Source organism: Leiobunum rupestre, chromosome 6, assembly GCF_980474605.1.
Source record: "Leiobunum rupestre chromosome 6, qqLeiRupe1.1.hap1, whole genome shotgun sequence".
NCBI classification, from domain to species: Eukaryota; Metazoa; Arthropoda; class Arachnida; order Opiliones; family Sclerosomatidae; genus Leiobunum; species Leiobunum rupestre.
This window is the reverse complement of record NC_143389.1, coordinates 25,400,717-25,472,805: the sequence shown is the minus strand read 5'-3', so window position 1 is coordinate 25,472,805 and position 72,089 is coordinate 25,400,717. Positions and strand designations below refer to the sequence as shown.

The 72,089-nt window shown below is 36.7% G+C and overlaps 1 protein-coding gene and 2 long non-coding RNA genes across 7 annotated transcripts; 1 reads left to right on the top strand and 2 right to left on the bottom strand.

Annotated features, from left to right (window-relative positions):
• Positions 1-7,676: 7,676 nt before the first annotated feature.
• On the bottom strand, positions 7,677-9,149 carry LOC149940494 (uncharacterized). 4 transcript variants are annotated; one of them, XR_016481174.1, is made up of 5 exons: positions 9,059-9,149; positions 8,935-8,978; positions 8,640-8,870; positions 8,360-8,557; positions 7,677-8,266 (listed from the first exon to the last, which is right to left on the bottom strand). It is a non-coding gene; the product is annotated as an uncharacterized LOC149940494 (long non-coding RNA). The 4 variants fall into 4 exon arrangements; XR_016481175.1 differs by having other exon boundaries at positions 8,360-8,394; positions 8,754-8,870; XR_016481176.1 differs by lacking the exon at positions 8,360-8,557 and having other exon boundaries at positions 7,677-8,359; positions 8,754-8,870.
• Positions 9,150-16,949: 7,800 nt separating this feature from the next.
• LOC149940493 (cytochrome P450 3A9-like) lies at positions 16,950-44,104 on the bottom strand. Of its 2 annotated transcripts, XM_090178853.1 has the most exons (15): positions 44,020-44,104; positions 43,124-43,301; positions 42,190-42,289; positions 41,031-41,083; positions 40,407-40,503; positions 39,611-39,730; positions 38,226-38,314; positions 37,283-37,428; positions 34,977-35,092; positions 33,748-33,892; positions 33,518-33,678; positions 32,528-32,616; positions 21,718-21,861; positions 20,698-20,860; positions 16,950-17,733 (listed from the first exon to the last, which is right to left on the bottom strand). In XM_090178853.1, exons 2-15 carry the CDS (start codon positions 43,201-43,203, stop codon positions 17,656-17,658), a joined length of 1,581 nt encoding a protein of 526 aa, XP_090034979.1. In that variant the 5' UTR covers positions 43,204-43,301; positions 44,020-44,104; the 3' UTR covers positions 16,950-17,655. The 2 variants fall into 2 exon arrangements, with proteins under 2 accessions (XP_090034979.1, XP_090034978.1); XM_090178852.1 differs by lacking the exon at positions 44,020-44,104 and having other exon boundaries at positions 43,124-43,445.
• A 14,579-nt stretch (positions 44,105-58,683) lies between these two features.
• Positions 58,684-59,154, top strand: LOC149940492 (uncharacterized). The gene is made up of 3 exons (XR_016481207.1): positions 58,684-58,770; positions 58,840-58,925; positions 59,008-59,154. It is a non-coding gene; the product is annotated as an uncharacterized LOC149940492 (long non-coding RNA).
• Positions 59,155-72,089: the final 12,935 nt, after the last annotated feature.

Genomic DNA, 72,089 nt, shown 5'->3' with positions numbered 1-72,089 from the left:
CGCGTACGAGTTCCAGAGTCGAACGCGTACGAGTTCCAGAGTCGAACGCGTACGAGTTCCAGAGTCGAACGCGTACGAGTTCCAGAGTCGAACGCGTACGAGTTCCAGAGTCGAACGCGTACGAGTTCCAGAGTCGAACGCGTACGAGTTCCAGAGTCGAACGCGTACGAGTTCCAGAGTCGAACGCGTACGAGTTCCAGAGTCGAACGCGTACGAGTTCCAGAGTCGAACGCGTACGAGTTCCAGAGTCGAACGCGTACGAGTTCCAGAGTCGAACGCGTACGAGTTCCAGAGTCGAACGCGTACGAGTTCCAGAGTCGAACGCGTACGAGTTCCAGAGTCGAACGCGTACGAGTTCCAGAGTCGAACGCGTACGAGTTCCAGAGTCGAACGCGTACGAGTTCCAGAGTCGAACGCGTACGAGTTCCAGAGTCGAACGCGTACGAGTTCCAGAGTCGAACGCGTACGAGTTCCAGAGTCGAACGCGTACGAGTTCCAGAGTCGAACGCGTACGAGTTCCAGAGTCGAACGCGTACGAGTTCCAGAGTCGAACGCGTACGAGTTCCAGAGTCGAACGCGTACGAGTTCCAGAGTCGAACGCGTACGAGTTCCAGAGTCGAACGCGTACGAGTTCCAGAGTCGAACGCGTACGAGTTCCAGAGTCGAACGCGTACGAGTTCCAGAGTCGAACGCGTACGAGTTCCAGAGTCGAACGCGTACGAGTTCCAGAGTCGAACGCGTACGAGTTCCAGAGTCGAACGCGTACGAGTTCCAGAGTCGAACGCGTACGAGTTCCAGAGTCGAACGCGTACGAGTTCCAGAGTCGAACGCGTACGAGTTCCAGAGTCGAACGCGTACGAGTTCCAGAGTCGAACGCGTACGAGTTCCAGAGTCGAACGCGTACGAGTTCCAGAGTCGAACGCGTACGAGTTCCAGAGTCGAACGCGTACGAGTTCCAGAGTCGAACGCGTACGAGTTCCAGAGTCGAACGCGTACGAGTTCCAGAGTCGAACGCGTACGAGTTCCAGAGTCGAACGCGTACGAGTTCCAGAGTCGAACGCGTACGAGTTCCAGAGTCGAACGCGTACGAGTTCCAGAGTCGAACGCGTACGAGTTCCAGAGTCGAACGCGTACGAGTTCCAGAGTCGAACGCGTACGGGTTCCAGAGTCGAACGCGTACGAGTTCCAGAGTCGAACGCGTACGAGTTCCAGAGTCGAACGCGTACGAGTTCCAGAGTCGAACGCGTACGAGTTCCAGAGTCGAACGCGTACGAGTTCCAGAGTCGAACGCGTACGAGTTCCAGAGTCGAACGCGTACGAGTTCCAGAGTCGAACGCGTACGAGTTCCAGAGTCGAACGCGTACGAGTTCCAGAGTCGAACGCGTACGAGTTCCAGAGTCGAACGCGTACGAGTTCCAGAGTCGAACGCGTACGAGTTCCAGAGTCGAACGCGTACGAGTTCCAGAGTCGAACGCGTACGAGTTCCAGAGTCGAACGCGTACGAGTTCCAGAGTCGAACGCGTACGAGTTCCAGAGTCGAACGCGTACGAGTTCCAGAGTCGAACGCGTACGAGTTCCAGAGTCGAACGCGTACGAGTTCCAGAGTCGAACGCGTACGAGTTCCAGAGTCGAACGCGTACGAGTTCCAGAGTCGAACGCGTACGAGTTCCAGAGTCGAACGCGTACGAGTTCCAGAGTCGAACGCGTACGAGTTCCAGAGTCGAACGCGTACGAGTTCCAGAGTCGAACGCGTACGAGTTCCAGAGTCGAACGCGTACGAGTTCCAGAGTCGAACGCGTACGAGTTCCAGAGTCGAACGCGTACGAGTTCCAGAGTCGAACGCGTACGAGTTCCAGAGTCGAACGCGTACGAGTTCCAGAGTCGAACGCGTACGAGTTCCAGAGTCGAACGCGTACGAGTTCCAGAGTCGAACGCGTACGAGTTCCAGAGTCGAACGCGTACGAGTTCCAGAGTCGAACGCGTACGAGTTCCAGAGTCGAACGCGTACGAGTTCCAGAGTCGAACGCGTACGAGTTCCAGAGTCGAACGCGTACGAGTTCCAGAGTCGAACGCGTACGAGTTCCAGAGTCGAACGCGTACGAGTTCCAGAGTCGAACGCGTACGAGTTCCAGAGTCGAACGCGTACGAGTTCCAGAGTCGAACGCGTACGAGTTCCAGAGTCGAACGCGTACGAGTTCCAGAGTCGAACGCGTACGAGTTCCAGAGTCGAACGCGTACGAGTTCCAGAGTCGAACGCGTACGAGTTCCAGAGTCGAACGCGTACGAGTTCCAGAGTCGAACGCGTACGAGTTCCAGAGTCGAACGCGTACGAGTTCCAGAGTCGAACGCGTACGAGTTCCAGAGTCGATCTGTTGAAGTTTTATAGCAGCAGCGCTTCGCAGTGATGAACAAAAACTCTAGTAAACGATAAACTGGTTTAATTTGTTTAAATAATAAGAGCAAGTTACATGATTGAAAGCTGGTAAATTAGTGACACACTGATACGCAGTGTAAAGGGTTTTTATATTAAAACCCGAGCGGAATAAATTTAAAAAACAAATAGAAAAATAAAGCAGAGAGATAAAATAAAAAACACCTCTCCGTGGTTTTGTTTTCTTTCCCGTTGTGTTGTTGAACAATCTTCGTCGGTTATCTCCAATACTCTCCCTCGACGAAGATATGGTTAAATGCGTGGAGATTCAGGCTTTGGTGAAGGCGCGTGAATATCTTGGCACATAATGGCTTCGTGAAAATATCTGCCAACTGCTATTCACTTGGTACGTACATGTAAGTGACATCAATCTGACCGTTGAGGAAAAGTTATCTCACGGACGTTGATGTGCTTTGTACGACGATGAAATTCTGGATTCCGAATCAATTTGATAGCTCCAGCGTTGTCAATGCGCATAACTGGAATCTCAGTTTCTCTTTCAATGCCCAAGGACCTTTAGATGGCTTTGATCCAGACAATATCTTTGGCTGCTTCTGTAGCGGCAATCAATTCAGCCTCGGTAGTAGATAATGCAACGGACTGTTGCTTACGACTTGCCCACGTAATTGGCGTTGATCCCATCAGGCAGACAATTCCCGAGGTTGAGCGTCTGGTCTTTTCTCATCCGGCATAATGGGCATCGCAGTAGGGGACAAGTTCTAATGTGTCATCCGATTTGAACAAGAGACCCAGGGTGGTCGTTCCTCGTAGATATCGAAAAATACGTTTTACGGCGTTCCAGTCTGCAACTGTTGGGTTTGCCATAGCTTGTGATGTACGATTTACGGCGAACTCGATGTCAGGCCGTGTACCCATTGCATTATATCGAAGGCTTCCAATGGCTGAGGCGAACATCGTTTGAGCATAGCAACGGAAAGCCGAAAAGGGGCGAGTGTGGTGGAGAATAGTATATACGATAAGTTAAGTTAGAAGATACCACCTAGGGACTGTGAGAAGGATGATAAAATACGCGAAAAAGTAGATTAGTCCATTATTAAAAGGGATAATATATCTAAATCCTAAACAAATTTGAAGAAATTAAAAAACTTACTAATAACTCGTACCGATAGGTCTTCGAGCGAATCTCGGATCAAATAGATCTTGGAGTAATAAACTACATAAAAACTAAATAAAATAGCCAGAAATTCCAACGGTTGACCGGTTTCGTTCTATTTGGAACTCATCAGTACCGTGCGGGAAATCTGGCTGGCGACTGTTATATCGAAAAGAGAAACTAAGCCTAAACATTAAAAATTTCAAAACGCGTTACATAGCAACGGAAAGCCGAAAAGGGGGGAGTGTGGTGGAGAATAGTATATACGATAAGTTAAGTTAGAAGAGACCACCTAGGGACTGTGAGAAGGATGATAAAATACGCGAAAAAGTAGATTAGTCCATAATTAAAACTGATAATATATCTAAATCCTAAACAAATTTGAAGAAATTAAAAAACTTACTAATAACTCGTACCGATAGGTCTTCGAGCGAATCTCGGATCAAATAGATCTTCGAGTAATAAACTACATAAAAACTAAATAAAATAGCCAGAAATTCCAACGGTAGAGAAGAATCAAATTCTCCAGTCTTGGAGATACCTTAACTTTTGGGGCCTTTGGTTTTCCAGATACCGAAGGCTTCCTGCACTTAGATTTCAAACGGGGGTGCCCAACTTGTCCCATAGATTATGCCGGAGTAGGATCGACTGCTCAAACCATCTCCGCGAAAGATCGAGTACGATGGTCACCTTTTTGTGTTGCGAGGATCTCTATAGAGCGATCTATAGTAAAGGTATCCATAGAAAACGAATTAATATTTGTCCACCTCCTCGGCACCATGAACCCATCATGGACACCGATTGGCCTACTCTACAACAACTGAGTTGCTGGAAGAGAGCCGGCCAACTCGCACCATCTCTTGCCACAGGTCGAAACCAAAAGAACGTGTTGCAGAGAGATATCCCGCAGAACATCCTCCTCTCAACTCCCAGGGACTTCATTCCATGTCTTAAGGAATACCTTTCACGGCGAACTAAAGGGCACTGCAGCATGTCCAATCTAGAAATACCTGAAGAACAAGACGATCAAAAAACCAAACCAAATTGTGTTCCACTGGATGGAAAACACTGTCACGCCTCGAAAGGCAGAAGATTTAAAGTGTTCATAATTTATTTAATTACCCATGAAATAATCAAGGAAGGGAGCTGCCGACAATAGTACTTCATGAAAACCCCTGTGCGGACTGAAGGGGAATAACTAAACCTAGCTCCAAAAACAGGCAAGCAGCGAAGGAACCTTTTATGCTCCTGGTTGGATATTCTGAAACTAGCTTCAGGGTCATTCCATGTCAATTCGAATATCGGAAAATTTGCCTAATTTATAATTTTAATTATATTTTTTTTACGAGTATAGTATAGATAAATTTGTATCTAATAGACATATATCAAAGATAATATGCAAATTAAGTATCAATTTAGTGTTGAATCCGAATATGGGAGTCAAATTTCGCTAAAAAATTACGAAACGAAATAATTGACTACTTGAGGTGGGTCCAATAGACTCCCAGATTTCGACTTGTACTCCACCTTAAATATTTTTGAAAATTTTATATTTTTGGCCCAGCAGGCTTCAAATTATAAATGGCATCACCGAGGAATTATTTTAAAGCAAAAATAATTTAATTTTGGTTTATTTTTATAACTTGTCACATTATGGATATTTCAGCTAGGTGGCGCTAAATATTGGATTATCTAGCAGACGACACTTGTTCAAGAGCCATTTTTGGATCTTATTTAGCGACGCGTTTAGAAAGCGTGCAATTTTTTGTCCTAGTATATTAAAAACCTAGTTTTGCAAATATTTATAGTTATATCATATACCAGGAGGCTCTATTGATATTAGCATAAGCCTATCAACCCTAACTTTGAATCGAAAGGCAGTGTTGGTTCAAGCAAACGACTGGCGAAAGTACAGCGCTAAATCCACCCGGTGGCGGAAAAAATAAACGTAACACGTCCCGCAATGCATGATGCAAGCTGCTTTGGTAAGAGAGAGGTGCGTAGAAAGAGAAAGGGGGAAGGAAGAAGCTTCAATTTATCTCTACCTGATTTCTTCTTTTTCGCCCGACCAGTGGTGGTACAAAGGGCGCTATGCGCGTTTCAAACTTAGAGGTGATAGGCTTATGATATTAGTATATGTCGGAAGATCCACTTGAGATGGCTTCAACGTTTCAATTCTTGATACTTGTACTATTGGTTGTCTAACAAGGACTGAAAACGATTGTCATAAAACCGCGTACACACACTGGATTAATCCCAGTATCCACTCTTTCATCCGAATATAAAGAATTATTAAGAATGATAACTAAACTTTTGTTAGATGATGTTAACATGAACGTTTGTTTACACCATAAAAGTGTTTTTCTGTCAAAATTTTCACTTTTTCATCAAACGTGTTGTGACCCTTATAATTTTCATAAACAGCCGACCAAAAATGGTTTAAGAAATCTATCAATTGAAAAAGCTAAAACATTGTCAGAAAAATCGAGAAAACGCGTCTTACCAGGTTGGAAGATATGCCATACTTGCATGAAATATGAACCTTCTCCAGAAAGCCCAACATTGACCAATTTCTCGGGAGAATGTTTCTCGTCAGCGTCTACCTCTCAACAAAGCTCTCAAAAGTCAATTGCGTCTCCGTCCATTCAGCAATACGTCAACGAAGACCAATTAAATGCAAGTGAAAATTTATTGGGATTTTCTCCAGTCAAAGCCACAAAACTACCACCACGTCAAAGACTTGCGTATGGCAAACGTAAATTTGAAACATTGCAGAGTGTAGTAGCAAACAAGTTGGCTGTTGCAATTGGCCCTCAACCGGAAGAACTCCAAGAAGAAAGGTTTCAAAAATGCTCCGATTTAGATGTATTGGTACATAATTTAAAAGAAAAACTAAAAATATTCACACGAAGAGAGAAACTTCAAATATTAACATTAGCTCCAGAAAGTTGGTCTTTTGTTATAACAGTTTGGTGTCATTCAGTATATGGTTCAAAAAGCTAGACAACTTAAAACGTCCATGGGAATTTTAGCTTTACCACAATTGAAGAAGTGAAAATCGTTGTCCTTTGATGTTTCAAAGGCAATAATTGAATTTTATCAAAGCGATGATGTTAGTCGAATGTGTCATGGGAAAAAAACTACGTTTCTCTGTTGACAGAAGGCGTCAAAGTTCACGAACAGAAGCGTTTATTGTTGGCTAACATCAATGAACTTCATAACATATTCAAAACTGAAACAGGAATTAAAGTTGGCATTTCGAAATTTACTGAACTTCAACCTAAGAACTGCGTAACATTTCTAGCAAAGGTTCTCACTCAGTTTGTGTCTGTACTATTCATCAAAATGTCAAATTGATGTTATCCGCTATCGGTATACCTAACTATATGGAAACGCTGGCATGGTTTGTTTGTTGAACTGATTCAAAAGACTGCATGCTTCACAGCTGTATTGACTGCCCTGGCCGGTCAAACTTCATAAATAGTATTTTAAATAAAGTATCGGAAGATCTAGAGGTCACCGATACTATTTCTTATAAACAGTGGGTATCAACAGATAAAACTACTTTAACCACTCACCGAACGACGTATCACGAATTCTTAGAAGACTTGGCTGATAAAACTGAGATTGTTATTACTCATCATAACATTGCTAAACATCAATTACGGTATTTAAAAGAACTCAAAGATACCCTAACCAGAGAGTGTAAAGTCGCTTCGCTACAGAGAGGCGCCTCTCTTTAAAAAATCCGTGGTACGATTTTATTCGCCGAGAATGTCCACAATTCCCGGGCGTTTGATGGCGCTAGTAGTATCTCCGGCGCGCGCTAGATTAGAGTTTGAGAAGACGCAAAAAAGGAAGAGTGTTTTAGGTATTTTTGCGAGTTTAATTTATTTTGAAATGTCTTGTTCGGCTTAAAATTGTAAATCGAATAAAAAGGTAACCACGCGTCTGTCTTTTTTTTTTCAAGGGATAAAGACCGGTGAATACGCGTTTTAATTTAATAAGCCTATTCTAATACATTAACATTTCTTAAAAAAGTTAAAACTTAATAGTTCTGCAGTGGCTGCAAAATGTAAACAGTGAACAGCTCCAAAATAAAACTACAGATTACTTACACTTTAACCTCGTATTTTGCGGTCTTCATTTCACCGACGATTGTTTTATGAATATCAAAACCAAAAACAGGCTTACACCATTAGCTACACCTACTATTTTTTTTGGAAAATTGCAATGAAACCACGGTTTTCCCTAGGTAAATTGAAGGCAAAAACATATCCCGCCATGGTCTCTTACTGCCTTATGTTAATTTATAATTAATTCAAATAGTAGCAAATGAAAATGCACCTGAAGATCATGTTACAACTACAATCTGGTGTAAGGTAAACGCTGCTACAAATGCCAAATTATGCCCTCCAAAATCAATTCAACGAAGAAAATGATAATTTATATAAAATATTCACAATGATGAACACTAGCTTTAAATGAAATTTTTTTTACAGTGGATAAAGTCAATTCCTATGAATTTAAACCCAGAACTATCTATTGAATTCTATTCCATTTAAATATATTTGTACTGAACATAATTATAGCCATTCAACTAAACATTTTGACAATAATGAAAACCATAACATTGAAGGTTTCGTAGACTTCGGTCCATATATTGAAGGTCAAAATAGTACGCAAATCAGGCCCTAGTATTCATGGTGAATGACATAAAACTGAAATTCAAACCACCAATTGGTTACTTCCTCACAAAAGATGCTTGCCACGAACAGACTTTGAAGATATTGCTTCATGATTGTGTAACTCACCTGAAACGTATTGGCCTTATTGTCAAAGCTGCATTCTGTGACCAAGGAACAGGCAATCAAAATTTGTTCAAAAGTATGGGGATATCAGTGGAAAAGCCATTCATTGAAATTGATCCTCCACATCTCTTGAAAAGTGTGAGGAACAATTTCAAACGGTATCCCATAATAGTGGAAGGCAATCTAGTTTCTTGGGCAGTCCTAGAACATTTTATCAAAATAGACCAAGAAATTGGTAAGTTTCAAAGCACACATAAGCTGAAACGTAAACATATCAAGTTACCAGCATTTTCTAACATGAAAGTCAGTTTAGCTGGCCAAATTTTCAGTCAAAGTGTTTCTAATTCAAATGGCCTGTTCACTGGGATTAGGAGAGTTAACAATTGAAAGCACATACACAGCCGAGTTCCTCTTACACATGAACGGCCTTTTTGATTGCTGCAATAGCAGGGCATTAAACAATGAAACACACTGTAAGAGAGCAATGACTGATCAATCCATCCACATACCAATGCTGAAAGAAAAATTGGAAAGGTTTAATATATGGTAGCTTCAGAACTGTAGGTATAAAACCTTACCTTGTATTGAAGGGTGGAAACTATCAATTCAGTCTTTGCTACTCCTATGGAATGATATAAAGGATAATTTTGGTTTTAAGTTCTTAGTAACTGCAAGAATTAGTCCAGATTTTTAGAAAACTACTTAGGTTCCTTTCGCCAATAAGGAGACAATTGAGATCATCCAAATCCTCAACAATACCAGGCCGCGTACAGAGCTGCATTAGTCAATAGCCTCTTAAAACCATCAGATTCATATTGAATTGACAATTTGGATGACTTTATTTTAAACAGACTCGTTTAAAGTACCAGCTCCTGGACCATGATGAAGAATTGTCCAAATATGATAACCATTGGGTTTTGAAAGGTAAAGGACAATTCACTGACGAAGATTTAGAAATTTGCAAAGCCATTGAAAGTCCGAACCTTCTAAAAGAAAATGTTCTTAATTATATTTCAGAATATTTAATTCACCGCTGCTATTCAAAACACCAATGTTCTACCATGGTTTTGGTATATTTAATTAAGACTTGGCCAGCCCATAAAATATTCCACTTTAGATTCCACGAATTTCTTTTGATATATTAAAAAAGTACAGTTGATAATAAACTTACTTTTATATTTCTTACGAAATCAACTGTTTTACTTAAATAGTTAAAATAATTCAACATCACAGCTGACTGAGCTGAATTCAACTTTAACCTACTGAGAGCAAAATTTATTTTTCTTTGATAAGCAATTTTACACTGCCATCTTGTGTCTGGGAATTGCAAACACCGTCGTCTGCTTCTTCAACGCTCTCATGGGGAAAAAACGTACCACGAAATTTTAACATTACGGGGATAGGAAGAGGCGCCTCTCTGTAGCGAAGCGACTTTACACTCTCTGCCCTAACTGTCGGGGAAGAAGTTATTGTTCTGCTCGATTTCACCGAAAATTACTCTTTCATTGATCAGGACGCCGCTCAGGGGTATCATTGGGACAATAGTCAAGCTACATTCATCCTTTCGTTGTGTATTACAAAAGTGCTTCTAATATACTAAGTCACTGCACTATAATAATTATTAGCGAATGTTTGAGGCATGATGTTGTTGCTGTAAATTTTTTCCAATCTAATATGGTAAAACATGTGAGAACTCTCATGCCAGATTTGAAAACTATTCATTATTTCAGTGATGGGGCAGCTTCCCAATATAAGAACTGCAAAGATTTTGTTAACCTTTGCTATCATAAGTCTGACTTTGGAGTTCATGCTAGGTGGAACTTTGTTGCAACTAGCCATGGTAAAAGCGCGTGTGATGGCGCTGGAGGCACCGTTAAGAGGCTCGCAGCAAGGAAACTCTACAAAATCCATTAGCCAACCATATTTTAACTCCAAAGGATCTTTTCAATTATGCATTTGACAACATTAAAGGAATGTCATTTTACCTCGTTGAAACGAAAGAAATAGACGCTCATTCTAAACTCTTGGAAACACGGCTTCAGGGCACCAGAAGTCACCATTCATTTGTGCCAATAGATTCTCTATATGAATATTTCAAGGCTTTCCGTGGGAAGTAAAAAAGAAATGGAAACATCCGCACTCACAGAATTAACACCAGGGAAATTTGTTGCCTGCGTTTACGATGGAAAGATGGTTGAAATTTCAGATGAAAAAGACAAAAGTTTCGTTTAATTTTTGCACCCTGCTGGTTCAGTAACTTCATACCACTGGCCAAGAAGAGAAGACTTGTGTTGGATTCCTGAATGCAATGTTCTTTGTGAAGTGCAATGCCCATCAACTTCATATGGGCTTCAATACCAGTTCCTAAAAGTCTATAAATCTCGTGGAATTTAAGTACAATATCCAAAAGAAAGTTTAAATAATTTTGTTTCCTACTTTCCTTTTAAATATTTGATTCTTTATTCTAATAATAAAATAAACATTGTGGTTTAAAATAATTTCTCATTGATGCCATTTATAATTTAAAGTAACTAGCCTGTTGGGTCCAAAATATAAAATTTTGAAAAAAATTTTAGGTGGAGTACAAGTCGAAATTTGGGAGTCTATTGAACCCCCCAAATAGTAAAGTATTTCATTTCGTGTTTTGTTTAGCGAAATTTGACTCCCATATTCGGATTCAGCACTAAATTTATACTTAATTTGCATATTATCTTTGGTATATGTCTATTTGATACCAAAATATTCGAGAAAAACTCATTTTAAAGATTTAAAATCGAAAATAACCCAAAATTAAAAACAAATTATGACTTTGCAAATAATTTAAGTCTAAAACTTTGGGAAACTAGTTTTCTTAAGCTACTATTCTCGTGGAAAAAATCTTATTAAAATTAGAAATTCTACGCAAATTGTTCGCTAGTCGAATTGACATGGAATGACCATATGAAGCACTGTGTTACTTCTGTTTTTGTTGTTTTTCAACAGTCTTATACACATTAGGTAAAATGATTGAAAAGCACAAGAGAAATGAAATCAAAGAATCATATTTTTCCGAAGAATAGAAATGGATTTATTATTGACGAGAGCCTGAATGTCGACACAAATCTATATAAAATGTAGAAGATCCTCTACTTCGGGATTACTGAAGTTTTTTCCCACAACATCTCACTATCATTTCAGCTAGAACACGGAATTGCATATTTCCGTGAACAGTAAAATACGGGAAGCCGTGGGACACTGAGCTAATCACGAGATGGAAAATACAGTATATGAAAAAGATAACACCTCTAGCTATTATGAACCGAAATTTATAACACCAAATTTTACGGTCTTTCACCCATGAAACGTTTTTTCTAACTCTACCCGACCTACAACGATATTATTTACATTTCACTGCTCACCGAGAAAGTAAAATTAGGCGGTAATGTTGAATCGCTATCGGAAAAATCAGTTCGTTTCGAAGGGGAAGTTAAAGAGGAAGAAATTGATGTCGGGATTTGAAGTTTCCTGTCCATTTCTTAAACCAACCTTCGAGCTCAACAAAGAATTGTATAATTTGAACAGAATGATGTTTTCAGTCAATGTGGAGTCGCGATGTTCTTTGGCCTTCGAATGATTGGCGGACAGCAATTCATTCTCAAACAATATTTTGTTCAAACACCGAGGTAGGTACATCGCGGCTGTGTTTAGTGGCAAAACCAGCCAAGCACCTCTGGGCACGATGCATGATTACGTTAGAAATAGAAAGGCAAATCTTGAAAAGATTTTGGTTCCAAATAATAATTTTACTACCTACATTGATTCGTTTCCTTAAATGGAAGAACTGGCCCAAGAAATTGGTTGCAGTCTTTCAAGTGGTATTCAAAGATCCGACGCTTTTTAGAGCTTGTCTATTTGGTCAACGGGCCTTATTCTTGGAAAGGAGCCAGAGAAGCGATATTTAATTGTAAAGAAAATTAAGGAAATCATATGTAAAGAAACATGATTCAGAAGTAACTAAGTGTGTTTCTTCTTTTCGAAAAAGACACGTTTTGTTATTAAGCGCGATAGATATATTGAGAATTTGGTACTTCCATCCAAAGGTGCGTAGAACTATAGCAAAAAAAAAATCAATTCAGTGCCGGAAATTCTGTAATATCTTATAATGATTTTTAAATTATTAAAAAAAATGTTAAATCTAAGAGTTTTGCGCAATTAAGTCGAAAATAACTGTAGTTGGTTCCTGAAACCAAGGCGGCATAACCATTTCCATTTTAGTCGCTTCCTTCCCAATTGACGCGTCTACTCTTCTAGTTGGAAAAATACCAAGATTATTCTGCTCAGATCCGAACTAATTTTTGTTTTCTAAGCGAAAGGAAATCGAAGGGTAAAACTGAACAAACGCTGTTGAGGTCTTTTTTTTTAATGTTAGTCTAAAGGCTTTTAACCAGACAGGTTACCACAGGTTACAGGTAATAAAGGAAGAAATGAATTTACCGCCTTAAACAAAGTTAACCATGGTGGTTAAAATCTTTGCAGAATCCCATTGAATTTTGTGTTTCTTTAACGGTTTTATATGTACTAGGGTGTATCGAAAAAATCGAAGGTTTGAATTTGAATGAGGCACTATGCAGAAAAGTTGTGGGACTATGGCAGTAACTCGTCCAAAAAAGCTGGAGTCAATCGGATAAAATTTGCTATCCCCGAACGAGCCTCAAAGTCTCGAAAATTTTATTAAAATTGAGATTTTATATAAGAAAGTTCGGATGGACTTTCTCGTGTAGTTTTTGGTATATGTGCAATCTTTAGTCACTAAAAACTAGGTTAAGCCTAGTGAGAGACATAATGAGAGGTTTCGGGTACTTTGAGAGTTGCTCCGCCCCCTCAAACAATCTTAAAAATTTCGCTCGTTTTCACCCAAATGCGACACGAGTCAGTACTGAAGAGTGCAGCTCTTCGCTTAGTTGTATTTTAGGAAATAAGTCATTGAAGGATTATTGGAACATCGATCTGCTTGCTTCATTTCATCGAATTACCTCTCAGACATCTCATGCAACAAATTGATGGCAGTACAAGTTGTCCAACATCATATTCAGGCCACATAGGAAAGCAGTTAGCAAATTGTAAGGATCTGCAACCAAAAAATTTAAACCCATTAATGTGAACTTATCTGTTCTGTACTCCAGAAAACTCAGTAAAGACCAACAATATCTTTACGACATATGCCAAGCAATTAACTCAGGCGATTGCCCAGTGGAACTCTCCAAGCGAGATCCTGGTCCAATCAGTCATGCCAAATGGGTCACAACTGCCAACAGAATCCGGAGATTATATATAAACACCACTAAACCATCTGCTAACTTAAAAGGAACTGTCACTTTCATCTTAAATGTGTATGCTCTCATGTTATTTGCGATTAAAACGAGACATTGTTGCAAAGATGGAAGCAGACACCTTTGGGAATGCATAAGCAAAACACGGTTATTACCGAAGAAGTATCAAAAAATTATTGATCCTGTCATTGCGCACAATGCTTTTTACGCTCACCCCGAAAATATCTTGATTGCAATGTTGGGAGATAAGCAGCGGGATGTTCGGGTTTTGGCCGTGTCTCGCATATTAAAAGCAAGAAGTGAAGCTCTTGATACACCGGCTCACGCTCATCCTCGCAAATTTATTGTGCCCTCTATTAACTTCCAAGCGAAAAATTTTCAAGATAGGATTGACTGGAAAAGGGAAACTATCTATGAGCCACCAGTCCTAGGTGGCTTTTCCGACGAGCAAATGCGCTCCTCTACCGACGATCCTTCCCAGGTATCATTGTATGACGCTTTTCCGTGTCATACTCAGGCCATGCAATGTACAGTTAAGGCGGTCACAAAAGCTTCATTAAGCGTCTGTGAAGCTGAAAATCATGATGGCTTAATTCGAAATGATTTAAGATCAAGGGAAGTGATGCCATTGTTTAACACCAAAACCAGTTTCGAGGCATTGACACTGATAGTGACACTACTTAAACAAACACTTGTTTCTTCAAACGATAAGTTCACATTAATGGGTGTAAATTTTTTGACTGGTAGGTCCTTACAATTTGCTAACTGCTTTCCTATGTGGCCTGAATATGATGTTGGATCACTTATACTGCCATCAATTTGTTGCATGAGATGTTTGAGAGGTAATTCGAGGAAATGAAGCATGCAGATGTTCCCATAATCCTTCAATGACTTATTTCCTAAAATACAACTAAGCGAAGAGCTGCACTTTTCAGTACTGACACGTGTCGCATTTTGGTGAAAACCAGTGAAATTTTTAAGACTGTTTGAGGGGGCGGAGCACCTCTCAAAGTACTCGAAACCTCTCATTATGTGTCTCACTAGGCTTAACCTAGTTTTTAGTGACTATAGATGGCACATGTACCAAAATCTACACGCGGAATATAAAATCTCAATTTTAATAAAATTTTCGAGACTTTCGGGGATAGCAAATTTTATCCGATTGACCCCAGCTTTTTGGACGAGTTAGTGCCAAGGTCCCACAACTTTTCTGCATAGTTCCTCATTCAAATTCAAACCTTCGATTTTTTCGATACACCCTAATATGTACTGGTAGTCCATTTTCTTAAAGGGGCTCCAAAGTTCGGTGGCAAAATGTGTGTAAAGTCAGTAAAGTGGGAAATTTACGGTTGACTCTGCCCGCCTCTGCCAAGGCCGAGCGAGGGGTTTGGGGGGATGAAAAGCATGCTCAATTTTCTTTTTTTTTTTGCCACCGAACTTTGGAGCCCCTTTAATTTCCTTTTCTTACACAATTTTTATGTTCGCTCTTCCGTTTTTTAAATTGTCTTTTAGTCTGTCCTATATATTTCACACTTGCCATTATTTTGTACGGGATTTCGGGATTTCGTAGAGATTTTGGCGGTTTTATCATTACTTTTTGAGGGGATTTTGGGATTTCAATGTTAATTTACCAGAGAGAGAGTTAAAAGTTTTGCGATTTTAGACAAAGTGTACGGGATTTTGGTAAATGTCCTACCCCTCGACAATCACAGTTTATCTCGTACACCTTTCCTACTTTATTTAAATCTTCCACTTTGAGTCTATTTCTTATTAGGCTTGACTTTAATAGGTTTGAGTATTTGTTAACTACTGTTACATTGTAGTTTTTTTAATTGCCTAGCTGATTTTTCTGATATTCCGTGAATATATGGTTAAAAATTCGATTTATAGGGTTTTTTGGGTAGCCAATATTTATAAACTGATTTTTTAGTTTGTTTTATCGTTTAATGGGTCATCCGATAGGCCTTTAATTTTATTTTTAAACGATTTTAGTATCCCTATTTTAATATTATTACTGTGTGAAGATTTAAAATTTAAGAACATTTTAGCGTGAGTTTCTTTTTGGTATTGTGAGCGACTTAAATTTTCCTTGTTACGTTTTAGCAATATATCTATGAACGGTAAACATTTATTCTGTTCCCCTTCATATGTAAATTGGATGTCCTTTTGTATATTATTTCCGCTTCTTTTAATCATTTATTTTTAATTAAAAAATGCCATCCATAAATCTCCTCCATAATTTCACGTTTTGTTTAATTTTGGTTTTCAATAGAATACTCCCCTCAATATAATCCATAACTAAATTGGCGATGGGTGCTGATAATGGGTTACCCATGGCGAGTCCTTTTTTTGTGAATAATAGTTTCCCTCAAATAAAAAATATGTCTGAGTTAAACCTACTTCCGCCATTTCCAAAATAATCTTCATACTCAAAATGTGGTTCTGTCTTTTAAATTTTTATCCGATTTTAACTAATTTTTTAAAATGCGTAAGGAAAATGGGATAGAAATCGTACCATACAAATTTACGACATCCAGACTACATAACTCGTCCCCATCATCTAGTTTCTTCCTTTTTTACATCTGACACAAATTCATAAGAATTCCTTATGGAATATTCCTCGTTACCGACTAATGGAGATAAAATTTGCACTAGACGTTTCGCACATCTATAAGTTGGACTATTTATTGAAGATACTATCAATCTCAGTGGATTGTCCTTTTTACGGATCTTTACCAGGCCATAAACATGTTGTGTTTTTAAAATTGGTGGGAAATAACTTAGTGGATACCTAAATAACCTTAAAAATCGAATTTTTAACAGTCATGATGTAAAAAATAACATAAAAAAAAGAAAAACCAATTAATGTTTTATCCTTACCATATATTCACGGAATATCAGAAAAATCAGCTAGGCAATTAAAAAAATACAATGTAACAGTAGTTAACAAATACTCAAACCTATTAAAATCAAGCCTAATAAGAAATAGACCAAAAGTGGAAGGTTTAAATAAAGTAGGAGTGGTTTACGAGATGAGCTGTGAATTGTGTAAGAAAAGGAAATGAAGAAACTGGACTAGCAGTACATATAAAAACGGAAAAAAACCACAAAATTCAAATGGATTCTGCAAAGATTTTATGTCTGGAAAGTAATTGGTATAGGAGATGTTTTAAAGAAGCGATAGAGGTAAATTAAATTTAGACCAAGGAACGGTAAACACAATGGGTTGGGGAAGATTTAAATTGTAAATCTAGAAAAAAAAACACCAGGGGTAACTTTGTTTAAGTAGTGGATAACGAAAACGTATGTTCAATATTTCATTTTAGCATTATTATAAAAATTGTTTGGCTGAGGAAAGACCACGGTCCGAAAGCTCCGTGTAAATAAACAATGATTTTAAATCCATGCAGTAACTGAAGTAAAGTCAAAATAATATAAGTATCGTAATAAAATAATTTCCTAGTTTACTCATCATATGGTAAACAAGTTACTAAACTGCCTGCTTTCCTTTAGTATAGGGTATCTGGAAACAATGGTTTTTGGTGCCGCAAAAATTGTCTAAAAATTTCTAGGTTTCATTTTGTTCTTCATTTTATTGCCTGCTTTTCTAAATCGTTTCTTAAATTGATATTATTCTCTGTCTTAATCAATTTCAGAGCACAAAGTAATTCGTAAATGACACCTCAAATCAATTCAATGACTGTTCATTATTGTCGTGTAGAAAGGCTTGCCGATAGATGGTTGAAAAACTATGATTCCCCCAATAATATATCTTAGATAATGTCGGTGATAAGTATAGGTGGCCTTCGAATTGCTATGAAGCCTCTTCGAATATCTCGACCACTTCTCTATATAACAGTGAAGTAAAGTTGTGGTACATTAAACTGGAAAATTCACAGCTAGCGGCTTATTTGGTTTTATTTACGTAATTATAACAAATTAAATTTCAAGTCTGTATTTCTTGACTAACATTATCACAAACAAAACAGATTAATGAACTCTTTTGGTAACGTGAAGAATGACACCTTTTGGTTGAATCAGAACTCTGTTTTTAAATTGAAGTGGAATCTGAAAGAAGAGAAAAATTTAAATATGGTAACAAGTACAACGTATAAATTAGTTTGTGTAAACTTTGTAAAGTGTTCGTTCTGGATGTACCCGATTGAACCACCATAGTTATAACTTTTACGTTATGATGGTTTCAAAAGACAAGAACAGCATACGTTAACAGATAACCCTACTTTAAACCGGGTTATAATTAGAACGTTGCGATATTCTAACGTCTTATAGATGTTTAGTATTATTATTATAAAAATGTCAGTAAAAGGTAAGCGTAACAACAAATTTATGAGCCTGGTCTACTGAATCTCGAAACAGTGAGTGAATTAGTTTTAGGGATGTGCGAGTACTCGAACATCATCGATTACTTGGCATTTTTCGGGGTTGAGTACTCGAACTCGACTTCGAATAAGTAATTGAAAAATACTCGTCAGTTATGAGTACCAAAATATTGCCTAGTCAGGTACTCGATTACTCAAATAACCTGCTCTAAGTTCAAAGAGGCGTTTTGCAACATTTGGGGTGGCAATAATAAACGGTACCTACAAGACGTACAAACAACAAACGCGTTGAATGACCTTGGGTATGGATCACGGTTTTTAATACGTAGTGCGACAGCGCGGGTTTTCTCCAAACTATAATATTAAGTTTTGGTTTTGGTTTGGAGTGTCACTTTGATGTCTCTTCACGAGTTCGGATGTCGACCGGCGTTAGGACTCAGGGGTCTTAACTTCCTAAGCAATATACGGACCGATGGTACATAAATAATTTAAAAAAATGTATATTGTATTCTTATTTTTCTATTAATTACTATTATTAGGTTAGTAGCCTAGTATACTAGTCTTTCATATCCCATTAGTCACTATAAGGTTACTTAAGTTGTGGAAATTGTTGTTCTTTTAAATTAAAGGAATATTTTTCAGCATTGAAAGTTAGTTTATACTCATTTTAAATTTAATTTCCTAATTACTTGAATAAAACCAGTTCCTAATCAAGTACTCGATAACACGACTCGTTAAAAATATTACTCGAGATTTTTCCTGAATTACTTGACTCGAATAAGAGAAAATTTCCCCCTAATTACTCGACTCGAATACTCGATGAAAAAAAATTCGTACTCGATACCCAACTCGATTGCCTAAAACCACTACTCGCACAGCCCTAGAGCCAACAGCTCCCTACACTCACTATTAACTTAAAAACAAATGATCACGCGCCGGCTCAACGCCTTGGCACAGTTACCTGCACGCGCACACTGACGTTGAGGCAAAGAGCACGTATTCACCAAACACCTGTGGTAAATCTAGAAATGACTATTAGTAAGAAATGGCTATAATTTTTTTTCCCAAAAAAAATATCAAATTTATCCACAAAATGAATTATTTTAAACATGGGTAGTTTTGCGAACAAAAGGTTTTTAAAAACCATTAAAAAAGTACAATAGTCCGCATTTATCTTCAGATTTAAATATCTCAATCATTGCACAAATACCTGTCTAGCAGTTAATCCGATGAAAAGCTTTCAGTTGAGCCACCCTCTAAGCGGTGACGAGCAGAAAATAATACGTGGGAGAAAATAGCATACCTACGACCAATTAACAGAAGCTTAAGATTCCTCTATCGGAAAAAGATGTTTTATGACTGTAAGCATTCAAGACAAGGTGAAATTGAGCTAATTTTGTTTCTTCCAAATTCGAGTGATATTGTCGAATAGTTCGAGACTACGGAAAGTTCTCACAACCATGGTATTAAACAAGTAGGACTTCCAGAGACGTTAAATTAGGAATTTCGACGATTACTGAACATTGGAATTTATAAACCAAAACTAATAATACAAGCATTAAGAACTCAGAAGCAACCAATTCCCAAGATTACTCACCTCAAGAACGTTTTGCGTCAAATACGCCAAAATATATCGGTATCAATTCTATTCTATGCTATAGGTCACTTTTCCTTTAGGAACCTCTGACTTAGACGTTTTCATCCGGATTGACTGGTTGTAACTTATGGTAAAACCGAGTAATACTACAGGTTTGCATTTCGAGATGATATTTTCGCGCTTCCACTTTCCCTGTCTCAAGCTCATTTAGAGCCGATAAATCACTATTTAAAAAAGTGGATTGAAAATAATTCATGCTCAAACTTTCTTGACAATTTCAGAACACAATATGTGGAGAAGTACACGTATTGGTTTGAAGGCGTTGACTTGTTATGTCCTTGCATCAATAAATGGATTATAAAAAGTGGATTAAGGCTATGGGAACTTTTCGTGAACGCCACTCAATTGGAAGATTTTTTAAACTTGCATTTAATGTTATTAGAGCGTGGTCATTGCATCGTACTGAAGCAAACGTAAATCAAAAACATTTTAGCTTTTCTCCGTCATTTCACTTAAAAATTAAGACCGAAGCATAAACTTGTGGTCATGATTTCTTCATTTGTGGACATTGGTACCTAATTAGGTTTTGTTTTATTTGATGTGGTAAAATTATTCGATTTGTGGAAGATTTTATCATTTATTTGAGGATGATTTTATCATTTATTTGAGGACTTTTTAATTCCATGCCATAAAAAATTAACACGCGAAAGTAAGGGAATTGAAAAACGTCTGTGGAACACAATTAAACTAATGCTATAAAACTTTAAACGTTTTCCACGGCATTCGGGTTGATGTAACGATAGATGAGCACTGCCCTTGGCGTTTTTAAAATACTTCAACCGTCTCTACCCTCAATGTTTTTAAAATCCTACTAATGTCCTTACCCTTAGAGTTTTTTAAGTAGTTAAATTAATAGCTCATATCGTATATCATTACTGGAAATTATAGCAAAAATTTAAGATTGCTGGTGAAGCACTTTAAGTTAGCCACATTGTATGTAATCAGTTTTCTGATGGGCAAAAATTAATTGAAAATTCACATTTTCGTATTTTTTACTATCTTATTGATTATTGTAAAAAACAGAACAAGGCTTACCGTGGTCTGTGCCGAAGGTGACATCTCAAAGTTCCTTAAGAGGTAAAGAAGGCACAATTTGACTTCAAGAAGAGCCAATCTCATAGCGATGCACTGCCTGGGTCCAGCCCCAAAAGGCAAATACGTGTAAGGGTTTCTATTGTTTTTCTCCTCGTCCAGAAATCTATCGGGGAAATATTCCACTTTTTGAATAAACAATATGAGGTATATCAACAGCCTGATAATCACGACAAGAAACTCGTCAGATCCTACTCTATTCTTTGACAATATTATTTTCAGGTTACTGTGATAGCGATAAACACGAGGCTTAGTTCTCAAACTAAATAAAAAAACTACCTTCGCAAACCTAGCCACGTAATGATTTATATGGCCATTGGATAAATAGATTATCATCTTATTTTGTTTCTTACGTTGTTAAGAAATAAGAAACATGATAACCAAACTGAATTATACGTATTACAAGAACGACTCTTAAACGGTCTATTTGTGTTTTTGTAAAAACAGTCTGCAAAATGAGATATCGTTGTTCTACAAAGATCAAATTAGGGCAGAGCGTGGATTTTTCTACATCATAACTAAAGTTGTAAGTCGGAAAATTTAAATTTCACGACATTTCCGCCCAATTTTTAGAATCCAAAAAGGAAAACTAGGCCTTTAGAATAAAGTCCCTTAAAAAGTAATTTGTTAAATTTTTTATTTTTCCGATATGTGAAAAATTGTCCGAATTTAATTATCCGGAAAATTAATAACTCTAATCGTAGCCGAATACGCTTGTTTTAATGGGTTTTAAACATTTAATTTCAAATGTCTAAAATAAAAATATCTAAATTGAAACTATGAAATTGAAAGAAAAAATTTAGAAATGGAATTCAGAGAATAATATGGCCAAAATTCGCACCATGATTTTCTGGACAACGTACAAGCAGGCTTTTTTTTATTTATACTTCTGAAGAATGATTATGTTGAGGCAATCCGTGGGAGTCATTGTCGAATTATAGATCTTTTGTTAAAGGTACTTACCTCTCTGGTTGGAATTTCTCGGGCTCTGGGTAAAATTCTGGATCAGTGTGAATCGCTGGTACGGGGATTGTTACCAATACTCCTTTGGGAATAATCAATCCGGTGTCACCTAATTCGTAGTCTTTCGAGCAAGACCTCTCAATTCTAAAATTATCCAAGATTAATTATTGAAAGAAATATAGGGTTTTTAATTTTTTTTGTCAAGTTGTTAGAGTAACTCAACTATAAAATAACCATGAAACTCTACATGTATGTACACACTTGGAATGTCTAAGGAAGACCCTGATGTTTCTTATAGAAACGGACTTGGTTTACTAGGATATTTTATCCCGCAACGTGCGCGTAGTCGATATTAAGCTTTGTCTCTAATAGAAGTTTACTTCCCTTCTGATAACTTTTTACACCTTCTAAATGCTGGATTTGACGCGGAACTAGATTAGTTTCGTTAAGAGTATGTAAAATTCTACCAGATATTCATTGTGAGAAGTAATCAGGTTTTCTTAAATTCATATTCTGGGGAATTTATATATTCGATGTAATGTAAGCCGTGCCAGTTTCTCTTTTGGAGCAAGGTTCCAATGCATCCTTAGACAATCCAAGTATATGAATACACATATATTTTCCGACCATGTAACACCAAAAGACCGATTTAAAAAAACTCTACACTAACAATGTAAGTTTCAATTAAAATAAAATATTATTTTCTGATATAATATTTCCTAATACGATTTCCTAAAGCGTGACTAAGGTCTTCAACGCCCCATTGAAAATGGTTTTGGTAGGTCCCTTGTATAGTAGCGATTTCGGGGGGTTTATAATGACCCTTTATACTTCGCTTACCATCTGTACGGGGTAAAATTTCAATAAGGGAAGTCAAATTATGTACGTTAATTTATGGGCGCCGAAAACCTAAATGCCGGAATAGGTTACCTTTCGTGACTTAATTTTTCCTTTTGGGGGCTTCAGCTCCACCCAAACCGGGAAACCCTCGGACCCTATTGTCATTAGCTATGGTAGCCTAACAGGGATCGTATCTAGTGAAATCGAACTTAAAGAACCTATAGTACATAATTTACTTACGCCAGGCATTCTCAGGGTCTAAAGAATTGGTGCCTAAATAGCAGCGCCTAAGCCTCTTGCCAGACGTTAATGAAGATAATTTATCAGATAGCAATAGCTTTAAAGTAAGAGATATTTTCTCTACGTGAACCCCTCTTCCTCGGCGGTCACTCCTAGCTTTATACTTCTTCTTTACGCGTCATGAGACTCACCAACCATAAAATGTTATCTTCTTACTACCTTCCAGGTACAAATGTGTTAGAATTTCACTGTTATTGATATATTTATACCGAATCGTTGATCTTATGAGATACCTTTTTATATTTTCATTGTTTTTTATAATTATTATTTTTAATCGTTTTATCGGCGCGTTATGCTCTTCCCTTCTATAAAAGGAACCACAACATTTGGCGAAAATGAGTCAATCGTTTCACTTAAGCGCCGAGAAGTACGCGCTTAGGAATATTTTCACTAGTCTAATAGATGGGGTATAAAAACGGAGCTCAACAGGGCTGACACTGGACCCTCCACGTAATCGTTACGGTTGGTTTTCGGTAGGGCAAAAACGCTACGACGGCGAGTGTCGACGCAAAACTATTCTTTGCGGCATATAGAGGCTCTTTCCATGAGCGCACCCAGAGCGACCTTTCGGTGTCGACGCATCTGAACGGTCATGGAAACGGGTTAGTGCGATAAAAGTGGTCGACTTTCTTGGCACGACAAAAGAGGTGTTCCGGGGAGAAAATATCGCTCCTTTTTGTTTCTTGGAAACGGTCATCGCATCGTTCTCCCTACATTTTGGGTGTTTCTCTCCTTATTCTTTCTATACTCGGTGTGCCTCTTAGCCAATTTCCGAATTGAAAAACAACTGGTTAATCTAGTGCTTCTAATTTCTATCTGAACATATCAATCCGTTATCTTTTTCTCACATGATCAGGTACAATCTGAATTACATATCCAAACTGCTTCACTAATTTCACCGTCAAATTTACATTTATATGAACGTATAAATTTGTGGCGTAAGCGTAAGTCAAATTAGTTTGGGTGAAAGTCGAGTTTGACTTAATCCACCGCATTGGGCTAGAAAGAAGATATTAGGATAAAGTGCCAGTTAGTAGCACTACAAATGGAGCGATCTACTCATCAGTGGGGGTTCGATTCGACAATGGAAACAGGCGGCGATATCGCGTCGCGTAATTTTCATGACCGTTCAGATGCGTCGACACCGAAAGGTCGCTCTGGGTGCGCTCATGGAAAGAGCCTCATAGAGATCGGCGATCGGTTAACCGTTATCCACGGATAAAGTATGCAAGTTTTATCCACAGATAAATGTTTTAAAATAATTTGTCCATAGCGCATTATTTAAAAACTTATCCACGACCAATATGGTGAAAGTTATTTGATTTCAAAGCGCCGGCATGTTTTTTTAATTAACCATTTTTTTGTCCCAACTTCATTACTTCGGTTGAGTTTGTCTACAGACTAGGCGTAAGTGGAATTTTTTATTCGACTTTTGTCTATTTTTTTATCGGTGATTTTATTTTGACTGGTGCGTCGTACCAACTTTTGTCTTCAAACTAGATAATCTCTCCGTGTCAGAAGGCGTGATAATTGAATTATTTGTCAGTTATCTGTCAGTAATAGGAATTTAGTTTACTAGTATAATAGGAGGTTCAGCGTGAATAAAGCGCCGTAGATGAAAGCGTTGTTGTTGCTATAACGAATAAACGTGTTCGGAAATTATGGCGGATGAACCTACGTTACAAGAAGTCAAGAAACGAATTTGGCGTAGCCCAGTCTGGGCTCATTACACCACCGATGGAGGAATAGCCATATGCAAACATTGCGATATGTAAGTATGCCATGTTAAAGGTGTTGGTTATCACAGTAACAGTCAAATTATTTCTTAAGTAAAGTGTGGAATTATTATTAAGTGTTGTTGAATTAAACCTACAGTAAGTTACGTATCTAATCCAAACTGTCTACAATCTTTAGATGGGTAATTGAAACTCCTAAAGGTTACTTTGCCTGGGTTTCTCTCACCTAACCCATTAAGTTAAAGGGCCCCACCGGCGTTTGAATTTCGTCAGTTTCCCGCGTGAATTGCGGACATTGGGAAAGCTAGGTGAATTTTTCAAAAACTGATGGAGCCCTTTAAGTGAAACCTTCAGGGAATAATTAAAAATATATACGAAACTACTATATTAGACGTCCCCTTACGGGTTTATATATTCATATTATATTTTGACTAAGTGACCGCTTCGAAAATTGTGGGACATTTACATTTGAGGTCGGAATATGAAAGTTCGGTCAAGCATAAACCTTAAGAATTTACGGAAATTAAAATGTTTGAGTGCCATCCTTAATGATTGAAATAGGGTAAATACAAAGTTCACGAGAGTGCAAAAGGAACGAGTCATCTCAAGTACCATTTAGAAAAAAAACATCCCGAAGTAGTTTTAGAATGGGGTACGTCCACGGTAAGTGTACAAATACTAAATGCATGAATGCTCGAGTTATAACACTAATTACAATATCACGAACAGAGTAAAGACGACATTGCATTAGCTCTAAGTAATGAGTTACGTAGTTTTTAGCTCTAAGTAATGAGTTACGTAGTTTTTAGCTCTAAGTAATGAGTTACGTAGTTTTTAGCTCTAAGTAATGAGTTACGTAGTTTTTAGCTCTAAGTAATGAGTTACGTAGTTTTTAGCTCTAAGTAATGAGTTACGTAGTTTTTAGCTCTAAGTAATGAGTTACGTAGTTTTTAGCTCTAAGTAATGAGTTACGTAGTTTTTAGCTCTAAGTAATGAGTTGCGTAGTTTTTAGCTCTAAGTAATGAGTTGCGTAGTTTTTAGCTCTAAGTAATGAGTTGCGTAGTTTTTAGCTCTAAGTAATGAGTTGCGTAGTTTTTAGCTCTAAGTAATGAGTTGCGTAGTTTTTAGCTCTAAGTAATGAGTTGCGTAGTTTTTAGCTCTAAGTAATGAGTTACGTAGTTTTTAGCTCTAAGTAATGAGTTACGTAGTTTTTAGCTCTAAGTAATGAGTTACGTAGTTTTTAGCTCTAAGTAATGAGTTACGTAGTTTTTAGCTCTAAGTAATGAGTTACGTAGTTTTTAGCTCTAAGTAATGAGTTACGTAGTTTTTAGCTCTAAGTAATGAGTTACGTAGTTTTTAGCTCTAAGTAATGAGTTACGTAGTTTTTAGCTCTAATTTGGCTTTTGTTTAGTACTTTACGGTTGGTATTTTCTAAAAATTCACGCAAGGTCTTTTTCTAGTATATAGCTAGGGTAGCAGGCGCGAAGGAACGTTTTGGATTAAAGGGAATATAACCTAAAGTCTTTTTTTAAGGTTTTTTGATTTTTATGTTAACAAATTTGTCGGGAAATCACTAACCAGCGCCAAAAATATCTGAAGTCATAGGAGGGAGCGGGAAATGGTCTAACCTGAGGTTATATTCCCTTTAAGGGGGGTACAGCTTGTGTGTTGAGTTTGGCGGCCCCCTGATCGACAAGCTTTTAGCGCCCCTTTTAACACAATTCGCGCGCCCTTTTCGAACTAATTTGGCGCTCCTGTCCAATTTCAAGGTGCTACATTGTACCTCTGTACCCCTTTGTTGGTACGCCACCGTGAAGAGACTATATTTCGGAAAATAGCAGTATTGCGTTTACTGAGAATCCATTATTTCGCTAGTAACAATGGTTTTGTTTAAAAAAGGGTATAATCAGACGAGGTTTTAACTAAGTGTCATATTTAACTGGGTTTGCATGTTTGCCAGATAAGTGAGGAAATTTTTGTTAGCCGCCCTGCTTCAAGATAAGGGCCAAACATTCTCCTTCTCTATAAACAAAAGTAAATAACCATGTATAGTAGTTAGTAGAAATTTCTATTACACGAAAATATATATTTTTTATATTAAATCTTTTTATAGCCGTGAATAATATCCATAAATAAACAGTAACTAAAATTGTTTTTAGTAATTGACATTTTGGTGGTTAATTTATCTGTTCCACCGAGCTGAAAACACCACGGCCCTAAAATAATTAGTTAATGCTTAATATTTTAGAAATCTGCTATAGGACAAGTGTCTTTCACAATTGACGGGTGGACTTCTACTAATAGAATTCCATTTCTTGGCGTCACCGGACATTGGATTGACGAAGAGTTTCGGCTTCGTAATAAATTAATGGGCTTTATTCATTTCCCTGTACGGCACACAGGGAAAAACATTTGTGACGCCTTCGTGTCTGTTATAGAGAAATTTGATTCAAAGGTTAGTAAGTATTCTGCAGTATCGGCGGAAGGCTCGTTTTTCAAAGGGGATAGAAACTGTAAAAAAATTACAAGCGTAGTATAAGAAAGACGTTAATTGGGGTTAATTGCAATTTGGTGGGATACAATGTACCCCTGTACCCACCATTCCGCCGCCCGTGATATTTTAAGAGTCATAAAATCTCTGTGCTTTGCGGTTAATATAACATCATTCTTGTATTGAACTTATTCATTGATTTCGTTTTATAGGTGTTGGCTCCAACAATGGACAATGCGTCAAACAATGATACTTTTAGCGCTGAGCTAGAAAATATTAGCGAAGAATTAGGAATACGTTTCAATTTAGAACATCGTGTTAGATGTTTTGCCCACGTTCTTAACTTGTCAGTGCAAGCGCTGCTACAAAATCTAAAATTACAACCACAATTTGAGTCTCTAGAAGAATATTCAGCAACGCCACCAGATGCTTTCTTAAGCACCGACAGTAATGTTGGAAATGCTGTTGTTAAGGTAAATCGTTGCATGCATATTTTAGGTTCAGTACCAATAGATAATTCTATAAAATACTACTTAAATTGTAATTTACTTATGTTTATTGAACCAGGGTGGCTCGCTTAAAGATTATAACTTATACTAATAACTATTATCCCCATATGTAACATAATCACTCATAAGTATGCCTTAAAAGCTTTTTCGTTAATGAAACCTGGTTCACGGGATATTACGTCACTTACAATTCCGTTACGAAATACGCGTCATCAACTTTACTGATGGGAAACGGAAGTTAGTGAGAATTCCTCGCGCGTTTCTGGCTTTGCCCGTGTCAAGTTTAATTCGTGCCCCGCGGTCACATGATTTCATTTCCATGGTAACCTTTTCAATAGCGCAAGGATTATAAGCATTTTTGCATTTTTGGGTCCGCTTAATGTATGTTCCGCGTGAAACAAGGTCTCATTGCATTTTTTCAATGGAAATGTTATACAAAGGCATACTTATGAGTAATTATGTTCATATGTTATCACTAATACCTGTAAACACTGTTTCCTCGTTAAATATTTGAGTTTTAGTTCAAAACCCTTGTGATTTTACGGTAATTTTTACTCAAAGCCGTTGTTATTAATGAAATAACGGTATCTCGGTGAACAGTTAATTTAGAATCGTGTTATATTTGGAAATCAGTCTCTTCACTTATAGGCTATCTTAGTTATACAGGGTATTATTTTTTTTGTTCGGACAAGCTATTTATTCTAACTTTAATAGCTAGAAATCTGAAATTTTTATGGTGAAGTTAGTATACCGGTGGACACTTCGTAGTGAAAATTCGGAAAATGTTTTCACAATATTCAAAAACCCTTGTTTTTTCACCACTAGGTGCTAACTCAGAAATTTCAATGGGAAAGTTGTAAAGCGTCATCGAAAACGTAAGAATATCATTGGTCCAATTAAAAATGAACAATTTTTCACACAAAAAACGACTTGAAAAATGGACAAGTTGCTCAAGCTAAAATAAACATTCGGTTCTTTTCGATTGTCACTAAATGACTTCATACTAATTGATTTTATAAAATAAAAAGTGGTCTTGCCCAACTTGTTAAAATGTTGCTCTTACGTCACGAGACCCAGCTTTATTAGTGTATTCTTCGCACGAGCGATTTGCACGCGCGCTAGACAAAGTTATTCCCCTCGCGACTCTAGCGCGCTAGTAGGCTTGTGAAAGTAAGAGACTGTGAAGTAAGAGCAACATTTAAACAAGAAGGCCACGTTACTTTATAAAAAGATCTATTATTTAAATACTTCTTTTATGGAGCCACTAGGGTACTTAATTTACCAAAATCATTTCGTGTGGGATAATTTTTATTAAATAGATTAGTCGTTCACTAAAAAGGAAAATAAAGTCATTCCTATGAGCATAAGTAACTTAATACACAATGTATGACAATTAACGAGATTTACAATGAAACTGATTTTCATAGTGATTGCGCAATCAATGTTTTATCAGCACATAGCCCCATAGTGTCTAAAAGACACGAGTCCGCCTAAGCCGAAAAATCTGGTTTTTAATAGAGCGACGGAATATTAGGCGTAAATGGTAAAAAACAAAGTTTTTCTCGGTGCCACGAATCCAAGTGTTTTTTTTTAAACAAAGCCAAAGCCCCTCGCGACCCCAGAACGTGCTCTCCGATATTAGGCTGAAATTCTTATTGAAAGTATTCACCAAAAACGCTAAGTTGCGAATCCAAGTCGCAGCGTGAAGAGAGTATCACTGCCGAAAAAAGGTTCGGTTAGAAAATAGCAATAATACAATAGGAAGTGTCATCCTTATTGTAATTATGTTACTTATGCTATAAGTGTCTAATTGATAAGTAGTGAAAGTTAATTTTCTCTTGAGCAACTTGTCATGTTTTATAGTAGTATTTTTTCGTGAAAAATTGTTCATTTTGAATCGAACCAACGATATTCTTACGTTTTCGATGACGTTCTACAACTTTCTCATGGTCAAATTTGATTTAGCACCTAGTGGTGAAAAAATAGGTTGTTTGAAAATTGTGAAAACATTTTCAAAAGTTGACGAAGTTTCACTACAAAGTGTTCCCCGGCATACTAACGTCAGTAGTATAGAGCTATAATAGTTTTTGAAATAAATCGCTTATCCGAACCCAAAAAAACCCTGTATACTAGAAATTGACCCTATGTGTGAAGGTTCAGAAAACCAATTGGGAGTGAACATAAGCCGATTTTTTAAAAACCAAAGAATAAGTAAGGTTACGAGTCCTTCTCAAGTAGCGTTATACCCTATTCAGATGAGGCTTATAAAATCGGGTTTAGGAACCAAAGCTTATTTGTTTATACTGAAATACGTGTTATAAAAATTACACTTCGGTTTTCTGAACCCAGTGTTATAAGTCTTGTCTGAATAGGTCTTTCGTATAAGTTAGGCCCGCAATTTATAGAATTGTTTATTTCCAGACTTCAATTGGCTATACATATACCTATCACATATCTCGTATCGAAAAAGTATACATTTGGTGGCAATAACCGTTTCAGATCCGAACGCTTGTAACTAAAAAACGACTATCCGGCCTGCGTGAGAACCAACTATCGCAACTCAATTTGTCGTTTGGTATCAACGATGTTAAAGTGGTTCTAGACGTGAAATTACGGTGGAACTCCACCTTCGCGATGCTCTCGCGAGCAATGCATTTAAAACAGGTTTTTTTTAATACTTAATATATTAACGTTTTGCACCTAATGCATAGCTCAGTCTTAAGTACTTTTTGTGCGTATAGTCGTTGCAGTCAATGATGCAGACTGACAAAGAGCTTCGAAAGTTATCTTTAACGCACACAGAATGGGAAACATTAGATGTGCTCGTAAATTTACTAAAGGTTGGGGGCGTATTTCAATGATAAGGCATGTTCGTAATGTACAGATAATTCTGTATAAATTTACGAATATACACTATACAGGGTGTTGTGATTCGGAGTACTACAACTTTTCAAGCGTACGAGTTAAAAATGTTAAATAAACTTGACTGTTAAAAAATCTGATCATTTTATGAAAACATTTTCAGTTCAAGGAAAAGAAACGTTTCCCAGATTTAAGTGTCCGGTTGTTGGGTTAGTTTTTTTTTGGAGCAATTTGAGGCCCATGTTCATTAGACGTTTTTTACTCCTAGAGATTTGTAGAATACGCCTTGAAAGTTACGTTAGTCAGAGCCGGAAGACCCTGTATATCAATCAAACAAGACGGCTATTAATTTTGTTTAAATACGATTGCAGATTTTCGACGAAGCTACAAAATTTATTATCTTCCGCCTCTTATCCGACAATCTCAATGGTAATGCCGGCTTATCATTGGCTAATTGATAAGCTGAGCAATGCTACCGTTGATGCAGACTTTGCGGATGCTTGCGCTATTGCAAAGACCCAGCTCCAGTCATACCACGAGGCTTCTAATATCGATGCATTTTGGATTGCTGTTGGTACGAACAATTTTAAATACCTAAAATGTTCTTGTCAGTAACAGTCAGTACTCAGTAGGTTCAAATTAGGCCTGGGCAAGTACTCTTCGTGAGTGAGCTCTCTCACAGGCCTCGCGTACGAGTACCCGAGTCCATTGCCAAGTTGACTCGAGTTAATAAATATTGCACAGAGTTCTTTATTTTTTATTGACGAGTTTTACCATGAATATAGAACGTCCGCATATTAACATACTGTGATGTTGGGTGTCGTAGAGGCAGGACTAGTTCTATATTTTTTACTAGCGTGAGATATCTTCGTAGTTGTCTGAGAATTGGCCCATGGTGGTCAGGATAAAGGCCTTGGCTACTTGGAGAAACGTTTAACGTAGTTACTTAAATTGTTATCAAATAGTTAACGTCATTCGCCCAATTATGTTTTCGTAGTTTTGGACCCAACGTTGAAAATGGATTTCATACAAGCCAACTACAGCAAAAATCACGTTAAACAAGTTAAATCTCGGGTTCTTAATGTGTTCAACACTTTTTACGAACATAGTACAGTTAATTCTACTTCAACCACCGCTCCTGAAAATACCAGAGGAATATACGCATTTTTTCCAAAGCGAGAGGCTAAATTAGCACGCGGTTCGGAACTGCTAAAATATTTTAAAGACGACCTTCAGCCGCCAACCACAAATATACTCGACTGGTGGAGGGTTAGTACGCATTTAAAGGAATGTTATGGGACAATCTTTTCTTTGGAATATTTTTAGTTTAACATGCTTTATTAATGCTCCACTCATTGCAGGAAAATGAAAAAGCTATCCGTCAGTGGCAAAAATGGCCAAAGATTATTTGGCCATATCCGCAACATCCGTTCCATCTGAAAGGGTCTTCTCTGCAGGAACCGATCTCATCTCTTCAAAGAGAGGAAACCTACAGCCGGATACTATAACGCCTATGATGTCTTTAAAAATGTGGTGGAAATCGGACAATTGAATATATGCTCTAGGCTCAAATAATTTTCCAATAAAATATATATTAGAGTGGATTGCCACAAACAAACCTTAATTATCACGGAACAACTGTGTATTTCTTTAATATAAGTAAATATAGGATGTTTTGAAAGGGGAGGCACATTAAGGGACCCAGCCCGGGGGAACAAGTTCTTGCTATGCCACTGTATCAGTTACCTTACATCACTTTCAGAGGCACAAATTTTGCAGCCTCCACCCAGTGCCGTAGGTAGGATTTTGTTTCAAAATACAAGATAATGCCATACGGAAGGGCAGGGCCGTGCAGAGCTTTCGTGGGGCCGGAGGAAAAACTAATATTCATGTCTCTAGATAATGCGGATAACGGATGGATAATGCCGACCACTAGGCCGGCATAACGCATTTTTTTTGCGACGTGCCGTTTTTGCCCTAGTCTTAAGCAGCGGTTGGGAAAATGCCTAGTAAAAATTGGAATATATCCGATAACGTCTTTTCATTACCTTATTTAATAAATATGACCTTACCTTCCACCAGGAGGGCAGAGCCTGAAGGATTCGTCGATCGCAGCACCAAGGTATTTGGCTTCGTACAAGGCTTCAGTATCAATGGAATCCTTGTGAAAAGGAAAATATTAATGCTTGACTAAAAAGAATACCATAGAATGGAAAAGGGCACACAGTTTTAAGCTTTCGTCAAACTGTAGCAACGAAACTGTCGTAGAAAAATCTACCTTGGCCACAGTTTTGATTGTACTAAAAGTATCGAGCATGGGCGTGGGAGAGAAAGAGCACCCTCTTCTAGAATATCCCCGCATTACAACGCGCACAAATGAATAGAGGGAACCCAAAAGTAGGGTTATTCGAAGAGAATGCATTTTAAATTTACCCTATATAAAATAACCAGATTGTTCCCACGTTTTTTTTAAGTATTAATAAAGTTACAACGTAAAATTTCCAGGGGCGATTTCCCACCTTAGGTAACATAGTAACACTTCGTTCATGGTGTCAAGAAGGATGGAAAAAGACGCTTAGGAATCCCAAATGGTATAAACGCGCCCCTGAGCGTAGCTGGTCAAAAATTATCTTTCACTAAATGAAAAGAGACTTAAAACGGTTTTAAAATTCACAATTTATTTATTTAAAACCGTTTTAAGTATCTTTTCATTTATTTTTTCACAATGTGCTTCTCTTCACTTCTATCTTTCACTAACCCTGGTAAGAGAGAAAACATATAATAATTTCACACCTACACTTAATTATCTAACTATAAGTAGCCACCGAGTACTTGTTTTTATCATTTAAAATAGTATGATTAGTTTCCTAGAGGTTAAACAAATTTATATTTAATAATTTTAAGGGTTCCGGTGCTATTTTATAATTAAAGGGTTTCGAGTATATGTGACTTAATTTCGGGGGTCTTTCCAATTGTTACATAATTTGTGAACACCCCAAAGTGCTTTTTATAACAAAGATTAAAATGGTAATGTTTTATAAATGACAAGTAATGTTATTAACATATTTGCTCCAAATCCGATCGACTTCTTCGGCGGCTTTCTTTTGGCAATCCGGATTCAAAGCGAAGAAGTAACAGGCTGCTGTGAGGGCGGTACCCGTTGTGTCGTACGCCGCAAAAAAGAACGTAATCGTTTGAGCCAGAAACTCAATGTTAGTTAAAGCTAAATGGTGATGGGAGAAACGAAACATTTTTATATACTATAGATTTCCAAATAGAATAGTTCGCTTACGTTTTCGTTTGATATTGTCGACGCTGTCGACTGTTTTTTCACTAAGTTCAGTTGTGTCAGGTTTTTTACTATTTTCAGAATATTCTTGAAAATCTGCCTCGACTTCCATACTGTCCATCATTAATTGTAAAAAATCGTGCCTTTTCTGAAAGTTATAAATTTACTATTTAACAGGCGTTAATTATTTACTTAAATTTGGAATTTAGTGTAATGAAGGTGGTGTAAAGAAGATTTCGAAGATGAAGTCAGGTTGTTACATAATTTAGATAAACAATTACTCATCAATTTATGTTGTAATAATAATAATGTTTTTAGATAATTAATATGTTAGCACGATTTGAGGGCACCATGGTCTAATTTACACCCCCCCCCCCACGCGAGAGGGTGCAAGGAAAAATGCCACAGGAGCGTGCTTCAGTAGCTTAGGGAACCAATGTGAGACAAACCTTTTGCCGCAACTTACTAGCAGGGAAACACCATTAGTTTCAAATGTATCGACTATTGCAGATAATAGTTTATTTGCAGGGGCGTAATTTAGGTGGGTCCCCCACCCTGAGTTTCTATGAACTAAAAAAGTTCACGAATTTTTCGTATAAAGTACAAAGAATATCTTGGGAAAATGTTTTGTTCGCCCTATTATCCTGAAAATCACTAGCAATTATGCAATAACTATTTCGATTAAAAACCAATAAATATTAAATTTAACGCGTTTTTGCCCTTTAAAGTAACTTGTTTTCCGAAGCTCAAGTTCTGCCCCCTCCTGGAAAATCCTGATCTGACGTCCCGTTTATTTGTAGTATAGTTATCGAAAAATTGAGAAACAGATCTTTGGCAAGGAAAACATTAACGAAATGCCAACTAGTAATTTGGAAAAAATATGTGTAAAATTAAAAATACAATAGCATTTGAAAAATAAGATTCTTAGAAACAAAAAAAGGGTAATTAACATTAATAAAATTCTTATTGTCCGAAAACCAAATATATTGCGTATTTGGAACACATAAAAACGACAATTCATAGAATAGTTTTACTTTGAAATTAGGGTTGAAAGTAGGAATTTCTTAGCAGCCTTGGAAAAATAATAAGATTCCTTGGAAAAATAATAAGATTTCTTGGCAAAGGGACGGATCCATGTCTTTAATTCTTTAAGTAAATGTATACCTAATTTTCGTATTTAGCTTCCAATTAACAGTTAAACGCAGACAAAGGCACGAAATAAAACCACTAACTTCATTATTCTCTTTTCTTCGCGCTACAATCGTTTCGACGGTATTTTTGAAGAAATCCAATGTATCGTCTGGAAATAAAGTTGCTCCAATTAACTTGCCCACTTTGGGTAACAACACTGAAAAAATAATATTCATAGAATAAGTAAAAAGTCTCAAAATAAAATTGTAAATTCAACAGATTTCCCGTGCAAATTCGATTTAAGCATGTTTACAGATTAGTCCTTAGTTTATTCATACTACAAAAATACGCTGAAACTATGAAATACAAGACTGAAAATAACATTTTATAGTGTGACTTTTGTAGCGGTTCCAGTTAAACGGAAAGATTTGAAATTGAATGGAGATATTATTTTGATTTATTTATCTCTGCCCGTCACCTAAACAGTATAGTAAATTGCCTAAAGACTGCATTGTCAAACGGCCCAGATTCAAAGATAAGGTTTATTTTAGAAAAAATACTTTCTTTGGTGACGATCGTGCGATGTCTGACCATTAAAAAGTTCGAATTATAGTATGCGCTTAAAAGACCTGTAAAATGTATCTATAGAAGTGTTGCCAAGTGGGCACACGAAGCACGTCCACTGCCCCCCCCCATGTTTGTATGTACAATTGTGTTTGTTTTTAATTTTCTTTAAAATTATTTTGTCTCCGCTGCCAGAACCAATATCCTGGCTACGCCACTGAGGATATCTACATAGAAGGATAGCGTAAATAGATTTCGGGCCCTAGGAACAGTCTCTCAACTGGGAGCCATACGTAACATTTAGCTTTCTTCTGGCTATAGGTCTAGTAAAACGCGAACCGAATTCATATTTGTTAAAATACCAATATTCCATATAAACAATAAATGTATGCAGAATCGTATTTCCAACATTCGGAGCCTAGGGTCAAGGTTATTTACTGGGTTCCACAGAAAAACGAATTAGGTTTGCGCCTTACAAAGCGGACACCAATTTTCTAGAACATTTGATTTCAGATTCGGATATTGGTCTGGTCTTCAATGTAATATGTAATGGATGATGTAGAACCATTTACAGTGAGGTAGTAGGTTTAAAGCACTGCACGCAAACTCAGACGCGTACCGATAGGGGGGCAGAGGGGGAATTTTGAACCGGGCGCCGCACTAAAGGTCTTCTGGAGGGGTGCCAAAAGTCCCAAAATTATTCCAACTAAATACGTAGCTTATATTCAAATGTTCCTAAAAGTCCTTTAGACGCGTTTGACATTTCGAATGAATACGCGCGTAGAATTTGGCTTTTAACCATCTCAATGACATAACTCGTCTGGATTTAATCAGTATGTAATTATCAGTAGAACAGAACCAACGACGTAATGTGCAACGGATAAATGAATATTTATATCTAATTTATTTTATTAAAGGGCCCCACCGACGTTTGAAAAATCTGTATGAAAATCCAGTAGGTCCGCCCATGCTGTACCTCGTGATAACATGTCCAGCTAATCATATTACAGTATTTTCGCGGAGCTCGCGCGGGAAATAAATAAAATTCAAACGCCGGTGGAGCCCTTAAATTATTTTGAACCGAGCACCATCACACCTCGTTGCGCCACTGCGCAAACTACCGATATATTGAGATAGTTATTCAATGAAAGGGAAATACTCAGTACAATGGTCATTTTTCAATTTCATTGTGACACATTCAAGCCCCTGAAATTTAATTTTTCGATTCTCGCCCACTAACTTTGGTCTAAGCCTTGGTTTACAATAGCGCGCGTAACCGTGCAAACGTTTTGAACCACGCTAGTGGGTGCTAAGCATTACTCTTCTCAATTAAAATAGCACCGGAAACGTTATTCAATTTTTTTTACATGTAAAAAACGAATCATACCATTTATGTCACGAAGTATCCTGACTCTTTATTATTTTAATAGCGCCCTAATATAATTTAAAATTTAGGTTCTGGTATAAAATTAGATTTGTGACTTAACATAATCTATATAGTAATCGGAGTCGTTTAGTCTGTCTGGGAACATACCAATTAGCTGCGGCCGCTAGTAATAATAATCAGCTAATTAATACCCAAAATCTAAGTCAGCTAGCGACTTTTTATGCCTTTGAATCAAGTGTTTAAGGAAAGGGGAAACCCACCTTTCCCTGCAACATTTTTTTAAAGAAATCCTTCCCCTTAAGCCGTTACGTAAATTGTGAACGGCCCCTGATTCCATTCAGTTCCCAGTATTATTATCATTCCATATTCTCATATTTGTAGAGGTATACCCCGATCGATCAATATGCGTAATTAAACGGACCTAGAAAGTAGAAATGTAAGAAATCGGGTAGATACCTCCAACTATTGCTTTCCAGCTTAGTTCAAAGGAGAACACTTTCTTGGCGTGCAAAATGAAGATATTGTTGGGATCGTTGTGAGAATCTATTTTCGTCCCAAAAGCCACATTAGCGATAACGTCCAAAGCGAAACATCCAAACAAGCTGGAATTCGTGATATATCAATTAATTGTGATAAAATATAACCGCTAGATTTATTTCACCAAACTAAAAAGTATAAGAATTAATTTAAAAAATGTTTTTCTTAAATAATATCAAGGATTGAGTAATAATATGAAAATGAACAAAGTCTGATATCGGAATTATTAAAATTTAAAAAGAAAAAATCTTCTTGATCTAAACGAATCTACGTAACTCTCAAATGCCCTTTCAATATGGGCGGTACTACATTGGGCATCACAAAAGTACAGATTTGTTGAGTAACCTTTAAATTTTGAAATACGTTAAACTTTTTACTGGGCTATCAACAAGTATAAATAAAATAATCAAATGGGGCTTTCAAAATGTTTATTTCCATTTTAGTAATTTATAATTGTAAATTTGAATATATTTTCGGAAGTAAATTTAGCATGTAGAAATCTGATTAAATTTACGTTGTTTTCATAAAACGTTTACCCAAAGTTCATAAAGCTATAAAACTTTTTCCACAGCTTGTAATGTAGTGGTGTAATCGAGAAAAATATTTCATTAGCCTACGCATATTCTTTACAAATCTGTCAGTTCAAGTTAATGATTCTGTAAACAATACCATTGGAAACTATCAATGCTCTAAGTATCTGCAATTAACTCTGTCCAGCGAAGAAATCAGCAGAAACTACACACACCGAATAATTTTCCCGCGCCTGGTCAGTTTCTCTTGAACAGTAAGTTATTTGAAAGGTCTAAAAATTAAAATATGAAAATACCGGAATTATCATTAAGTTTTCCATAATCCGAAATACCTCTTGAAATCAACGGGACAACCATCCGCCGAATGCTTCTCAAAATTATCGACGGTTTGTTGAGCACACTCTCTAATCAGTGGCATCATCTGGAAAAAAAGGTATTTGATACGTTATTGAATCATTTGCTTTCTCTGTAATAGGGACTTGGCAGCAGGACGTAGGTAATACGTCAACCATGCTTTTTCCAATTGGAAAATAACGCATACCAGCATGGCGGCCACAGCCAAAGGTACAGTGTGTCATAATTTATAGCCCAGTGTTACCTAGTAACAGAGACCATACCATCGGAGGTCTATCATCATAGTGCCCTACGCCAGCGTCCACAGCCCGGACAGGTGACACAACCAAAGGTACAGCGTGACGTCATGCTGCCAAGTCCCTATATCGTTATGCATTCCTGATGTACACTATAATACACAAAGGTACACACGGTTTCGTTCGCTGGTTTAACCTATTTATTATCTAGATTGACGATTTAATTTAGTAAAGTTTATTTTATCACTTTTTATATTACTAACTCGTTAAATAAATCACTGACAACTAACTTTTAGAGATCGGTGGATCAATTAAATTAACCGGCAAAATTTATTAACTGTTTATTTATGAACATTTTATACGAATAAACAACGATTTAACATTAAAAAATAATGGGTTTTTTCTGATATTTGTTGTGTAATGGTCGGTTATGAATAAAAATAAATAATTGGATAATTTCTTATTCAAACGCCGACCTCCACAAACTGTATACCAATTTATATTTAAAAATTTGTATAATTACAAATTATAAATAATTTTCAATAAAATAATATATAATTTATTTTGTACAAAGTAAGCTAACGACGTAAGTGAGATTCACAACCTCGATATTTCTGACTTCAATAAGAACAGAAACAGAGTTGGTTTATAGAAAAAAAGTAAAATTGAAAATTAAATTTTTTAAACGCGCCGTGAAATGACGTTTCGACCTCGAAAGCTATTCCTCGGATCTCGAAGTCAAAAAGACATGTCACTGCGCACTTTCAAAACTTTATATTTTATTAACATTGTACGCATTTTTCAAATGACACACTACAAGACATTCATCTGCTAGACTGCCACTGGAACCAACGAGATCGAACAATCCTTTTCCTAAAGTATTTAATTATCGCAAATGTTTTGGAGAAAGTTGAAGCAGCACAATATTTGAAATGAAGTCATGACATATCTTCACAAAATATTTTTTTTTTGAAGTCATAATATGCTTCATGATATATATTCACAAAATATATTTAAATTAAAACATGACATGCTTCATGAAATAAGATTCACAAAATGTTTTAATGAAATCGTGACATACTTCATGACAGATTCCCAAAATGGTTTTTAATGAAATGAATGCGTACCTTCTTGAGTTTCCCCGTTGTAAAGGTCGGTGTCATCGTGTTGCGGATATTTCTCCATTGGTCGCCTCCTTTTAAAATGGACAGTGCATTGTCTATCAAAGGGTTTCCCGTTTTGAAATCCTTAAAAATTTACAAAAAAAAACAATTTAGTATCCTGTATAATTTTCTAGCATTGGCTTAAGAAAATTCCAAAGTCACTTTTCCTAGCATAGAAACACCAAGTTGCGTAAGTTACCAATTATAATAACTTCTAAAAATTGTTAAAATCTGACCTCGTTTTCTTTACAATCACCAGAATTTTAAATAGACCGTAACACCGTAAGCGTATTTGTCTCTTTAAATAATTATATATTAGTTTGAGAAATTGATCAAAGCTAATATATAATAATTATTTGCACTGTTAATTTTAACTGACAAATTGACATGACATTGAATAACGAGATGCTAATTAGTGCTAAAATAGTTTGAATAAGTCTGGGCTATTTCAACAACCGGATTCTACATATCCCAATCACCCGAACAGAATTTTAAATTAACAGTAACAGTACTCTTGTCTCACTAAATTGATATTATCTCTTTAAATAATTATATAATAGTTTGGAAAACTGAATCGAAGCTTTTATATAATTAACAGCCTATTAATTGTCCTTTTCAGATAATGGCGTGTTTTTCACCGTCTTTGTGTGGCACTTTCGAATCCCAATGACGTAAATAACAAGATAATAACGTACGTGTTTAAAACAAATTGAGTAAATATGGTTTATTTCACTGACTAGGTAATTGAATAGTCTCTTACCCTTCTAGAATGAAAAACGTGGAAATCCTTGACAAATATTACTTTCAGCAAATCAGGATCTGCCACATAAAGTGTCGGTATGTTTGCAGTATAGGTTCTATTCAAAATACAATTTTTCAAATATGAGAATGAAAACCGCTGCATTTCGTCATTGCATGGCACCAATGATCACACTATCAGAAAATATTGCATATCTAAAATATCGAAACTATTTTTAATTTCGCTAAATTATATTTGGCAAAAATGTGAGGTATGTAATCAATGATTACAAGCGTTCTTCAATGATAAATCAAGTTGTTGTGCTTGCCGAGTCATTGATTAAAAATATCGAAAGCAAGAACCAGGCCATTATCGTTGCATTTAAGTCTTTGGAGAGGAGTTCCGCAACCGGAAGTAACATATTAAGTTATTAGGCTTTCTATGCTAAAAAGTTTTAAATAAAATATGACTGGGAACACGAGTAAATTCTCTGCAACACTTCATTTGAAAGTTCAAATTTATGCGTATTCGTACACAAATAAAGGGTGCCCATTTCATAAAACCGTATTTAATGAGCGGTCAGCCACCTAATAAGGTGAATAGTGTATAAATATGAGCTTTGCTGATTCATAGAACTATTCTTACCCAAATAGTCGTCCATATTTAGTATAAAGATCTTTATCAATGTTGAAAATATTCTGAAAATAATCAAGGTTATCTTTGTAAATATGTCCATAATAAATAACTTGATCCTAAAAACCAATAGCATTTGTTATATACATTATTTTATATCCTTATTTGTGGGAGCTGCCATTTTATTATAGGTCTGATTTCAAATAGTGCATGCAAGGCCGCTTCACGCGGTCAAGTGCACGCGACGTCTCGAGCTGATGAGCACGTGCAGGTGCCCTTGCCGATACTATTTTAAAAGAGTGCATTGGATTTGATTCATAAATGGCTTAAAGTGGTTCCTTCCCAAACTATTGGAGGAGGTAGAACAGAAGAGTACTCGATAAATTGGTCTCAGGTCTGGTCTGCAGCGCTTTTCTACATTGGTATAGGAAATACCGAAACTGACGTCCAGATTGCTTGAGCGGAGATTCATGTTTCTCCGTCATTAAAATTTATATTATGTAAATAAAGCATTTTTTTAATCATAACCATGTTAGATTAAACCACCTTTAAAATATTATATAGTAGTGAAAATTGTCACCGGCTAGTTCATATTAATGTGGACTCCTCCCTGATATAAAAGGGGTTTGTTTTACCAAGGTAAATAAATATTTATTCACAGTGGCGTAGCTAGCATGGGTGACACCCGGCGCGGATATTATGGTATGCTATTTACTTGTCTCTTAGTTTGTGTAAGTTTTATTTTTTCGCGGTCGGGTGTCACTCCCAAATCACGCCCAAACGGGTGGCACCCGGGGCGGGCCGCCCACCAATAGCTACGCCACTGTTTATTCGTTCGTTGTGACCCTAATTTTTCTTAAACCAAAAATGGATAGCGAAACGCTTTAGAATGACAGCTTGCAAGAGCTTGGAGAAGGGAGGTTATTTGTGTTTCTAATAAGTCGCGTTAGGTGACGTTACCATGGCGGAAAAATTGTTATTTTCTCAAAATTTAATACAAATTATATAACTATTTCATTCATAGAATTTTAATATTAGTCTTTTAATAAGCTCTACGCATTTAAAAGGTTTGGAAAATTAAATAATCTTGTCTTTTAACATAAGTATTTAAAAACTGAAGTAAAATTATTATTTTTCAGAAATTGTTGAGTTTCAATTAATAATATGTTACCTGTTTACTTAGAATACCTATGGCGTTCCCCAAGAGTGGCACGCAGAAAGCCTTTTTCACCGGTTTTCCTGCCCAGACATTATATCTCGCAAAGTACACCCTAGAAGAAATAAACATGTGAAACTTTTCAACTCAGAACATTTAAAAGTCAGGGTTATTTGATCTCTAGTATTGTATGTATACTATTTTTGCCATAACTAAATCCTTTGGTACCAATTACAAAAGCAAACTCCTTTTCTATGTAATGCAATTTAGTAATAAGTCAAATACGCGTTGTTATTGAACATTGTTTTACTTAAATCTACGCAATTGTTTTCAAGTAGAAACTAATTAAAAAACAATATTATATTTTATTTGAAGTGCAATCATATACCTCCTGTAAAATCGTATATATAATACAATTTGTTGTTACAAGTCTAACTTTAAAAAAAAAAAAATCATTGCTTCTATGAGCAACCTACATCGAATCGTGTTCGTACAAAATAAAGGGTTGTTATTTTTCTAATTAGAAGTACACTATCTAATTTCCATAGTAACAATTTCCGCGCCTTAAAAGCAAACTAACATTCCAATGATGAGGACTTTAGGTATGTTATTTCTAAGAACTATTTAAAACTACATAAAAATATTCAACTCAGTTTGGCTTAAGTTACTATACTTCAATTCAATTGCGATTTAAATTTCAAAATTTAAAAAAATATATAAGGGTAAATATAACTTTCGTGGGTATTTTTACTTTTTTTTTCAAATATTGGCAATCAATAGATATTAAATAAAATTATAATTACTGAAATATTATTAACATTTGTAGTTTTTAATTTCTGACCCTTTAAGGGATTGACAGACACAGGAGTTGGGTGTAAATGCACTTTTTCTTAAGAAAAAACTCAAAAATCTTCTGTTTGCTTAATTAATACATCGTTAAAAGACTTACCAGTAAGCAGCATAGGCCAAAATCACCAGCAAAATGAAAGCAATAATTAACTGAATAATTGCGACGAGAAACGACAACATCTTTGACCTTTCGTAGAGTTTCTACGACAGCATACGTTCCACTACTTGGCTTTTGACAGTTACATTCCCGGCAACGCCTCACACAATACCGCGATACACTGGCGAACGAGTAAAAAGTTACGCGTTAAATATTTTCGTCTTCTATTTTCGTAAAGACGGTGTGTGAAGCTATCATATTTAAGCCTGCTGTAATACGCGTCAGTTTAATTATATACATTTGCGCCCGACAGTAATCTCGCTAATGAACGCTTTTCATTAACGATTAAAATGTTTAAAAAACATAACATTTATCTAGAAACCTTGTAGATTCTTTTACGTTTCTTTTTGTAACTCCCATTTTTTCCACTTAAAGCAACTGTCGGCTCTATCATTGCCACCTGTATTATGATAAGGCCCCTGTTATTAGAGATGGCCATGAATCTATCCGATTCTTCGAAAAAAAGTGACTTTAGTGGAGAGCGTGGTGCCATCTATTAATGGCAAAGTTAAATTCAAAATAGCCAAATAGTAAAGTCGTCAGAGAGCCTTTGTAAAGTATTATATTTAGACAACTTATACTTTATTTAGTGAGCTTTAACCTAAACTATATATCCCACGTAAAAATATTGTTTAAAATTACTGTAATTTATGTCATTGACAAATTTACAAACGATCCAATCAACGCGAGGCGTACCTATACGTACCCGCCCTTTGGGTAAAAATGTAGCTTAACTACTTTGTTTTGATTACGAGGATAGCGACATCTGTTGAAAAAAGAGCTACTTGACGTCAAGCCGAAACTTGCTTTAAAAATCGGCCATTAAACTGATTGCTTACCATAATATTCCGCTATCTTTTGAACACGGAGTGCAACTGCTAGGCGTAACATAAGCTTCTTGTTCGCATACTACTGGGTGATCGTTGAGTAACCAGATAAACGAAGGATATAACTTCCAGTGCCTTTTTCCGTAGAGGATGTACTCTACAAATTTATAAGTATATAAACGAGTGAGCGTTTAAATAATTCAATTGATAAACAGCCCTCCGCCCGAAGAAAGCGCCAAGGTTAATCACAAGAGATCTTGCGCGCTACCTAGTGCCGGCTCTAAAGATTGTCGCGTTAAAGATTGCGTACAGTACACGTGTCTACTGATTAATAATGAAATATTACTTATAGAAAATATACAAAGAAAGACAGCCTACGCGAGCGGCAAGGAATGCATTTGAAGTGCCGTTCCAAGGCCTCTCGCTCAGAATGAGTAACAAAATTAGAAGAGGGGAATGCTTCTTAAAAAGTTGCGAAAAGGAAAATACAGGCCGGCACTTAGTAATAGGTTAAAGGGGTGATTAAAAAAAATCCGACTTTTTCGACACTTCAACTCGATCTACCCTTAAGTTACGTAACAATTAACAAACCATCCCTCTGTTATAATACCACTATCAACCGTAAAGTTATTAAATTATATTAAACCTTTAGTAACTGTTTACAAACCCCATTTAGCTTTACAGCTTTACGTATTTTTCCTTGAACCAAAATATTTTTATAAAATCATGAGTGGTTTTTTTATCAATGATGGGAGAAAATTAATAACAAGTTTAAAAAGTTAATTAATGAGCGGTCAGAAGTAAGATAAGTCTGACAATTAACACAAATTAAATCTAAGTATTGATACTGTTCCAAATAGAGTTCAAATTAGATTTTTGACCGGTATTCGTTAGAAATGTTTTTAATTATTAGAGTTCACAACCGACTTACCGGAAACACCATGTTTAAGCTAATTATTACTTCTAGTCGCAGACTGATAATTTTAGCAGAGTTATAAATTATAACAGCGAAACAAGAAAGTTGATAAGCTACAGCGTGAGATCCTTTGTAGAAGCTTTCTGCTAGTGTTGAATAGGAACACAAAAACAAATTCTGAAAACTTTGCTGGATAACGTGTAAATTGCTCCTGTTCTTTACAAGTGTTTGATTTTAAACAAGTAACTTTTTTGACGTATTAAGGCTGAGCAAAACCACGACGTTCTGTTTACAGGTTAAAAGTTTCCATTATTTTCATAAGCACTAAATAAACAGTATTTTCCAGGTCCTGGCTCTCGGATATATTACTTCTTGGCGATTTCCTTGAAGATGTTCTATTTAAACCCCTATTGGTTTAAATACAGGTCATTTCTGGGAAACTGAAATTTGTAGACTCTTATATGAACTTAACATGCTATTTTATTAGTGCCATATTTCTTCACTCTCGCCGTTATTTTACTAGAAATATTCGTAACTCAATAATTAATTAAATCCTTCGAAAATTACAGTTTTGAAAATATTACGAGTTTTTTCGACCGACAATGGTCTTAATAATGTAGCAGTGATGATAAAAGATTTTTACAGGAACCAACTGGATCTCTGAAAATTTGTACTGTGTTTACTAAAAATAGGGGAATCATTGGAAGTACAATCTCACATGACTAAATAGTGTAGAGCAGGAGACTACAACTTTTTCAAGATTTGGAGACTCTCTGAAAGAGCACATATTACATGATACAAAGACTGGACGAAATGGAAACGGTGGTGTCTCAAGTTCATGAATCTATACACCGATATACTAACAACAACGGAGTTGAAAATTATAATGAAAAAAAAATCATTTGAAGTAGCGAATAGTGTGAAATGGTATCTAACGTTATCAATGATGTTTCTGTTTCTCCACTGTTTATAAGCTGGATTAGTTAAATAAAAAGCAGGTCAAAAATGTTCCGGGTATGTTTCTAACGGGTTGAGCACAAGTTTCAAGGATTTTTGGAATGATCCTTTATTTCAAAGCCATGAAAAATAAGATATCATTGTTACTTCAGAATGAATTAGAACGACTTGTACTTTATAGACTATGATCTAAAACTGTACAAGTATTACAACTCATAAAATAGTTATCCCGGACAGGACCGATTTTCCCGGGGTAGGCGTAGAAGGGTTCCGGCGTGGCTGGCTTTTGCAGCGGGCGACCTCTCCTGGTTCCCTATAAGTGGCTTCGCTTATTCAGAGTCTGTCAGTTTGGGGCTAGCGAGCCCCTTTTATACACGACGGAGGGAGACGGGAGCGCCGCCAGTAACATGGCGGTGGCGTGGGGAAGTAATACATGGCGGGGCTTATTTGTCGTGCCTGTCCGGAATCTAGCCGGCGTGGGGAAGTAATACATGGCGGGGCTTATTTGCCGTGCCTGTCCGGAATCTAGCGTAACAGCTCCCCGCGAACGAAAGAGCCGTCCCGGCGAAGTAGAGTAAAAAAATACAAAAAATTAAATTCGACAAATAATAAACAATGGGGAAAAAAAAATGAAATATATACATGGGTACCGAAATATATACAACAAAACAATTACGTGGTTGAGGTAAAAAAGTTGAGGCGATACGGCTTCGGACGTCGAACGGGATGATGCGGTGGGCATATTCTAAGATGTAGTATCCGTCTTCGGTCTGAAGAGGAGCTGGCGTCACTAAAGGGTCGATTATGGAGAAGTCTTCGACATGAATGACCAAAATTCCATGTAAGCGTGCTTCGTTGGTGAAGTAAATTTGTACCCGGGAAATGAGGCGAAGGTCAGCTGCCCGAATCGGGTCAAGATGGAAAACGGTTTGATCAGACAGATCCACGCAAATTAAACTCCAATGTTGATCGTAGAAGCAGGGGATAAAAACGGTTTCGGACCCAAACAGGTCATCGTCGGTGGACGTGTGGACGGAAGTGACCGCCGGACCGTCCGATAGAAGAGCGTCGAGGAAAGCCGATGAATAGGCAAAAATCGATGCCTCCGTAGAAGGACAAAGAAGCCGAAAGTAGCCATCGACGATGTCGGCGGAGAGCCCTCGATGAGGAAGTACCAGCGCGTCCTTTGTAGGGGTGACATGGAGATTTATTTCGATGGCCATTTGATCCGGTGTAACTGAAGAAATTAGCGTATAAGCCTGACGGTGCAGGCGTCGTCGTTCTCGCCGGTTACGTTGCGATACTATACCGGGATGGAGCGGTGCGATAACATGTAAGTTCCGCAGTTTCTCCTCGTAAAGTTTGCGGCGACGTTGCGTTCGAGATTTTGGAGGCATTGTTGATAGAGGAATGTTTGAAGAAACTGTCATGGTCCGAAGGAGAACTAAAAATGCGAGGGAAAGGTCATAGGGCTTTATGAAAAGGGGGAGTATCGGGCCGGACTACGCCGAGTTCAGGACGACCGACGGGGAGTCGGGGAAGGGGGATGGTGTGTAGTAGTGGAAGGCGCGATGGGTGGTTGAGTGAGGGCGGAAGGGGGGTCACGAGGAAAGAAATCGCAGGTGTCGATAATGGGTTGAAAGGCTACTTTTCGATTGAGTGGAGATGGAATATTTTCCTCGAAGTCAGAACGAGGATGATACGGCTTCATTCTCTCAGCTGATACGATGTCCGACTTTTTCCCCGTAGAATCGGTGATTTCGAAATCATTGGGGGCGGTCTGACGGATGATCCGGTAGGGGCCGCTGTATTGGTGATTTTCCGACACGTATTCTTATTAAAACGTACTACGAGGCCATTAGTGCGAGGGTGGTACGCCGTCGTTCGATGGTGATGAGTACTGAAGAGCTTGGTTATTTCGCTAACAGTCTTATTCGGGAATTCAGTTCCTCGGTCGGAAATAAGGTCCCGAGGAGCCCCGTATTCGAGTATAACATGATTCACGAGGAACCGTGCAGTTTCGTCAGCAGTACCGCGTGGTACTGCGGCGGCGACTACCATTCGAGAGCAATAATCGGTACAGACTATTACATATACGTTTCCATCGTGCGACTCGGGGAAAGGTCCCAATTTGTCGATCCCAATTTGTTGGAATGGCTTGGTGGTAGGTGGGATTGGCTGAAGAAAGCCAGGTGGCTTAAACGGATAAGTCTTGTGACGTTGACAGGCCATACAAGATGATACATAGTTACTGACATGCGACATCATTTTTTGCCACCAAAAGCGGGTGTAGACCCAGATGGCCAGCCTGGATATCGTCATGGAGAGCGTAGAGGATGGACGAACGCATCTCTTTCGGAGCAGCGATGGCGTGGTGAAAGCCAGTAAAGGTTTAAATGCGGCGATGTAGAATGCCGTTGCGTAAGTCAAAGCAAGCGGAGGTTCGGCGAAGGGCTCTGTTGCTTGGGGCATTTGGATCCTCCAAAAATTTTATCAGCTTGTGCATGTACGGATCTGTTTCCTGAAGAGCGTGGATGTCAAAATTATCGAGCCGTTCGGTGGGTGCGGGTGCTTCGTTGGATGACGATGTAGTGGTCGTCAGAAGAAGTGATTCAGCGCCACCCGGAGGTTGATCGTACGGTGCACGTGAGAGGGCGTCGGCGTCTAAATGTTTACGACCGTCTTTGTGTTTAATCACTAGATCACACTCGGTTAATGACCACCGAGCAAGACGTCGATTGGGATTTTTGACAGACGTCAACCAACAGAGTCCGTGATGGTCGGTGACGATGGTGACTGGCCGGCCATAGATATATGAACGGAATTGCTGTACGCCGTAGATGATTGGCAAACACTCGCGCTCAGTAGGGCTATAGGTTTGCTCCGCTGCGTTCAGTAGCCGACTTGCATAGCCGATGACATGCTCTTGGTGATTTATCCGTTGTTTCAGGATGGCGCCGATACCGTAGGCAGAAGCATCGGTGAATATTTCAAATGGTTGATCCCACTGAGGATGTTGAACGCGTTATAAATGTAAATGGCTACTTTTGCCGTTGATTCACTAAACACCAAAATGTTTAAATCAAAAATGGCAAAACAACTAAACACTAGGAGCAAGCGAAAATCTATAAAAACGCGTAAAAAACCTAGGCGTTAAACAAAATCAACATAAACCTAAACATCTGTGTTTTAAAGTGTTCAAAACGGATTCACTCAGAAAAAACAACGTTTAGCTTTTAAACACTTGAATTGCAATGTAACGCGTTATAGATGTAAACGGACCAAATGGCTAAACAACTAAACACGAGAAGGAATCGAAAATCTATAGAAAAACGTTTGAAACCTAGACGATTAACAAAATTAGCATAAACCTAAACACCTGTGTTTTAAAGTGTTCGAAATGGTTCCTCTGGGATACAGATTTGAAACGGCTTCTGTTATAAAAGCCAAAGTTTCCGCTAATAACGCGTTAGATCCGACTGCGCCGATGTAACCGTTTATTTTGCTTCTTTCAAATTCTAATGTTCCTCACAGATTTAGTTATAATTCGTAAAAGAGTTATCCTACGGATTTGCGGTCGGTGAAATTCGGCACTAAACAATACGTAGCTTCCGAAAGTATGGTTGGTCTTGTCCAATATTTAGTGAAATTTCGAGAAAATCACGTTTTTGAGTTTACTTTTGGTCATAACTCGGAAACTATTAGTACTAGCGACCCGCGTTAACACATACTACAGAACGATACCCAACTCGACCAGAGTTCTAAATTTAAAAGGTTTTTTCATATCAGAGAAAAACGACCACGTAATTCAATACAAATTACTCGGAAACAGTTCATCGTACAGTCCTGTGGCTGGTCTCATTCGACTCAGCGTGAAAATTATCATCGGGCACAACACCAAACGCGGTCCAATTCGTTGAACGCAAATTTCGGGGTCAACTGCCCCCTATTGCCTCTATTGCCCCACCCCCCAAAAACTATGTTCGCCACCCCGCATCGCTGCGGACTCATCATCCTTAAAGTAGGCCAAATTGCAAGTTGGGGCGAATTTTGCCGTTGAGCTATAGGGACGGTTTGCAGCCGTATATTTTATTATACCTCTCGTGAAAAACGTTCGTTTACAAGTCACCCCCGCGTCCCCCGGCTGGAAATTTGGTGATTCAATTCGGAAACTACTTAGTTCTTAACGCCATCTATCGTTCGGTTTTTAAACAAATATACGGAATTTTACCCGCCAAAATAGTCAAGTCGTCTGCTAAGTTTATATGTTTTATAAATGATTTGTAATTTCTGACAATAGAGTAATGGCCGGCACTCCGTAGTTTTGACCATGGTCGCCATTTTGGTCGCGATTTTTTATCTATAGGAAAAAGCATGGGTGACGTGCCGTGACGTCACACTGCCATTACTCTATACATTACTTTCCTGTATATCATTCCAATGACTTAAATTAGTAAATATCACTAGATTATCATCGCTGTCATGTAGTTTAAATAGTTTAATTAACTTCAATATTCCAATGGCCAAGGTCTTAGGCCAAGTAATAAAAATCAACCTATCTGTAAAACTAATTCCTTCATCATCACAAGGTGCTCTTTTTTAATATTCCCTACATTTACAAAATATAATTAATGGGTGCGGCTCTGATGTCTGCATGGATCCAGATTATTATAGTTGCTAGCAGACTTGGAAACAGCGGTAGTCCTGGGGCCAATGATCCTTAAAAAAATCAGGGGCCCCTTAAAATAAATCAATTGAACGGGGGTAGCGGGCCACCAGGGCCCTCTTATTAAATTAAAAAATATTTTTAAGCTGTTTCTGAAACGCTGTCTTCCTACCCTAGATGAGAGTGAAATCTAGCGTTACTGATAGTCTGATGTGTTACAAATTTTACTACTTAAGCCCAGTTCACACTATACAACTAATTGTGAGCAAAAACATTGTACAGTGTTAACAGAAAAAGTGGTGACATATAGTGTAAACAGATAAAGTGGGGACAATTCTTACAATTATTCGGCTCACAATTTTCTTGCTTACAATTAGTTGGATACAATTAAGTGGCCAATTAACTGTATAGTGTTAACTGGGCTTTAGTTACGTTTATTATGTTTTGAACATCTGGCAACGCTGTTCCTTAGAAATATTCGCATAGTCGCGTTCAAAGACTATATAAGCTACCGCTTAATTGTCATTAAGTTCATTCAAATTATCTTACACATTGATAATGTATAAAATAGTTACCTCGTAGAGAAAAATTGGTGAGTTTGCGTTGAAAAATAAATGTATTTATCATTTAATGTTTTTGTTTAGCGACTTCCACTAACGCGGATTGCGCCGGATTCTAAGGCTAACATTTTGTGGACGAACCTATTTTAACTTTCCCTAATAATTGGGAATACGCAAGCGGTGTTTTGGTTGACTGTTTGGATGGCGCGAAACAAGAGACCGTTAGTTTGTTAAACGTTTTATTCCTAATTTTTACTCTGGATGGGCTTATATGAAAAACAAATAATAGTAAGTTTAATTACTAAATTAGTAAATTTTCAACAAACGTTAGATGGTGGTAAAAGAGTTATTGAACCGTTTATTATTATGAAAAATTCGGTTCAAGTTCTGGTTTCGACTATCATTCTTTTACAAATATCGGTTCCGTTTCCGGATACAGTATATTAAATTTTAATATTATCGGTTCCAGATCCTAGAATTTACCCAGTTCCTCTCGGTTCCGATTCCGGTTATCCAATTCATGCCTATTGTTTAACCTTCATTGATTAAGCTATAGTTTATTTCTTATAAAAGTTTATATATTAGTTAATGTAAATTTATATTAATCACCTGGCGGAGAAGAATAAAAAGTGAATACTTTCATTTAAAAAAACCACTTGAAAATATTTTTTTTAGAGCAGTGCGGTGATCACTTAAATGACATTGATTTAACTATAAGTAGTTTTTTAAATTGTCTTAAATTGACGTAAATAATCCATACCATGAAAATATAGCAATTCTCAAAATACAGGGGTTTTTTTGGTGGAAAAGTTCTTTCAAAACTATAATCGCTAGAATATTGAATTTTTTGGGGTCGTTATTCATGTCGGGTTACAGTGTTTTCTGAAAACTCATCTGTTTCTGAAAATATTTTAACAATTTTCCAAATATAACTTTTTCATCACAAATTTTCAAATGAAAAAATGTAGAGCGTCAATAAAATGGTACGAATATCGTTAATTCGAGGAAAAAAGACCAATATTTCACTGAAAAATACCACTTGAAAAACTGACAAATGGATCAAGCCAAAATACCTTTTCAATTCTAATAAAATGTGTGGATTACATTTCAAATGAAATGAAGTGTTTTCGGTTTACAATAGGTCAATTTCAAACAAAATTATTTTTTCCCCAGGTTTTTGACAATACCGTAAACTTTTCTATTGCCAATTTTGGTGTACCGTCTACCAGGAAAAGAAATAATTTTCTAAAACTATGAAAAAGTGTTCGATTTTTCTGAAATTTACAACGTAAAGAAATTCTTATTGGATGTATACAACCTGGAATCTAGTCTACAATCAATAACCAAATAACAGGGTTAAAAATTAATAAATTCCGAAATTAATTTTATATTTTAACTTATAAGATTGTAGAAATATTACGCTACAATCTTGATTTAATAAATTTCTTTTCGCATCATTATTCTAATCATTTAATTTTATTTCATTTGGATAAAAAATTGTATAAGGGGTTGTATTTATGTATGTATGGTTGGAAATATTTTTGTAAGGTGTTGGCGAAGATTTTAGATATATTTCAAGATGATATAGCTAAGCGTGTATCCTTTCACTACACCCAAAAGGTTACACATATAGGATATAATTGAGTTTTATTGATTGACACACATTAAATTTACAAAAATTGTATAAAAATTAATCAAGTTTACAACATCACATTCGAAAAATGTTCCTATTAATTTTACCGTTTTCTTTTCAGCTTATATACAGCGGAATATATATGAGAATTAAACTTTCGGTTGAATGATTAGGTATTTCTTCCTTAAAAATTGTGCTGTTATGTATGGATGTTTGTTCTAATGTATTTTGAATAGACATAGTACATATATTTAGCCAAAATAGTAATAAAAACCGTTGAGCTAGTACCCTATTTAACAATAGTGGAGGAAAGCCTGAGTGTTAGTAGATTATAAGTAGAATAATTTATTTCATAGTGCAAGTACTCTAACCACTCTCGTAAACACGTAATTTTTGAAATTCAAGCTGTGTATAAGTTCCATCGGTCACTGATTAAACTCTAACTTAAACAAATGAAGCTGCTATTTGAACAGATCTCATTTAATGTTCTTAGGTAGATGATGTTCCCTCAAACTTACCGCAGTTTATTGCATACATGGCTTGCAATACTACCACGTTGAAGACGATTTACCGTGAATTGTTTTTTCCTACTTATTGAAAAATGATTAAAATATTTTTCTTTAAAATATTCATTTTCTGTGCAATTTTTTTATGTAATGGGGTTTGTGAAATACCTAAATGCAACCATCAACACGTTCAAAATTACTACTGTAAAGAAGAATTTCATGGTATGTATTCCTAACTAACCTAAGCTTGATTGTCGAAAGAATATACTCTACTCCTCGTCAGGCTATATTGGAAGACTTAAGCTATGCGACACGACTTAGGTGTCATTGAAGTAAATTATAAAACCACACAATTTGTTTTCTTTACATATTATCAATTTCAATTTGATCTTTGATAAGTAATTTTATAACTAGCTACGAACTATTTGTCTTTCGCAGCTCATTATGCCGCAGTTTATGAAAAGAATATACAAACGGCCAAAGATGGAAACTTTACTTTTTGCATTTTGGTAATTATAAATTTTTTAAAGGTTTAAATACGTAAACATTATATCCCTTATTTCGCGAGTGATCTATGCTTGATGATTTGCATAGAAGACAGCCGCAACTGGGAGGTCGATTTTCTGGCTAGCGACCATTTGCATTAATTTTCACTTTCATTTTCGAAAACTTTCAAAATACCGATGAGTACTTGCGCATGTACACAAGATTAAAGAGAAATGAAAACCACTGTTGCATAGTTTAAAGCATTTATTGTAAACGCTACGTTCGTTTCGATTCAATCGCGTGATCGTCGACAGGCACTAATTCTTGCGCAACAAATTCCAAATGCATATATAAAATGCTTTGTTTCAGGGTTTTAGACCCACAAAAACCAGGCCCCTAATTAACGAAATAAATAGTAATGTAATAATCAGCAAGGCTAATAGTTAAGGCACCACCTTAGGCCCAAGTCATTTTGCGACTTTTAATGCCTTTAAACAGGTGGCCGGGTTGCAATGCGTAGGAGGGTCGGAGGGTGGTGTCATTATTGAACTAGCAGGAGTGTCAATGCGAAGCTCCATTATTTCAAAGAATTGAGTTTTATCGTCACCGTTAAACATGGTCAGAAATTTATCAAATAAACAAATTGTACGAGGCGAATGCCAATACACCAGTTAGGCTTAACTAGCAGCGCTCGCGGCGGAAAAAATGTGAAGTTCATATACGGTAAAGAGTTTTGCTCGAAGCTTCCATTCCAGGCGAAAACTTTTAGGCTTAGGAAACCAAAAGCAACTGCTTTCGTGTTTATTTAAATGGCGACTCCGGCCGGTTATACGTGTTGCGTGCCAACTTGTACAAATCCATCGAAAATAATTAAAGATTAATAATGAAATAAGATATGGTTAATGAAAGTGAAGGGAAAGTTCAATATCAATATAATGATCTCCAAACATACAAGAATATGTAAACCAATATAGGCCTTTCATGAAAGTGAAGAAAATGCTACTTAAACCAAGCTCTATTACTTGCGTGTTTCCTTGGAATTCTAATGTAAGTGTTAGATTATTTACATATCACGTAAACAAAGCGTTAACCGTTATTTTTTGTAGCATCCAATATATTTGGAAGGATCTGAAAATGTGAATGCTTTCAGTTCAAACCAAAATCCTCAACAAGTTTTGGTACGCAATATTAAAAATAGGCAAAATTGAACTACCGCTGCCAATGATAATTTTTTTAATTAACATAATTTTAAAATAGTAGTTATTTTAGGGAATGACCGTTTTTTTGAATTTTTTTTGGCGGAGAATGTAGCACTTGACGCGTAGATTACGAAACTATTTTTTGGGCCCCCAAATGATTATTTTTTTTAATAAACTTAATTTTAAAAAAGTAGTAATTTTAGGGGATTACTTTTTTGCGGAGAATGTAGCGCTTGACGCATAGATTGCGTAGTTATTTTTTGGGCCCCCAAATGATTATTTTTTTAATTAACTTAATTTTAAAAAAGTAGTAATTTTAGGGAATTACTGTTTTTTTGCGGAGAATGTAGCGCTTGACGCGTAGATTACGTAGTTATTTTTTTGGGCCGCAAATGATAATTTTTTCATTAACTTAATTTTAAAAAAGTAGTAATTTTAGGGAATTAACGTTTTTTGATTTTTTTGGCGGAGAATGTAGCACTTGACGCGTAGATTACGAAACTATTTTTTGGGCCCCCAAATGATTATTTTTTTTAATAAACTTAATTTTAAAAAAGTAGTAATTTTAGGGGATTACTTTTTTGCGGAGAATGTAGCGCTTGACGCATAGATTGCGTAGTTATTTTTTGGGCCCCCAAATGATTATTTTTTTTAATTAACTTAATTTTAAAAAAGTAGTAATTTTAGGGAATTACTGTTTTTTTTTGCGGAGAATGTAGCGCTTGACGCGTAGATTACGTAGTTATTTTTTTGGGCTGCAAATGATAATTTTTTCATTAACTTAATTTTAAAAAAGTAGTAATTTTAGGGAATTAACGTTTTTTGATTTTTTTTGGCGGAGAATGTAGCACTTGACGGGTAGATTACGAAACTATTTTTTTAGGGCCGCAAATGATAATTTTTTTAATTAACTTAATTTTAAAAAATAGTCATTTTAGGGGATTAGTAACGTTTTTTTAAAAAATCGTTTCGTCGTATATCCGTCGACACCACTTTTTTGACGCGCCACAGCCTCATTCCGAGCATTGAAGGTGGGCCTTCTGTAATCGTACCTAGTGGCGTCGTAATTAGTGAAATCGTATCAACTTAAATAGTCGGCCGTATTCTGCATGACCCCGCAAGTAAGAAGGGAAACGCCTATCTTGCTTCGGCTCTACCATTCGACGAGAGCTCACTGATTTCCCTCTTCTTTCCCCTCTTGCTTGGCCAATTGAAGGGCTGCTTTAGTGTGACGTATTACTTGTTTTGAATTCCAAACTTCCGGTTAAAATTTTCCGACATTTTTAATATCATTTGTAAAGTGAATTTTGCCGAAACTGCAATGGGAGTTATTGCTGCTGCCTTGGGAATTGAAGCGATAGGCTTAGCGGAAGAAGTAGAAATTTTTAACGAAGGTAGCATGGAATTGAGAATGTTGAGCTAAGCGCATCATTGGAGAAGCAGGTATTTAATATGTACGTTACAATCGTTGAACATAAGGTTTTAATTGGCGTTATTTTTACAGCTAAGGCTCTTTTCAACGTGTTTTTTTCTAGTAACAACGAAACTGGGCTACGTTCAGTACCGCTCATCAACACATGCGGCTTTCCGGTACAAAATTATAAAATTGAAGAGCCAATGGTACAATACTCTTTGTAAATTATGATAACATTATTAATTTGGAAATACAAATATTTTTATTTGCAGATGCGTACTACCGAATGAACTCTGCGCACATCAATAATGCACATTCGCATGTATATTTGGGTGATATCTTTGCACGTTGGCTTAGTGTCCTAACCCACAAGGGCTGGGGCTTAAAAATACGTCAATACGAATGATATTTACCGTAATGTTATTTATTTACTGTTAGGGCCGATGTGTCGATGGAATATAATTTTATCCTGCTGTCTCTTGCATAATTTTTCGAACTTTGAAAAATTTCGCCCGTCCTGTTACAATTGGCAAGGATATTTTTCAATCGAAAGAGCACTAAACTCAGTTAATTCATTAGCATTATACTTAAAGGTGATATTTATTTTATCACAATCGCTTTTTACTTAAAATTTTTTCCCTACTCCCGAAGCTTCATTAATCTTCCGAACGTCTCACTTTCTCTGGATCCAGTCAGATTGAAAAGGCTGATTATTATTAACAATTATATCCTCGCATCATTACCACTATTTACAGAAAGCCCCTATTCAGATGTAAATACTACAAGATACGACATTTATGCAATAATATGTACAAGTGTTTTCTTTTAAGTGGTTCATTTTTAAGTATGTCTGGATATTATCCGCCACCAGTATTGTTATTTCTTGCATCAGTTTTTAGGTTGTTCCATTATTTTAAATTCAGCTGAGGAAATTTTGGGAGCTACCACGAGTGCAACTGTTTCCCATCGATTATTCTGCTTAAAGTTATGAGCACTGCTTTTATGCCGCTGAAGCTCTTCACATTTGGGTTCCTTAAGATGGGGAATAGAGGCTTCCACTTCCTCCACAGCTATTGAAGGGTCTTCATCACCCATTTTTAAACAATTGCTTAGTGCTTACGAAAATATTTCACAAAACCGAATTGAGTCAAATATTTATTTCACAAATTTCTACACATTTTCCAAACAATACAAAAACTTTTATTATTTATTTTTGTGATTGGGAGAAAAAAAGCCTGTAGGGATGGTAATTATCAACGCCGCCTACATTTGGCTGTTGGAACAGAGCTCCAGCCGCTTTGTAGCTACTGATAATACAATCACTAGTTCGCTACTCCTACAGGTTCCTATTTCGATATGGCTTATAGGTGCATAATTTTATATGACTTACAGGTTCTTATTTCTTGCTAGAATTTAATTCCATAAAGTAAACGAACTAAAGAATATTCATCACTTGTTGGTAACTTCACGAAGCTCTTATTCCGTTTTTTCCGCGTAACTGAGTGGTCAAAGTTGGCAGTACTTTTATGTAAATTTTATTCAATAAATTGTACACTAAAGCTGAATATGTAATAAAAATATTGTAAAAAATAATTATATTTTTAGTCTGTTTTAATTATTATCCTAAAATATGTTGTTTTAAAGGTAATGAAATTAAGTAAGAGGGAAATCAGTGAGCTCTCGTCGAATTGTACGCCCGAGGCAAGTAGGCGTTTCCCTTCTTACTTGCGGGGTCATGCAGAATACGGCCGAGTAACAAAAATGAGAACTGGGAGGCTATTCTGTAATTGTCATTTGGATCGAGTATGTCCAAATCATTTGGAATTTGGACAGTTGGCACCCAAAATGACAAAAATGCTTATTCTTTAAGTCTAAATCCCAAATCATTTGGCTCGAAGCAAGCCAAATGATTTGGCCATACAAGTAGCCCGCCAAATGGGGGTGATTTCTCATTTAGGTTATTTGTCCCCCCTGATTTTCTCTCACGTTTTCTTACTTTTTGGTCGCCATTGCTTCTCTACAGTAAACTCTGTAGAGTGGGCTCTTTTTCGCTGCCATTTTGATATTTTTCGTGGTATTTTACTACTGATTTTTTGATATTGCTCCAAGTAAGTTTGAAGCTTAATTGCGAGGCTAATTTATATTTTATAAACCTTGAACTTTTTCTGGCATTCATTTATTGGTGGTGGAATATCCTAAGCCTTTGCTTTTTCGTTTAAAATGACAGCTTTGTTTTTCCGACCTTGGATTAATAATAGGACTATTATTAATTGGTTTTCGTTTGATGTAAGAATATCGTAATCGTGTTGAACGTCGCGATCTATGAATTCAAAGAGTTTACAGAGATATTAATCAAGCGTGGCAGTTAGATGACCTTCGTTTCCGAAGAAATCTCTAGAACCACCGCTTTGCCAGTAGATTTGAAGGTAAGAAATCTCACAATTCTAACCATTTTTAACTATGAATACTAATAAAATTAAACGTTCTTTTTAAAGGTACTTATCGCTTTGAGATTTTATATGAAAGGGTCATATCAACTGGATGTAGGCCAAAATCATTTCTTTGAGTCAGCCAACTTAGTGTATGCCGTTGTCTTAGTGACGTTACAAAGGCTATCAACCAGCATCTAGTACTATTGTACATTACGTTTCCTGTGACTGAAGTGCACAAAGCTGCTGTTTAATTGAGGTACCAAGAAGAGTGCAACTTTCCCGGAACAATTGGAGCTATAGATCTCACACATGTAGCAATCGTCCCAGACTTTCCGGAGAATCGTCACGCTTGTGGATTTCATAGTCGGATACCCTGTGGCAACGGGCTTATTTAAAATTGGGAAACTCTATTTTGCAGGTATTTACTGTCTAATGACACTTGAAGTTGCGATTTATTCCCTTAAATAGACTAATATCGTTGAACATGTGCGGAGTATGTTGCCTTCTCGTGGCAAGTGTTGAAAACATCCACGCTTTTATTAAGCTCGAAGATAAACTTTTAATATTTTTGGAACCTTATTTAGTACCTTTTTATTAGTGAATTTAAATTGGTACCTTTTTTTAAACTCCTCTGAGATAAAATTAAAATTTAAAAAATTTCATTTTTTTTAAATATCGTAGATTCAACCCATTCAAGGGTTTAAAATAAATAATTTTTTACAAGAATTTCAAGGTTTATATAATAATAATCAGCTAGGCTATTACCCAAGACACCATCTTAGGCCTAAGTAATTTAGCGACTTTTAGTGCCTTTCTCGTAGGCGGCTGGGGTCCATGTGTAGGAGGGTGGTGGCAAGCCCTTCATGCCACGCTTGGAAAAGGGAAACCAAAGAACTCGAGGGTACACTCTAGTGGGGAGATAACTACCAACCTCAACGCTGAAGGGGTAGTTCAGAGTTTTTACTCGGTGCAATATAAATATCAATCCCTTCTCTCTCCCCAAATTCATTTCATATACTAATTTTGAGATTTCCACGTATACTATTGTCAGTTGCTTTAAGTGCTTACTTACCACATTTTTAATGTTGTACCTTGTTACTATTTTATAAGCGTATTGTACTGATGCATTAATAGAAGCCCGCTTGCGGCTTATATAGCAGTTTATATCAATTAAATAAAAAATATTTACATTATTAATTTTGCTATTAAATTATATGAGTAATAATTTATGTATTGTAGGAAAGCGTGTATGTTTTGACCTTTCGCAAGCAAGTTTTCAACACTTGCCACGAGAAGGCAAGATACTCCGCGCATGTTCAACGATATTTGTCTATTTAAGAGAATAAATTGCAACTTCAAATGATTAATGAAAAATTACTTTTGCAGATTCAACAACTGTCTCCAAAATGTTCCCAACAAGGTCTTCATTTTTTATGTGCACAAAATTAGGATTTGCTTCTAAAAACTCAATATAAATAAGTTTCTTTGAATGTACTTTAACACCCATTGTACTATTCAGTTAAGTAAAATAAAAGATTCTAAAACCAAAATTTTATCAAGACTTTTAAAAAATACCACTAGCTTTGAAGAGTAAAAGCCTAAGAATAGAATTTTGTTTTATGATGAGTATTGTTGAGAAATAATAATAAATTCTTGGAAAGAAAAACACATTTGAAAACCCGCCAAATGAAATAACGAATAAAAAAGAGCGTTTCAAAAAAAAACATGACGTATTGCGAGAGGCATTGACGTTCATTTAGATTTGGAAAGGGAATTCGAGCGATTCAAATGACGATTTGGATTTGGGCTAGAGAATACGGTTTTTTACGCCCTATCCAAATCATTTAGATTTGGAATTGTCTAAACGATTTGGATTGTTTACAGAATAGCCTCCCAGGTTTGCTTCCAAAACACGTAAAAGACGTTACTAAATTGCCCGTATTGGCGCCTGACGGCGCCGCGCACTCACTACGCTCAAGCGCTGGGGGCGCATGGCGCCTCCCCAACCCCATACTAAAAAGAGCGATGGACCATCTATAACGCGACCTAGAGGACGGTACCAAGCCTTACGCATCAAGTATATACTTTTAATATCAACCTGAAATCAGCGTTTGTGCCCCAAAAATACAAAACACCTAGAAAATGAACAAAAACTGTAATTGATTTTATAAAGTACGGGAATATCGGGAATATCACGTGGAAATTATTAGGACACCAAAACTGTTGGGTCGGCGAACACACGACGGAAATAAGTACAACGAAACACGTGAGAATGCCCAAAAATGTGAAATGTTTAAAATTACATTAAACAAGTTGGCAAGCTAAAATATACCTCTCCTCGGAAGAATTGTCCCTAGCGGTATTAATTTCTCGATATGACCCTTAAATATAGATCTCCGCAATTCAGAGTTATTTATTAAAAACGTAATTCAGGTTCAATCCCGCCCGGTATACAATTTTAATTATAATTAAAATAGTGACGAAACAAGAGAAATTAATTTATTCAGAATAATATAAATTAAGTAGTTACAACAGTAAGTTCGACGTACGAAAACAATGCACAATTGAATTTAACCCTATTTACGGTACAAGTTTATCAGTTAAATATAATACGAAGCAAACTTTAATGAAATTAATATCTACAGAAGGTATCTGTATTTTTCTTGCTTACGAAATACTTGCCGCATCTTTAACGCTCATTTTATTTCAAATTAAACATCTTAATCAGTCGAGAAAACGTTTGAAATAAATTACGAAGTAATGACGACCCAGTTAAAAACCAGACCAACATAAGTGTAAGCGCACGATGTATACAACTCGATAAAAATATGCGACTGAAAAAACGAAATAAAATACAAATAAAACGAAAGATATTTAAATTTAAAAAATTGATCCTAATAAAACGTGAAAATACCCTCCACGACCCGTACATTTGAAATACGCAGAAGTAACGTTATACTATATCCAGTTTAAAATATTAGTGTATCAAAAAATAACAAGTTGGCAAGCCAAAATATACCTCTCCTCGGAAGCATTGTCCCTAGTGGTATTAATTTCTCGAGAAGACCCTCTAAGTTATATCTCCCCAATTCAGAGTTATTTACTAATAAAGTAATCCCGGTTCAATCCCGCCCGGTATAAAATTTGAATTTGAATTAAAATAATTGAAACGAAACAACCGAGATTAATTTGTTCAGAATATTATAAATTAAGTAGTTACAACAGTGAGTTAGACGAATTAGAACAACGCACAATTGTATTTAACCCTATTTACAGGATAATTTTATCAGTTAAATGTAATACGAAGCAAACTTTAATATAGTCAGGTAGCAGCTGTTAAGTACTTTGGAAATTTTGCCAAGTACGATTTTTCAAATGAAATAGTCTAAACACATGTTAAACTAAATATTTGGCCTTGTCTTAAAAAATTCTTTGGCCTCTTTCAATTAGTTTTAATCATTTAAAATATCGCAAATATTTCGAAATTTGTTGCCGAGTTTCGGTGTTACTTAGAGCCCGTAGCCTAATATTTAATAAGTTTTATCGAAATCGCTAAGACGCACTGTACGTCCGCAACATTGTTTTAGATTATTATAAAACTGATATGATTTAAATATTATTAATTATTAAAATATCAAACACAAATGTGAACATTGAAATAATTAAGATATTTATTTTTTACAATATTTCGCTTTTAATGTTTAACCGACTAAGTTTACATAGTATCATCTGTCGACATTTCAATGTCTCTTTTGTTTTGACAATTATCCCTACAACTACATAGGTCAGTGCATTCAAGATTGTTTTTGCAACACCCACACGATCAGTTTTTACATCCCTTTGTGCAATTACATTTTCGAAGCTCTAAAAGAGCTTCTGGTGCGGGAGGCAGGTTGCATTGTTTTGGCCTATACACATGTTCCAAATACTCCCATCCAAAGTCAGTTGCGAGTGGTAATCCCGGCAATGGTTCTTTGGATTTCTTTAAAACCAAAGTGTGAAAATGGGCGCGATTTGTGTGGGGAATTAATGTGGCTGTTGTCGGCGGAAGTTGCCTACCTTCCTTTCCTAACTTCGCAAACATTTCCCAACGAAGATGTCTCAACGACCCTGCACATTTTTCATCACGATTCTTATAAAGTAAACAAACGTATTTTTCCATTTTGCAATGAATGTCCTCTGGAACAGGCCCGGTATTATTTCCAAGGAGAGAAAAGGCATTCAAAATGTCTTGGTCACTGGCAAGAAAAGCTTGAAAGTTTGATTTTAGACCTTTAGTCACGAAACATCCAGTGCTGTCGCATCCTTTAATTTGTTTAAATAAACTTTAAAAAGTGGTTTTTATCTTTTTCTAAAATTATATTTTTTAAATTATCTTAATTATTTTAATGTTCATATTTGTGTTTGATATTTAATTAATTAATATTTAAATCATAAGTTTTTTTAATAATCTAAAACAATGTTGTTGACATATGGGGCTTTCTTTGTGAATGATAAAACATATTAAATATTAGACTACTGGTGCTAAGTAACACCAAAACCCGGCAACATTTTTCGAAAGTTTTGCGATTTTTTAAATGATTAAAACTAATTGAAAGAAGTTAAAGATTTTTTTAAGACAAGGCCATATATTTAGTTTAACATGTGTTTGAACTATTTCAATTGAAAAATCGAACTTGGCAAATTTTCCAAAGTAGTTGAATTATTTTTACACACACAACCTGACTAATAAAAGAAATATCTACAGAGGGTATTTGTATTTTTATCGCTTACGATATAACAACACAGAAAACCTTCTTTAAACCACTTTACACGAAAAAATGATAATTAAAGCCAACAATACCGCCCAAAAGCTCAACACAATCAAAATTAAAATACAACTAGCGGTATTAATTTCTCGAGATGACCCTCAAAGTTATATCTCCCCAATTCAGAGTTATTTACTAATAACGTAATCCCGGTTCAATCCCGCCCGGTATAAAATTTTAATTTGAATTAAAATAATTGAGACGAAACAACCGAGATTAATTTATTCAGAATATTATAAATTAAGTAGTTACAACAGTGAGTTAGACGTACTAAAACAATGCACAATTGACTTTAACCCTATTTACGGTACAAGTTTAGCAGTTAAATATAATACGAAGCCAATTTTAATGAAAGAAATATCTACAGAGGGTATTAGTATTTTTGTCGCTTACGAAATACTTGCAGCATAGTTAACGCTCATTTTATTTCAACGTTCGCCCGATCAAGATACCGTAGATATCTGGTAGTGGACGACTCGTAGACTGTCGGAACCATCCTGTTGACGTTGTGACACATACCGCATGAAAAAGACCAAAACCGTCCAATTTCCAATATCATATAATGACTCGCACACCCAGGATATCAATGACTGCCTTAGGAATCGTAGATATCCAAATATCCACACCAACAAAAACTTATTAACAAGAAGCGAAAAACTTACCATTCACAAAGCACAGAAAGCCACTTGACTAAACGTATATCAATAAATGACCGTAGAGGGAATAGTTAGGGTTCTTTATAAATAAACACAAACGAACCCAATTGATGAACTGCATTAAACATCTTAATCGGCCGAGAAAACGTTTAAAATAAATTACGACCGAGTTGAAAACCAGACCAACTCGATATGTTGTTAATAAATGAATTATTAAGCTTGAAAACCAATACGCTAAACCTAATAGATAAGAATATACGACTGAAAAAACTAAATAAATTACAAAAAACTAACGGGTTCTACCCTTTATCTTATCTGCTGACTGCGCTAAAACAAGATTTGGCCATTAAATTTTTTGAAAATGCGACGTATACACTTTGAAGGTTCCGTCAAAAATTATCCTTTCCCAAACGTAAAGGTTCTCAAAACATTAATACACAAAAAATAAGTAAAAAGGTTCCTCCAAAAAATGAACCATTTTGCGGAAGAAGTAAATAATTTTAAAAGAATAAAAGATAAAACAAATATACAACCGCAAAAATAAAACGTCAAATAATAGAAGAAAAAAATCTTTAACTCCATTCATTAAAAAAACCCTAAACAAAAGTACCAAATTGAAATAAAGCAACTTATTATATTAAACAAGATTAAGTCTTTATAATTTTTTCGTAAAAAAACCACATTAGGCCTTCACAAATTCATTCGTAAAAAATTCAAGACTTTGTTAACTATTATGCTTACAATGAGTGTCTTATTTGCAGTATAGCTTGAAGTTATCGTTGGTTCTGTGGTAGAGCGCTCGACTGCCTAACTGAACGGCCCGGGTTCGAAACCTGGGTGACGCATTTGTTTTTAATCAAATGCGAAATCGCTAAATTAGAATTTCTTCGATGCAATAATTTAAATCTTCCACGAAATCTTGCTCTATTTCAATTAAACCAAAATTTCATACTCTATTAAATACGCTTTCGATAAAGCTGAAGGTCTAATTTTCAATGAAACGTAATAAGAGTCGGTGGTTCTGTGGTAGAACGTCCGCCTGTCAAACAGGCCGTCTCGGGTTCGAAACCCGCCCGATGCGATCGCAAATTGATACTAAGACGAATACCGTGAACAATTGGTGGAAACCCTGCCATTGTATGTTGAGAGGTAGCATTACACTCAGCACTCGGTCCGTCCCAAAAGTCAATAAGAAAGAGTTGGAGAGTTACCACCCGTACATACACACCACAAACTCAACACCCACAAACGTCATAACAATAACACAACATTACCACCCTACACATAAACATTACAATAGCGAAATAGCCAAACCACTGAATTAAACCTGTCGTGACGGCGAACGTTGACGAAAAAAAAACCACCAAACCAACCCCCCCTTCAAATTAATCCGTTAACGCTCACCGTCCCACTTTGTCCCCTCGGAGAGGTAAAAATAACGAATAGAAAAATACACAATAACAACCCAATCAATCAGACTTCAGAAACAAAACTCATAGAAAAATTTTATAACGCAGTCAAGCAATCAGACTTCAGAATCAAAATAACTCATAGAAAAATATTATAACGCAGTCAAGCGATAAATTAGCGCAACACCTTACCATTCACAAATACGATTTTTCACGTTATTATAATGAAACCGGATAAGCTTTTGGGCATGACTTACGCTCTTAAAGTTTCCTCGAAGACTGGACGTTTTTGCGGGGAAAAGAAAATAAACTTAAAATAGTAGATACAAATATAAGACAGAAAAAACCAACAATACCAAAGATTAGACAAACAAGATTAAATCAACATAATTTCATTCGTAAAAAAACAGATTACGCCTTCATAAATTCATTCATAAAACAGTTCAAGACTTTATTACCTATTATGCTTACGATGAGTGTCTTATTTTCAGTGGTTCTGTGATAGAGCTCTCGACTGTCAAGCCGAATGGCCTGGGTTCGAAACCTGGTTGGCGCATTTGTTTTTAATCAATAGAGAAAACGCTAAATTAGAATTTCTTCGATGCAATAATTTCAATTTCAATTAGATTTAAATTAAACCAAAATTTCGTACTCTATTAAATACGCTTCCGATAAAGCTGAAGGTCTAATTTTCACAAGTTTCCGTGGTTCTGTGGTAGAACGTCCGCCTGTAAAGCAGGAGGTCTCGGGTTCAAATCCCGCCCGATTTGATCGCAAGTTGATACGTAAACGAATACCATGAACAATTGGTGGAAACCCTGCCATTGGAATTTGAGAGGTTGCCATAACACTCAGCACTCGGTCCGTCTCAAAAGTCAATAAGAGAATACGCACCCAATAACAAACGTAGCGACGGTGGGCTATAACGAAAAAAATATTTAATTAAATATAAGATTAATATAATTTATAAATATTTAATTAAATATAGGATTAATATAATTTATAAATATTTAAAATGATGTAGAATAAATTATAGTACCTAAAGTTATAACTTTGTAAAGGACATTCGCCATAGCACAAACTAAACATTCACACCCTACACATAAACATTAAAATAACGTAATAGCCAATCAAACTGCATCCACACTGTCGCGACGGTGAGCGTAAAACCCTCAAAACCAAACCCAACCGCATTGTAATCCGTTAACGCTCACCGTCAAACGGTGGTTTTGCCATCCGTTAGACTTCGCTCCCTAATTCCTAGCAACTGCGAACGCAAAGAGCCCTAGCAACTGCGAACGCGGTGATTTCAACACAAAGCGTACGCAGTGATTACACTTTGCCCCGAAAATGCGTACGCGTTCGCAGGACACACACACCCACCCACAGACACGGTGATTGTATAACCCCAAAGTCATTCAGAAGAAGATGGAGAGAAAACGCCCATACAAACACAACAGACTCAATATCCACAACCATCATAACACGAACTCAACACCTACAACCGTCATAACACGAACTCAACATCCACAACCATAACAACACGATCTCAACATTCACAACCTACACATAAATTTTACAATAACGAAATATCCAATCAACCTGAGTTAAAACTGTCGCGACGTTGAATGTTGATGAAAAAAGACCAACTAAAACAAACCCAACCGCAAATCAATCCGTTAACGCTCACCCTTCGAGAAACTGCGCCCGCAGTGATTACCCTTTGCCCCGAAAATGCGAACGCGTTCGCAGGCCTGACAGACAGACCCACAGACAGACACGGTGATTGTATTACCCCTCGTAGGGGACTTTGTCCCCTCGGAGAGGTAAAAATTAAATAATAATTTGCGGCCAAAATAAAAGTACCCTCAGTATATACGTGACAAGGTCTATCAGGCGCAACCAAAATTAATATAAAATTCAATAAAAATGAGAAATTTTTTAAATTAAAAAAATTAAATTAAAATATTAAATAATCATTTGCGGCCAAAATAAAAATACCCTCGGCATCTATGTGACAAGGTCTATCAGGCGCAACCAAAATTAATATGAAATTCAATGAGGCCGCTGTAGAGTGTGCAATAACTGGTGGCTTTACCGGGGAGTCGGGGTCCGGCTCTTGTAACCCATAAGGGCGGTGGCGCACTGGGAGATGTTAGCTCTGATCAAATGGTCCTATCTCCACCTCCGACTTCAGTCAGGTTTGGGCTGGATACTGAACTTCGGTTCAGGCTAACGGAGAGGGTCCAGGCAAGCTGGCCGCCTCGGCGGATTGGGTAGCCTGCTGTGGGGCGGTGGGCCTCCATATGCGGGCACGGCGGTCCTGTTTCCCGGCCTTTTGGGGCCCACCGGGATCTCCGGTGCCAGCTGTGCCGGGTTACTTGGGCTGCTGTGTGCTCGTCGTTCCCCTTTAGGAGCTCTCTCCAAAGGGCTTGGCTCCTTACCTACGTAGGTAGGGTGTCGGTTGGAGTTGCTAGAGCATCCATTCTAAATCCCTCTGCTGTGTGCGAAGTGGGGATTGGTCCACCCATTGCTGCACCTTCTGCTGGGTTGAGTGGCTTGCGTCAAAGGTGAGACCATCAGTAGTAGGGTTCTGCTACCCATGCTGGATTTGTCACCTGCCCGGGCTAGGTGGACGCTGGCGTAGGGCACTATGATGATAGGCCTCCGGTGGTATGGTCTTTGTTACTAGGTAAACCGGGCTATAAATTCTGACACACTGTAGTTACACACCAGCGGCCTCATTGAATTTCATATTAATACAAATCTATTAGTCCATGTAGTTACACACCCCCGGTATGTAATTTTTACGGTACGGGGGTATATAAATCCATTAATCCATGTAGTTTACTTCACCCTAAAAATATATGCATTAATACTTAATAATAATAAATATTTACGTAACTTAGGATTACGTTACGGATGAATCTGTGGAGTTATTGTTAGTGGTGACAACAATGACCCTGAAATGCCGAGTGATGATAAAAGTCAATGTACAGAAATGACTCTTAATACGAACATTCTAAACAGCACGACTATCTTAGAGGTACGTTAATATCTGTAGGTTAACGAGGCACTCGGACGATTCAACTGCTGGTAATATCTCTGCAACTTCATACCCTCCTTATATAACCTAGCGTTATCTACTTTTAACATTAACGGTTACCATTTTAAAATAAAATAAAATAATCTTAAGTGATCTTTAGGATGATTTTATTTTTATATAAAACTACGCTTTTATCCACGAAGTATCCGTCATTGTAATAATTTCTAATTTTACCAGTTTCTTATATTTCTGTGGACTCAATGGTTTTAAATATTTATGACATTAACTTCTTTCTTCAGCGTTGATTAGAGGGTTTGCAATGTCATTAAAACAAATTTAAAACTATTTGAAATAAATCTAAATCCATTTAAAATAATTCTAAAGCCCATTAATTTAATAAATCTAAAGGCATTCATAATATACATTTGGATTCTTTACTCAATAATCATAAAATTGGTTAAATTCATTTAAGTAGTTGCTCTTTCCGGATTTTTTGAAAAGAATAAAACTTTCGCTGCCGTACAACGATTTGTTGTTTTTTCGCCGTTGCAAAATCCGATCAGGTACAAATGCATACAAGAAAAAATATGCTAAACTTTATTGGTCTTTTTTGCTACCCGTATATACAAAAACAAATCACACCACATACGACCAGCATTTGGCCTTGAACTTGACAATAATAGTTGTGGCTTTCTTTCAGTTTAATTTCATTATTTTCTTTTTTCAAGTAAAAGCCCTTGATGTTGAGACACATATCTAACGTCTAATTGTTTTTTTTTTTGGAGAATGATTTTTTTTTCCAGTAGCCCCTTTCTGGTTTGTCAGAACTTCATGCACCAACCGATCGGGAGATGCGGCTAGAAAAGGTAGTGTTTTGTTCACTGCCAGGCCACTTTTTTGTAACCGTAACAGGGTTACCTTTTTCACTTTTGAAGTTAACGTAGCTTAATAACGCCACCTTTTCCATTTGTCTACCGTAACGTATGGCTGGAATGTTATCCAGTTTTTTATTCCCTTGTCCTTCGTGAATTTACAGTAGTACTTGAAGTTTCTTGTCTGGGGCTGTCAAACATTTGTAAATTACTCCAAAATTTGAGGAGGTTAGCCAGAAGAGCCTTTCGTCAATCCAATCTTCACTTGAAGATTGACCTTTGGTGTTTTCTTCAATATTTTGTATCTCAGCGTCCGAAAGTAAGGGATAGTTTTCTCGAAATGAGGTTGAACTCAATGACTAAATCTCAATATGAGTATTGGCAAGTTCTTTTCTGGGTAGATTTGTAAATTTAGATGGACTCAAAATACTTCTATTTGGAGGCGGTGGTTTCTTTGTGGTGTGGATACTCTAGTCGTATCTGTAATAATAGAAACTTTACCATTAGGGTCATTCCATATGGTTTCAGCCAATCATGCCACCATGGGTCTGCTATTTTTATGAAATTTGGTAGACTTTTTCAATTCGTCAATAAAGGAACAGTAGTCGATTTTTAGGTCAAAATTTAAAAAAATGATTTTGTAACAGAATATTAAACTAGACCACTGAGTTTTAGTTATGTTTTTTGGGAAATCTCTACCCCAAGATTAAAAGGTTAATAACTTTTTATTTTTTTAATATATCAACTGGAAACATTCCTTAATTATGAAGTGTATAGTACGGAATCTGAATAAAATCTCAAAAACAATTTACACATTTTTAGTGGAATTTTAAAAATTAAAATTTTTTTTTAATATTTCGGTGGGTCTGATTCTAATGAGTATTTCGTCATGTGGTGTAGCTTTTAAAAATTTATGAAACACATTTTTCGTTACCTCTAGACCTTATCTTTCTAACGGTATAAGTATCATTTCGTATATTTTTTTTCCACTGGCAGACGGAAAAACCAAATATGAGAAAGTCTCGTTTCGTATATTCGAAGAACGTTATTTTTCTATTCTATAGAATTTATTGGATTATTAATAAAAACTTCAAATTTGCCCATTTTTTAAATTTATAACACTTTTAATAAATTTATATAAATATGCAAAATGTTAATTTTGTAAATATTTGAAAAAAACCGCGCATTTGATTATTAAAATAATTTGATCTTAAACCATAAAATTTATTAAGTAAAATATTAAGGAAGCAATAAAATTCTCAAACCACCAGATGTACATTTGGCGAATTATTAAAAATATTTATAACTTAAATCTTTTCTAAATATATTTCGGACATCTTTCTTTGGTAGCTTATTTTTACCAGTTAAGTCTAAAGGGGCGGGTTTTGATAAAGTACTGTTTTGCAAGAACACGTGACATTTTTAGATTTTGATTGGACACGTAAATTCGCAACTATCTTTCGCATATTTCATGACATTTGTTATTTTATCATTTTCTTCTTAGTTTTTATCTTCAACAAATGCCACAAACCACTCTTTGTCGTAAGCAGTTGAAACATATTGGCCGATGGAAATATCATCAAATAAAATATTAGATTCGCTATCTTGAACTGAAGCCACTTTAACCCGTGTATTAAATTAATCCATAAAAACCTTTTGCGGTTTAATGTAATAGTTAGTGTAGGGAGCTGTTGGCTCGCGTATCATGAAGGGCTGGCCACCACCCTCCTACGCATTGTAACCCGGCCACCTGAATTAATGGCTTTAAAAGTCACTTAATGACTTAGACTTAAGGTGGTGCCTTGGGTATTAGCCTAGCTGATGCGTATTAAGTTCAGTATTTTACTGCGGTACCAATTTATGGTGTGATCGAGTGCCATCATTCTGAGAGTTCGTCACTTTGATTTCTCACATAGGATTTTGAAGCATAAATAAACTTTATTCCACTAATGATTTGTTCGGCCCATTGAGACAGATGATGTGGAGTTATTCTTTGATTAATCGTTTTCCAGCCTTGGATCAATAAAAAAAGAGAAATGGAGCTCCAAGAGCTCACACAGACAGTAAGTGAATTCTCCGAAAACTTTTCAATATCAATCCTGAAAGCACTTGAGCATCACTTTGTGACTAAATCACAAACCTTGTATTGATTATAATAAAATATATAATTGGCCAGACAGTGACCCTACGTAGTGGGGCGCCCTAGGGCTTAGCCCTACCTAGCCCAATATGCATCAGATTTATAGCCCGGTGTACCGGTAAGATTGAAACCACACCACCGGAGGTCCATCATCAAATGCCCTACGCCAGCGTCCGCATGCCCGGACAGGTGACAAAACCCGCATGGGTAGCAGAACCCTACTACTGATGGTCGCACCCTCGACGCACGCCGCTCAACCCAGCAGAAGGTGCAGCAATGGGCCGACCAACGCGCCACTACGCACACAGCAGTGGGAGTGAGAGCGGATGCTCTGGCAACGCCAGCCAACACCCTACCGAGGAAGGTAGAGAGCCAAGCCCTT

Excerpts from the sequence above, each read along its gene's own strand:
- LOC149940493 (XM_090178853.1), bottom strand. The coding sequence starts at position 43,203 with ATGTTGTCGTTTCTCGTCGCAATTATTCAGTTAATTATTGCTTTCATT. Across the intron at positions 39,731-40,406 it reads ACGTTTTTCATTCTAGAAGG|GATTTCAAAACGGGAAACCC; the intron begins GTAAGAGACTAT and ends TAAATTTTTAAG. Across the intron at positions 20,861-21,717 it reads GAGAAATTCCAACCAGAGAG|ATTTCTGGACGAGGAGAAAA; the intron begins GTAAGTACCTTT and ends TTTCCCCGATAG.